Source organism: Chionomys nivalis, chromosome 7 (genome assembly GCF_950005125.1).
Source record: "Chionomys nivalis chromosome 7, mChiNiv1.1, whole genome shotgun sequence".
Taxonomy (NCBI): Eukaryota; Metazoa; Chordata; class Mammalia; order Rodentia; family Cricetidae; genus Chionomys; species Chionomys nivalis.
The window spans coordinates 91,397,162-91,469,250 of record NC_080092.1 but is presented as its reverse complement, the minus strand read 5'-3'; the positions used below and the strand labels follow the sequence as shown (position 1 = coordinate 91,469,250).

The following is a 72,089-nucleotide window of genomic DNA, read 5'->3' as shown; positions in this document are numbered from 1 at the left end:
TCATAATATTTTAAAAAAGGAAGAAAGAAAACAGGATAAATAATATATAAGGCAGAATCTACTTAGAGTCAATGGTCAACAAAATGTAATTACTGCAAGCTAGTAATCAAAATACAAACCATATTTTTAGTTTTATTTTGTTTCCATTTTTTCGATCCTCTAAGCTGTTCTGTCCCAAACCAAAACACAGGCTTGATTTCATCTAACTTGGATTAAACTAATCTGCCAGTCCCCTGCACCTGTGTGTTCAGGCCATTTCTATAGATCTATTCAGTCAAATAACCAGAGTTAATGTTTCATTGTCTGAGAATATTGATGCTAACGTCCCTACAGCAATCATACAAGAAATCCAATGAAAATTCCACAAACTCCTTTTCATTTTTTAATTTTTATTTAGAAATAATAAAATAAGACATAATATATAAAAAAATATGTACAACCCATGGTTTGTGCAGTACAATAGGAAGACTTTAGATACAAAAAGATGGCAAATGGGAAAAATAATAACTATCATGATTGTCAAAGGCTAGAATTGTTCAACTCGCCAAAGCCCGGAGCTGAAACCTAACATTCCTAGGAAAGAAACTCTAGTTTACGGAAGGTTGTGGGAGGGGGATGCAGTGGTGCAGACTTTTATACTTTCCACCTTAACATCATTAATCAGAGTGATGGGGAGCTTAAGCCACCCCTTAGGATGAACCGTTTGCTTTTAGGGGGTGACTGATAAGAGCTGACATTCATTGTCTGCAAGGGGGACCAAGGTCATCAGACACACAGCAAGATTGAGGGAGAGAGGAAGTGAAAGACAATGAATAACGCATTAACAGAACAAGAACGGAGTCAAAGGAACTTTCTCTAGGGATTTGGAAATGAGTACAGTGCTCTACGACATTCTAGAAATGTCTGATTCAAGTATACTCTTAGAGGGATAGAAAACTATTCCTTTCTCGATAATCAAAATAGAATTCACTTTGTCTACCTTTTATTTAAAAATAGAATAACCAGGAATCTATGCCTCCCCCCCTCCAAAAAATATATATCATGCCCATCCAGACACGGGCATACATTCTTTAAAAGGGAATACATCCTAGAGGGATTTGCTCGCAGCAGCAGAGAAGCAATGGGCATCTGGGAATAAAACCCAGATGTTCAAGGTGAGTCTCTCCATCTGCATACTAGTGGCAGGTGTGTGCACTAGTTCCGGAGGCCCAGTCAATAAAGACAGATATTCTGAAGGTAAAAATGCAGGGAGAAATGCCGTGCATTACCTATGTCTTGGCTCTTGGCAAAAAACGAAACAAAAAGCCATTTAAAGCTCGTAACTATTAAAATGCTAATAACTACAAAAAACTATTGAAAGGAACAGTCCATGCTGAAATAAATAACAGAAGAACATACCAAAACGAACCTCCAAAGGCTGGTAATATTCGCTAAACCATGCTAACCGGTAGCATAACAGGTGCCAGCTCTCAGAATCACTGCTGTAATTATACCTCCTATGGTATTTTTTTCCTTTACAGATTTCTATTTACATTTGGCTTTAAATATGAAAATATCTGATAAACTTTATAAAATGTACACTTTAAAAATGTAGCTTCTGCAAAAGTTTCTTGAAAAAAAAAAAACAAACGAAAAACAAACCTATGCACCAGAAATTTTAGATGCTTTCTTCTTTTTAAAAAATAAGTTGAAAGACTCCCCTCCCTCTTTTCTTGCCCCTGTACCCACCCCTTTTCAAATAACTCAAGTCTTTTTAAGTGGTAGTACTGTGTGTCTGGAGGGACCTCCAGGTGGTCACCCCCCTTCTCCACTGCATCTTCATTTGATTTACATTCCACTGAATACTCTTTGGTTTGATAATTTTCCTCTGCAAATCTCCTTAATAGCAGCACCTGAAGCCCTCCACATGGCCTCGCCCCGTCACAAGCCAGTCCCTTTTGTCTTCAACCGACCCCTCCAACTCTGATTCAAGCAACTTCCTAACCCTGCCTTTAAACGCGGATGTACAATGATGAACCTTTCTCAACGCTGCCCTCTTGATTTCCGTGAGAATAATACCCACAGTTACCCACCCGTTGGACTTAGGACAGTTGATAACAGCAGAAACTGTCATCATCTTACAGGCCCTGCGTTCAGATACGGCTGCTCACAAGCCACAGACCGGCACAAACATTGACTGAAATAAAATACATGATTCAAGAACAAGCTGATTTTTAATGGCATATTAGGGTATAATACCATTCGAGAGTTGATTTTCAGACTCCAAACTAAAAGGCGAAATGAGCAACCCTGGGATGCACAAGCAGGGGGGGCTTTAAAACCGAAAGAAAGAAAGGTGGGGGGAGATTTTCATTATTGGGCTAGAGTGGGGGTGGGGAGAGGTGTTTTCATCAAGTCAGGTGACAAGGCAGAAGAGGATTCTAGAAAATAATGTGTCCTTGGTAACCTGCTTCGGGACTTTACAAGAGACAATGACCAGCTCATAATAGTCATGAGTGTGTACACAGAGAGAAATAACCCATTAGACTCTTAACTCATTAGCTTGTAATTGTGTTGTGTTTGAATGGCTCACTAAGACCCTAAAAATACTGAGACATTCTCTCCTACCCTCTTCTGCCATAAAAAAGGCAGCTTCCTTCTCCTTTGTAAAGTAGATTTTTGCATTGAAGTAGCACCCACACACACACACACACACACACACACACACACACACATGGAAATCCCCTGCTTTGGCATATTCAGCCCATGTTGTCTTTCTGCAGATGCCTCAGAAGGACAAGCCTGGAGGCCAGATATCATTCCTAATGTGACACCAAGTTAGAAATTTCCTGACTGTCAAAGCCATAATTCAGTTGCAAAAATTTTAAATCTATCTTCCATGCTGGATGGCTCTGTTTGTAGGATGCCAGGTTATCAACCAAGTTCAAGCAAGACCTTGGAATGTGCAGAAAGAGAAAAGCTCAGAACGTTCTGAGTGGAGTATCTCTTTCTCCCTCCTTCGAATACATTAGCCTGATCAACGCTACCTATCAGGGAATGAAAGACATTGGGATAGTGTGTATATAGGTGTGACCCATGTCCCCTTTCCCTTCCCCTTCAAATAAGAAGGATGCACAAAAGAACAAAATTGAAAACACACATTTATCGACTTTGTTTCTCTCTTTCAGACTAAGATGCAGAATGAACAGGCAGGCTGTTCAACATCTTGCTGAGGTTCAAAGTTAGGGTCTCTGGATTTCCCAGACAACCCATGGGGCTTTGTTTCCTTGTTAATATAAACTCCACTGTGCAAAAAGATGTGCATTCTCTTTGGTATTTATTTTAGGTAGTCTAACTGAAAATTGGAGATAACCTATTAGTGTAGTGGAAAGGAAAAGAATAAAACCCAGAGGCTACCATTTGGCTAGGGTTACATAATGCCCTTACATAACAAAAAAGTGGAGAGAGGGAGAGGGAGAGGGAGAGGGAGAGGGAGAGGGAGAGAGAGAGAGAGAGAGAGAGAGAGAGAGAGAGAGAGAGAGAGAGAGAGAGAGAGAGATCAGAGAGATCAATTTTAGCAAAAAAAAATTACTGGCCTCAGAAAATCAGGCTCTCATTTTGGCAGTTAATAGCCAAATACTTGACACTTTGAAGCACACTGTGCGCCTTCAACAATGTTCAACACTGACTTTTTAAAATTATGTAAAAGGTAACCTACACTGCAACAAAAATACAGTTTGTGTTCATGTAGTTAGCAGCTTTTCAAAAATTAAGGCAGAGTCTTGCCTGTGTTATGCCATTAAAATCATTCTTGTTCCCCTAAAGAGAAGCATTCCAGATAAACTAAACTCCCAAACTGAGGCTTGCCTGCATATTCAAGTTTTGTAAAAACACAAAACAATACATTTAAAACCCCACAACCTTTTCTACAACGGATATGTGCCATCGGGTCGCTCGGAGGCCTGCAAAGAGCTTGCCATCAGTCATCCCGCTTACAGTCTTTTCTTGAAACCTTTGTGCTAGCCTTAGTCTCTTGTGGCTCCTCACTTTCACCCACCTCTCGACCAGTACCATGGTCTGTATAACTGTCTCGGACCTCTGACCAACAACAGACTGTGTAGCGAAGTAAATATTCCAAAGATGGAATCCGCCAGTCATATCTCCGATTCTCGTCTTAAGGGCCTGGGTTCTAGAGGTACGCTTGCCTGGTTATGAAGATCTATGCCAGGAGGTGAGTCTGTACTGGTGCTCTCTGGGACTCCATTTTCACTGTCCTCTTCCTCTTTGCTTGTGAGGGCAACTTCATTTTCATAGCAAAATGAATTCGCATTGGAGAGGATGTATTTCTTCTCTGCTAAGTCTCTAGCACTACAAAGGGGAGTGTTAGGTACCTCATAAGTCTTATGGAATCTTGAATAGTCCACTTTGTAGTAGTGTTTCTCTTCAAAGAGCACCGGTTCATAGCGGTGACCCCAGAGAATTTCGTTGGCCAGATATGAACTCCGGCATTGTGTCGTCATGGCGGTGGCCTCCACCATGCCTTCCAGTATGACAACAATTTCAAAGTCTGCATTGTCAATATCCTGCTTACTCAAGTCGTATAAAGGGCTGTCTTCATCTATTTCATGGACAATAGTGATAGGGGACACTAGAAATATGCGGTCAATTCCGCTATCAAAACCAACATTGATATCTATCTGGTCCAAGGGGATATACTCCCCTTCTGAAGTGATTCTGGATTTGAGGAGCTGTGCCCGCACGTGAGCTTCCACAAGGTGGCTTTTGCGAAGATTGCCCACCCTCCACATTAAGCATAGCTTGCCGTCCCTCATGGCAATCACAGCATTGTGACTGAAAACAAGAGTCTCATTTCTCTTCTTTGGCTTTGCCATCTTTGCCATGACTGCACCGATGATGAAGGCGTCGATGATGCAGCCCACGATTGACTGGAATACCACCATGAAAACAGCAATTGGGCACTCATCCGTCACACACCGGAAACCATAGCCGATGGTTGTCTGGGTCTCAATGGAGAAGAGGAAGGCAGCTGTGAAGCTGTTGACCTCAGACACACAAGCTTTGCTCTCTTTAGAAGCATCCAGATCCCCATGGAGCAGGGCTATCAACCAAAACACGCAGCCAAAGAACAGCCAGGAGAGCACAAAGGCTAGGCAGAAGATAACCAGCATCCATCGCCAACGAATGTCAACACACGTGGTAAATATGTCTGCCAGGTACCTCTGTCCCTTCTCACCAACATTGATGAACTGAACATTGCAGTGCCCGTCTTTCTTCACAAAGCGGCTCCTGCACTGTTGTCGCGTGTGGACTTTACTCTTGCCATTCCCGAAACCGTTGGCCACTGCCATGGTGGCCAGCTTCATGCCATCCTCTTCCGAAGAGACGATGCTGTAGCGGTTGGTTCGCACACTGCCCATTGCTTCCGCCGTGGACGCCAGTGTTTCTGCTTTAGAAAACAGTCTGAGTTTTTGCAAAACCCTTTGAAGAAACAGTTTTGAATGTTCGGTGGAGACACACACGCCAAAAATTAAAAAAAAAAAAAAAAGAAAAAGAAAAGAAAAAAGAAAGGAAAGAAGATGAGGAGCGATGGATGCTTCCAAGGACCTTGGGATTCTACCAAGGTTTGCCTTTTGACCAATAGAGTTACCTTAGTAACTCAGCTGACATCCAGAGAATTTGTCCTACAAGAGAAGAGAGTATTCATTATAAAACAGCTATACTTAAAGGAGTCCTACTGTCTAAGACAATATCCCCAACTTAACAAAAACAGACTAAGACACAAACAAATGTGCTTTGGATTGGATTGTGTGGAGTTTTCTTTGTTCATACAAATGCTCTTTTAAATTTTTATTTAAAATCATAGTCACTGCACATTGATGAAGTACCTCTGCTAGTCATTCCACCAAAATTTCAATTCCCATTTCTTCTACTGTTTGTCAGCAATCTAGAATATTCTAAAATCCATATCTACTTATCAGTGCTTACTCTCTTCCAGGGTCTCAAGGTAATAAACAGAGAATTCATTCTGATTCTAAGGTTTGCACCAGCTTCTAAAAGTAGGATATGTCCAGAGAATATTTCATAAGACCAGCCAGGGTATTCGTCCAATTACATGTGCCTTAAGAGAGAATGGCACAGCCCTTGCTGACAAGGTTGACATCTATGGGCACAGACAATTTTGTTTCAGTAATAGTGTTGGGCAGACAGTCCTTTGCAGCATTTGAAATGCATCCTAACTTCTGGATACTGTTTGGACTTGCTCTGTCACTCCCCACACTTGAAGCAGACACTGCGCAGAAATGTCGGATACCATCTCCCTGAATGCAAGTGACTCTGATTTGAAGACGCAGATTTGCTCTGGGGAATAGAGAGCCATTCTGTTGCTTAGCAATATCACTCCTGAAATTCTCCAGGGATGGGATTGCCATGTGTAATGACAGGGTAGGAAGGAAGCCACCTCTGTTCCAAAGGCCCAGGTCTTTAACGGATTGAGATAAGGCAAGGCCTCATTTCATGTGGGTCCAAGGCTGTGTTCTCTCCAACAGAGACAACTTTGTAATCAAAGTCGCTCATAAATGCCAGTCAGCTTACTTTCGCTTCTCCTGCTCTTGTTTGCTGTAGGTTCCTATGGAGAAGGCACTCACCTTTACCTAACATGAACAAATAGTAGCTTAGTTTCCAGCTTCCTCCCACTGCCTCATTCTGCCCCAGGTAGAATTTAAAATTTAGCTACTTGCTTTGACTTTCCCTCAACTCAAAAATAAACTAAAATAAAAACTACATTTTTTTCTAACACACAAAAAAAACAAAAGAAAGCAAAAAGGAAAGAATAACTAAGAAATGGTCAAAGGTGTTTTCTCTACGTGATGTGTATTAATGAAGTCTAGAAGCAAATTAATATTAATATGGCCTAGAACTAAAAACTGAAAGTGATTTCCAACTTTTCAAACCTCCAAATCCATGTCCTGTTTTTAAGAGGGACAATAGAAAGGATCAGAAATGGGTTGAGGCCTTGGTGAGAGGGCTCCAGTTTTGATTTTCCCTGAAAGGCACATGAATATGGATCAGTCAACAGAACTGTTTTCTGCCAAGCCAGCTGCAGACATAGAAAGTGATCCATTTGTCCTTACTTCATGTAGCCCTTCACCAAGAGGCAAGGTGCATTGTCTCTGGAAATGCCTTGCTCGGGTCTTCTGGCTTCTCCTTCTCTGTCTACACTATTAGCAAGCTGTACCCCAACTTAGTTTTCTTGAGATTAGTCATCTATGAAAATTGCAATGTGTGTTACATTTTTGCCAGCTTTTGACACCTAAATGATGTTTTATTTAAAAATGCCTTTGAATTGCTTCATTTAAAAAAAAAATGTTCCTGTGTTTGGCACCTTCCCAACCTTCTACCTGCTTCACTGTTTTGTCTGCTAGCCTATGAAGTGTGCATTTGGACAAGTGCACAAAGAATCATATTTCTTAGACGTCTAGATCCTGGATTTGGAAAGGAATATTTTAACAGTATTTTCAGATGATTTGGCTCACACAATGTTGCCAAATGTTTCTCCTTGAACATGGAGACAGTGGCAGGACACCAAATGCAGGTGTGCTTTTCTTTCAAACGTGGGAATGGGTCAAAGGAGTCCCTTCAGAGAGTGCATCTGAGTTAAGATTAACTGTAGAGTATTTTAAGATAAGCTAGTGCCAATGAATCCCTTTTCACTATTCAAAAGAAGTGTTTCATGCATTAACATCGCAGGCCATGCAGTCTCTCCCAGATTTCTTCGCACTGACTCCTGCCTCTCTCTAGATAAGAACTTAACAACCCCATGAACTCCGAAGGCCCAATTAGGACTTTCCAACATCTCCATCCTAGGACGTCTGTTTGAATTCCACAAGTCACACAATAGCTGTTTCCTATGAATAGCTTTCCCCACTTGGAGCCTTGCAAATAGCCTGTACTGAGGGGGCTGTGATTGTCTCATTTCCATTGCTAATGGCAGAATTTGTTCCACATGCTGGCTGGCGCATCATTTTCAGGTTTTACCAGTACTTCCTGGAAAGGAAAAAAAAAAAAAAAAAAAAACTGCTTCCCCGCCCCTTTCTTTCCTTGAAATGGAAAATTTCCTCATGTCAACTACATGTCAAACCCAAACAGAGCAATGTTTGTATGTGTGCACACACATGTCATCTGTCTTCAGACTCTGGAGGAGCTGGTTACAACTGTAGAAATCTTGAATCCACTGTACTCTGACAAGCCTGTCTGTAGAGTTGGCTGTGCTTTTGCAATTGACCTGGCCTCAGGTCCCAGCGACTTCAAGTAAGCAGAAAGTTCTCTTGCCCTCTCCTTTCTCGGTGGCAATCACTAATTCATAAATATCTAGGAAAGGCTTTCAGGTAAAAAAAAATATATATATAAAACTTTCATGCAGTTTTATTTCAAAAATTATCTGAAAAACAGCAAACTAGTAATGTATTTAGATACTCTTGCTTCCTTGATAGCTATTATAGTTCCAGAGAGCTGATAATGACTTTGGTGAGTAATATACAAATCCCCTTTAAGCTCAAATGTTTAAGACACCAGATCTAAACTCAATGGACATGAATAATCATTTTACCCAAGCCTTAACCAATGAGGTAGAAAGTATTTCTGGGAAACTGAGAGGCCACATGTGGTGTGCTTCATGTTAAGGCTATTTATAGGCTGATCCAAAATTAAGCATAAGCAATGGAAAAATATAGTCCAGTGCCTCAATCTTAGGTAGATATTAAAGGAGAGAGAGAGAGAGAGAGAGAGAGAGAGAGAGAGAGAGAGAGAGAGATACAAATTACAAACACAGGGGCAAGGCGATCACACTGCAAAAGTGAGGGAATCTGAATTGTTTTGTATATAGGAAATAGCTCCATAGAGCACGGGAGAAACTAGATAAAGGGACTTGGGAAGAATAAATGAGAATCACAGTGTCCCATAGGAGGGTCCTTGGCTCTCAGTGAAAATGTAAGCTTCTGACAAAAGACAGGACATAGCCGAAGAAAAGGTGCTGGGTGAGAGAAGTCAGCTAATGAGTGCTTAGGCAGCTATTCCCCAGCTGACGCCATGCAGACCAGTCCCAGAGTGCTCTGGGCACAAGTTGCTATGTGAATGCTATTGCTGCAGAGCAACCTCTATGAAGCTCAGTAAACAGAAAGGGGGGGGGGAGCAAGTGGAGGGGGAAACACCCATTTATATCTATGTGAGTGCTGCCTCTCACATTTATACCCAGCAATGTTTGTGGCAACTCTAGGCATTTATGCATGCCAAGGACGACTTGTGTTCAGTAAACAAAAATTTACCTTGCTTAAAAAGCTTGAAATGGTCCAGAGTTCAGGTAAATATGGGGTCAATCTTTTAGGCTTCTCAGAAGTCAGAGAAGGACAAATTGACCAGGGAGTTTTGATAAGGAGTGTCTGAAAGGTGTTGACTGATTTGTTTAAGTGATTTCACAAAGGTGCACAGCAAATATCTTTACCGATATCAATAACGTTAAAAATAAAATATCACAATATGGAGTTCCAGGTGCAAAGGAAAGTGAAATGACCTTGACCCCAACTGTCACCATTTTACCATACTCGAAGTAACCTATCTCTTTCCTGGACATGGGGATTTTTTTTTCCTGTAGAATAAAAAATAAAAACTTAAAAAAAAAAAAAACCCAAGCCTTGGTTGCGATCAAGAAGAGGTGAACAAGTGGAGTGGTACCCAAAGGGCACACAGAGCTGGCTACCAAAAGGAACTGTGACAGCCTATTAATTATTAATGTGAAGAGACCATAAATGACAAAGGGAAATATTAAGCCTCGTCTCTGCTTAACCAAAACAGGCTTTCAAGTAACACCTGTATTTCATGACAGGTACATTTGGAGTTTGTGTAAACCTTTGGAAAGGACAGTGTCAATCAAGTCTCCACTGACAGACTGAACCAGACTCATTTCCTATCTTGGTTTTTCCTCCAACCGTCATAATGAATCCATGTTATCAGGCAGTCTTTTTTTTTTCTTCAAAATCGTGTCTCTTTGATCACTGCTTCCCTAAAACCACACTGTCTTCAAATGAGGAATTTACACCATTATTACTAAGAATAGCAAAGTGCTTAGGGCAAACTGACATAGGATGGGAAAGTTTTTCAGTCTTAAGGCAAAAATCCAGCTCACGCTCACACTCTATTTCTCATCAAAGGAATCTGAGACTCGAGATGCTCACTCTGGAGCTCTGACTCTGGAACTCTGTGCTGTATTCGAAGCAACGACACACACACACACACACACACACACACACTATCCCCCCCCACACACACACAGATGCCAAGGATCTGGAATAAGTGCTGAGTCTCGCGGTCAGAGACCAGCGCTCAAGAGAGACCTCCAATCCCCGATACCTTCTCTTCCTCCCTCGAACCCCCAATAAGAGGAAGAATCCGCTTCAGGCTCGCGCTTGCCTCTCAGCCCAGTATCTCGCTACAGCTGGTGCATTGGAAGTTATGAGCACAAACAGATGCTGCAGAGAAATCTGTTTCTATTGCTCAACTCTTCCAAGCATGTCTCAGTATTTTTAGCTCTGAAGATGTTCTGGTGCGCACACAAACTATATAGGCAATGAGCCGGGACTCCAAAGCTTGCAGAGGAAATCATTACAGCAGCTTGACAGATGGGCACCTCCAGAACAGTGGGGACAACAGGGTAGGGGACTGTGGCGCTAGTCCACTGCCCTAGACACGCAAAGAGGAGAGAAGAGGAAAAAAAAAAAAGCCACTGAAGCCCTTACCTGTTGCTGGCACAGGATCATGGGACCATGGAGTGGAAGTGGGGTTACAGAAGCATGTAAGATCCAGTGGGTTTTGTGAAGGAGAGTGAGCCGAAGCAAGTGAGAATTCCCAAGACCCTGCTTGCCGGCGCCGGGAAGGCTGCGCGCTGGCCAGGGCTCCAGTGCGCTCTGCGATAGCCTGGGAGCTTTTGAGGCGGTCCTTGTGAAAATCGGCCTTCTTGGCTCCGCCCCTGTCCACTGCTGGCCAATCGGAGAGCACCTGGCTGCGCAGCCAGCCCGGGGAACCGCCACCGGGAGCGGGGAGAGGGGGAGGATCTTTACACCCGTGGCCCCTAGCTCTGCCCGCCAGGGAACCTGCGGTGGCTTCCTCTACCTCCTCCAGCTTCCTAGCCTGGTCTGAGAGTCCAGTTCAGGGCTGGGGAGGAGGAAGTCGCGGCCCCAACGGGGACAGCAACAGGTGGGAAGCCCAACCGCCAGGCCGCTGCCTAATTGCAGCCTGGCCTTGGGCAAAAAAGCTTCCTAGTGGGTCTCTGAGACCCACGCGCCCCAGTTTCTTTCCAGGGTGGAGGCCGGCTGTACACGTTCCTGTAAGGGCCTCGGAGGTGCCAGTGCCTGAGAATGACGTCTGCAACCGGGAGGGAATGAATGATCACTGGGGTGCGTCTCCCTCTATCCCTTCTCCTGCATAGAGACCTTCGAAATCACAGCGCCTTCAACAGCAGCTCGCGGGTAATCCGCTAATTAAACAGCGAAAAGTGTCCAGGGACCCGCACTCAGTACCCCAGCAAGATTTAGATGCGCACAAGTGTAGCGATGGCTTGTCTGACTGGGCTGTTTCTCTGCCCGAACGGTGGTGAATTACTTACAGAAAGCGCCCTTACTTCTCCGGGGAGGGTGTGGGGGAAAGGGAGGGAGCCGCTGGTTCCTCTCGCCTTGTCCGCCCTCGATCTCTCGCCCCACCACCGCCTGGCACGCTCTGCTCATGTAAAATCAGAACAATTAGAGAGTAATGAATTCTCTGGAACAGAGTCCTACAGACTCTCAGCTCTGCCCTCGCACCAGCGCCTCCCAGCCCTCCTTCCCAAGCAACAAGGCAAGAGATTGCAGACCCTCAAAAACCAGCTATGGCTTTAACTGCGCCTCCATCCTAACCTTTTAGAAATGAATCCTTAAATGAGTGTGTAAAGTGAGTGCTTATTTTCTCTGAGTACGACGGTGTCATAGCGAAGGAACAGCGTTTAGGAGTCTTCTCTTCCACGGAGTTTGCGGTCCGGCTTCCTGATTGCGCTTCAAACGCTCCACAGCATTCCGCGTGCCTTTTTGTTTAAACCCCTAAAGATTGTGTTGAGTCACCAAACGACTCTACAAAGTATTTCTCATTCTTGATTGTACAAGCAGGGTACAAGAGGAGAATGGAAAGGAACAGTTCTGAGTTGCTGCTGGATAACCTCCTCCTAGTCTCATATCCTCACGTGGCCCCTAGGAGGTGCTGGTGAAATGCGGATAGATTTTCATTTTGTCTCACTGAGCCTGTCTCTTTTCCTAGCACTTGAGAGGGTGTGGAACAGGTCGTGCAAACCCCGCGACTGTTTTTTTTTTTGGGGGGGGGGGAGTCAAATGGTGTTTCGTTAGTTGGGACTGCCTTTACACCAAGTCGGTAACGGAGGGTTGCCTTTTAAAACTTTGTATACCGGGATATTGTCTCCCACAAGGGAGCTAGGTCTCCTCTATCATATATTAAGCCATGTATTATTTACAAATAGCTTGGATTAAATCTGCAATGAAGATGACTCTAATAGAACACATCCAAATCAAGAAACCGGGAATAAAGTAACTCTCCATTAGCCAAGGCCTAGAGAGAGAGTTATCAGCTCACATTTTTTCTCTTTCTGTCTTTCTTCTGCGTTGTGACTAATTGCATAAGTATATGCTGAAGAATTTTCCAAACTGTATGAACACCCCATCCCCGGCTCCCACAGGTAAGGCTGTCTGTTTAAAATAACTCCACTACCCAGAGAAGGCAAGTATTTAGAATCTTGGTTTGCAGTTGCTTTCTTTTCCTATTCTACTCAGTGAAATGAATAAACCCCAGGCCAAGACAGCTTCATGAGACAGGAAAATCATTAAAGAAACGAGCACAATATTCTATACTTTTGTTTGTATTGTATTTTTAGCTGTAGAGGCATATAAAAGACAGCCCTTGGTCTTTCTGTCAACCACCGGTTTTATTCTCACACCTCTCCCAAGAGACTGGATGAATAACAGGCCACAAGGCAGGTATCTTGGAGGAGAAAGTTCAGGAAAATTAGATTTTTACGAGTAATTTCCCAGTCTTAGTAAAACTTTTCCCCTCATTGTTTAGTTAAACAAACATGAAAGATTTAATTTTGACTAAAACGTTTTCTGTATATGATAGATAGACTTACATATCTCCCTTGCATTTAAAAAAGAATGTAACTGTACATTTTAATTAATAAATGCCTTTTCACTTTGTCTCTATCAGGGAAACTCTAGGCTGCCAAAGCATTGACTTTGATAAATATGCTCTTTTTTTGGAGCAATGAGTGGTACAGATTTTTCTAGTCAGTATACCTCTTTCTTTTTTTTTTTTTTTTTTTTTTTGACTGACTCAGGTCTTATTTAGCACACATGCACACACGCGCACGCGCACACACACACACTTCCCATTAGTATTGAGTACTGTGGCAGCTGGGTGTTGGGGTCCATCTGTGGATTAATTTTTTCCAAGGAAATGACAGTTATGCTCTCGCTGATTCCCTCCACAGCAACCACCTATAATATAATAATATTAGTCAGGCTCTGGATGAGAGATTCAATTGTGCATGGCCATGTGACTCAGAGAGCGACTGTCTCTCTAGAAGCATAAATCTTTCCTTCACACACATCTTAAGAAACAGGAACACAAGCAATATTAGACAAAGCCTCCTAAGGTGGCACTTTAAACACTGAAAGGAATCTTTATTGGAAAACTGCTTTGTCTTTGAAAATTAATATTATTTACCATTCTCATGATACTTAATCTTCATTTTGATCTTGATTGACTGAATTTTAAAATAATAAATAACTACTCAGCACAAAGTCAAAGAAACAATATTTTCTCCCAGGTATTTACATTTTCTTTTTTTTTCTTTCTTTATCTTTTACTTTTTTTCTTTAGATGCCAGACAACAAACAAGTAAAACAGTTAAATGACCCAACGCTAAAAGAGAAAAAAAAAAAAAACACAAAACACACCATCATATATATTGGTATTGAGGATATTTGAAAACATACCACAAGGCAACCTTGCTGCCTGATTGTGTTCATGTCTTCATGTACTAGTGATGTCCACCTCTCTTTATGTTGATGAAATCACAAGTGTACTTGTGAACTTTTGAATACTTCATCCTCACTGAGTGTTTCTTTAAAGAATGAAAGTACTCCATAAACATTGTTTTTGCACCACAATGGAGATGCTTTGGGGGAGGGAGGAGGCAGATCTGGCATAGCCAGGAGCACAGCATCTTGCATCATAGCTTCTCTGAGGAAGTTTGAATGGTTGGAAATTATTTTCTCTGAATTATTACACCTAGACCTCTTTTCACTAACACTCTGAACTTACCCCTCATATAGCTATATATAGCTTATTTTTCTCTGTTTCTGCTACCAAAATATTTTCCATATGTTTGGTTTTTTGGTTTTTTTTTTTTTTTTTGGTTTTTGTTTGTTTGTTTGAGATAGAGTTTCTCTGGAGCTTTGAAGTCTGTCCTGGAACTAGCTCTTGTTGACCAGGCTGACCTCGATCTCACAGAGATCCGTCTGCCTGCTTCTGCGTCCCGAGTGCTGTGATCAAAGGCTTGTGCCACCACCGCCCGGCCCATATGTTTGTTTGTACCTACCCATAAGCAGATTTTCAAACTTCCTTGATACGTCATTTTTCTTCTATATTCTAGTCACTTTGCACTTAGGCAAATATGTAAGTTACTCGCCACGAAAGTCAGTTTCATGGTGAAATAAACAAAAGAAATAGAAATTCTTTATTTAAAAAAAATGGCTTGAATAATGACTCAGTGTTATAATTTAAATATGAGATGTTCTTTGTAGCTCATTTGTAGAAGATATGGTCCTTAGCTAGCAGTAAGGGAGACTTTAGAAGGTGGGACCCCACCGTCTTTGGTCTCTGCACCTCTGTTTCTTTTCACTGTGAGATGAGTAGCCTATGGCGCATGCTCTTGTTGCCATGATGCCCCCCTCACCTTGGATCCAGAATCACTAGAAGCAAGCACTATGAGACCATGAGCAAAATTTATGTCAAATACGTTGTTGCAGAGGCAAACGGTCATGCTAGTATATTCAATGTGATTATATAATAACTACTTCAGGCTATCTAATTTTTACCTGCAACACATCAGGCCCATCAGAGCACAGGAGGATCATTTCCTTACAGCAAATGACTGGACTCCCTGTATGTAAGACTTTTTGCCTAACCTTCTTTCTCCGTCAGAGAAAACCTTCTTGTGTTTTCTTGTGTTAGTGTGCTGTGAATATCTCAGGCTGGAATCACGCTGTGTTGAATTACTTGATTCTAATCTCTGCTAGGCTGAGATTTTATATAACCAAGACTGTTAAGAAATATACGGTGAATAAAAAGAAATATGATCTAACAAATCTAAAGATGTATTTTTTTTTTAGATAGTCTGAGCAGAATTTCAAGTTACCTTATCTTGGTCAGTTTTCTGGATCTATTTAAGACATACATTTTAGCTTTGCACACCAATTAAATGCCACAGTATTTGTTACATTGTGAACAGTGAATAGTCCAGGAAGAGCTCTGAGTAAGGAGGTGTCCCTGTGTTTGGAACTATTTGTGTGTTAATAGGTGTACGCGTAGCACAACCGTACTTATTCACTCAGCAAACGCCTTTGCTGGCTGTGATGACGTATTATTAAAGGTCTTCACTTCTTACCAGATCTGTTAACACCAATAACAAATGGGTCTGTTCTTTAGGAAGCCTCCACTTCCAGGGCAAATAGGTTATTATTTAGTATATCAGCTCTTTTGTCATGTTCTGCGAGCCCTTGTTCACCTCAGGTACGTGAGATAATTACACTCTGAAAATATCAAGTTCATCACAGGGCCAGGTCTTAATTTACTGTTTTTAACCCAGTGATTACAAGGATCATTTTGTTTTTATTATCTGTGCAGTGCTAGTTCTCGCAAAGATAGCGAGCCCTACAGTCTTCTCTTTTCCTCTCTCACCACGAATGACAGTTTCTTAGACTGGGTCATTCTGCCATCAGCACAGATCACTGGCTGAGTAGAATCCAGCTGAGAAAAAAATGCTAATTACTGCTGGAGGCTCAGTGCCATGCTTTGATAAGAGCGATGAAAGTTTAGTAAGAAGATCAGCAGGGAGCCAGCGTGGATGGAGAACTTGCCAAGCGGCAATGCTGCTGTTGTACTTCATAAAGCGTGATGCCCAATGGCTCAGTATCAAATGGACATAAACTCAAGGAGATCATAAAAATAGGGAAGAGGGGAAGAAGGGGAGGGAAGAAGAGGCAAGGGAATGATGCTGTTAGAGAAAACTGGGTCTAAAGAGACACAAATGCCTTTGGTGGACTAACGGCGGTGCACACCTATAGAAGATGCACTTACTTCTAGAACCATAGGCTCTCCCTAATACAGTACAGAGTAACATCTATTACAATTAGTAACTAAATCCAAAGTCTAAAACACTTGCAGTGATATCTCTTTGCTTTTAAAATAACTCACTGGGGCATCATAAGACTCACCCAACTTAACTTTTACTAGCATCAAAGAAATAAACAACCAAGGCTCACCAGTTTACGCAAAAAAGTGTGAAATATATTTGAATCAGTCAAATACACTGTAATGATACTTTGAAAAGCTGTATTCTTGAAAACTTAGGTTTTAGGATGCTGTCTTAGATACTCCTCCATTTTTTAAAAATACAGTGTACGCTCCCTGCAAAACATTAAACGATTTTAAAACCAATTGGAAATGTAGATATGTGGAGCTGGAGAGATGACTCAGCTGGTAAGAGCACTCTCTCCTTCTCCAGAGGACCTGGGCTCCACTCCCACAGCCACCCAGTGGCTCCCAACCCTCTGTAACTCTAGTTCCAGGGTATGGCCTGCCTCTTCTGGCCTGTGAACTCACTGTGCTCATATGGTGCATGGACACATGTGAAGGCAAAAGCTTATACACAGAAAATTTTTTAAAAAGATTAAAAATAAAATGTAGATTTGTGTTGAAAAATAAAAAAGATAAATGAAAGAAGCTCTTCTCTCCTTTATTGAGGTAAATAAATTTCAGCTGTGTAGGATTTTCCTTCCTTTCCCTCCTTTCCTGCATCATTTTCATCATTAAGTTAACTAAATTTAAGAACACATGGGTCATCTTTTTAAAATAATGGTTAATATTTTACTTATGAATATTTGATGCAATTAAATTCACTGAAAAGCAAACTTAATGACTTTCGTGCCCATAATACATAAGAATATAGTCATCTCTGAGTCTTCTATGTTTACATTCATATTTGGATTTTCCCTTTGAAAGAATACTTTAATTATCTGTGAAAATCAGTGTTTATCTTTGTCTTTTCCACTTTCTTTGGATAGATTTTTAGCTGTGGAATGACTAGGTCAAAGATTTCCAAGCCACCTTAATTTCAATTCTCATTATTTTAAATTCCAAGGTGTTGAATTTTAAGTTGTAAACTTTGGATTTTGAAGATAGGTATACTTCAGGAGGAATGTTTTGAGAAGAGGTTCACACCTCCCGCCCCCGGTATGACTTTGAAACTTGAGTCTGCCACTTAGTATCTATGAAAAAAAAAGTCACTGGTATTGAAAATCACATATTTGAAATTCATGAGACATATTGATTTTCTAAACAATGGTAGTTACTTACACTACAGCTGTATCTAATGATACTGAAAATTCCATAGTCAATGGATGTAGTTTTGTAGGACTAAGCCATGTGTACAACAATTGGAGAACTAAGCCATGTGTACAACAATTGGAGGACTAAGCCATGTGTACAACAATCTTTTAAATAACCTATAAATCTTTTGCAGTGTCCACTAAATGCTACAGTGATAAATGAAATGCAAGCAAATGAGGAAAACAGAAATGTGTGATGGGCAAGGCTGAAGATGCAGGCTAGCAAGAAACCAAAGGAGGAAAGCAAATGCACTTTTCGGTTGACGGTCCACATTTAAAAATTTTCATGATGGCTAGGAAGTCAACCCAGTAGGGAGGTGTTTGTCATGCAAGCGCTAGGACCTGGGTTCAGATCCTTGGTGATCATGTAAAAAGCTGGCTAGGGCATGGTAGCACATGCATAAAATCTCAGCTCTGGCGTTGCAGAGACTTGAAAATCACTAGGATTTCTCTTTAGTCAGTCTACTCAATAGGTGAGTTCCAGGTTCAGTGAAAGATGCTGTCTCAAATCAAAACTAGATAAGGAAATGATCAGGAAGAACAATAGACATTGATCTCTGACATGCATGTGCACATACACACACACTTCCTACCTAAGTGTGCACACACACGCACACACACACATGCACACACACATGAATTTTTTAAAGAAGTACTCACAGAAACACAAAATCTGGGTAGATTTTTAGATGTGAAGGACAACCAATCAGCAGTTAATTCTTCACAGAGTACAAACTCTACAAATCCCTCACAAGAATAAGGGTGGGTGCAGGGAGACTGGGACATTAATCAGACTGGCATTTCTTCATCTATGGCCCCTGGCTATATCCATACCATCTTACCTTCCTTTTTGTGTGTCTTGTTTTAGTTATTGTCATTTTTTTGGTAACTATAATTCCCCAAATCCCCATTTTAAGTTCAGAAAAAAATAGAGACATAAAAATTATGTTCTAGTAAACCTGCTCACAAGTTTGCAGTCTGATGACACAAACTCTAAGCCAAATCTAACATCTTCCATCCCCTGCACTTCACTGTGCAGGATATAACTCTCATGGTTTCCCTACAAGCATTATTCAGCAAACAAAGAAGGACTTATACAGAGAGTCACTTATTTCTTCTCCCTAAATCATTTCCATGACTCTGAAATACATAAACTTTGACTTTTTGTTCTTTGTACAGTACCCAGCTCTAATTGTTTGGCTCAGATTTCATGCTTCCTATTTTTAAAATAAATCTGATCAGTATCTGTGGGTTTTCTCTAGCACTGAATCCCTAAGCATACATCCTCCCTCCCAGAGTCAAAGTAATTCTTTATAGGTTACAAACCATTAAAACTGGCATTAAAATCATAAAAAAATCAAAGAGGCATACTCAAGTATCACCAGCAACAGTGGCAGTAACAAGGTAGCTGTAAAGTATGATATCATTTTTTAAAATTCAAGTAATATCATTGCTCATTTTGCAAGTGTTTTGATATTTTAACAGACCTGTGAAGATCAGATCCAGGTATTTCTTCCCTTGTGCTGAGGCTTGAGCTGCAATCTTTCTGTTTTAAGTATCCACAACATTTAAATGAGTTCCACACATAAGAAATTGTTTCTGAGGTTAGTGATGGACTCTAAATTCCTTACAGAATTATATTCTGTCACCAGGGCCTCAGCTTTGGATAATCTTTATCAGTAAGGATCTGATTTTAAAGCTTTCATTTAGACAACAGTTTATTCTTTGGTGTGGTTTGCCTAACTGACTCATCAAGTTTTAGTAAAGCAGGAACTGACACCATAAATAATGCCTTTTCTGTAGCCTGGTGGCCATTTCTCAGCCTGCCTGCTGAAGCCATGCAGACACACAGTGGCTTTTAAGGCACCTTGGTCAATAGGACTCAGGAGAACTAGCTTTCACATTTGTTGAGATTAAATGTTGTTTATGTGTTAACACATGCAATGCTTCCAAATAGCTCCTTGAAAAATGATGGATTTCCCACTTGGGAAAATCTATTGTTCTCCCTGTGCATCATTTTATATATAAACATTATGCATTAAGGAAAGGTTATACTGAATGGAGAGAGAGAGAGAGAGAGAGAGAGAGAGAGAGAGAGAGAGAGAGAGAGAGAGAGAGATCCAGACATATGCAAACCCTATAAAGAAAGGAGAGGGCCAGTTTTGGCAGAAAAATCAGTGGTCATTTCAAACACCCTTCTATGAATCTAATTTCATGATGTTCTAAGTCCAGTTACATTTCACAATTTGCATCTTTAAAAGTCGCCTACTAACCCACTGCACCCACAGCACACACATTTTTTTTCTACATTGGAAGTGAGAAAAATCCTAAATAGATACTGACACCTCCCTCAGAAAGTTTTGGAAGGCTGGCTCACCAACAAAGATCTGAAGCTAAATGGTTTCAACCTTCCAGTAACAATACAAGCTAAGGACAGAGTTTAACAGCAGAGAAGAACAGAATGACAGGCTTCTTTAGAATTCTTTCTAGGAGCAATTAGAACATCTGCCTTGGTCACAGTGTTGGTTAGCACAGTGGGCTTGATCTTAGTCATCAATGCTGTATCCATAGTTGCGAAATCCAGGCAACAGGACAGAGATTTATAAAAGTCTCCTTAATCCTGGGCTCCGAATAAATCTCTGTTCCTCACAAAGTGATGTGTGCACAGAAATTAGCTCAGCAGTTGCAATGATCTACCTTCTTTATTTGTATGTTCGCTGCTCCTCTTTCCTTGTGTGTGCTGTTTCATCTCGTTGATTTCTCTTCTCCGTGGCCCCTATGTTATTTCAAGATCAACTCCAAGAAAATTAAAACTCAAATGTAGCAGTGATGCAGGTAAGTCTCCTTATGTACAACTGTTACTATATTTTTGCATTCGGTTCATCTCTTTAAATGAAGCTCAAGATTTGCATGATTCTAGCTTCATCCAAAAAGCATCACATGTCAAAGGAACATGCCAGAAAAGCAGCAGGCACATCTGACAAAGTAAGCCTAGCCAGACTCACAGGATGAAACAATTCAGTCTGGGAGGAAAATAGATCAGTGTAGGAATATTTCATCATAATGGGAAAGCAATTCTTGATGAGTTGACTTGTTGATAAGAAGGGGGAAAAAGAGGGAAGAGGAGGAGATATGAGGAGGATAGCAGGAGGAGGAAGGGGAGGAGGAAGATGGAGATGAGTATAATAAATGAGGGGGAAGAAAATAAGGGAAGAAAGAGGAAGAGAAAGATTAAGAGGAGCAGGATAGAATAAAGAAAAACTTCTAGGAATGGACAGATGCTCCTTCTTTATAATGCATCTGAACCTCCTTCTAGGTCCTATTTCTAGAAGTTAAGACCTGGAGGTCTCTCATGCAAAAGACTTCATCCATGATGCTATTGAGGACCCCCTCAAGAGCCCCCCCTTTTTTTTCTCACAAGAGAGCTTAAGAGAGTCTATGAATCCATGTTTGCTGAGAGTTTCATAATTTCCTTTTTGAAATACCAAGGTATTTATTTCTCTTACGTAATTTCCAGGGAGCCAGTTGCATGAGCTGACTTCTATTCTGTTGAGCTACTGAGAGACCTTACCGTCAAACAGTCACCCTTGGTGAGAACAGACCCAAGGGCTGATATATGACTTCAGAGGAACTTAACAATTCCTGGAAGGAAAAGGGTTAAGAGCCAGTAAAAACAGCATAAATTTACACATGACCTAGTGTGAATACACTTTAATTCTTCTCTTCTCAAGGGACAACAACAATGACAGCCCCATAACTAATGCCTCTGGTATCAAAGACCTTGTCTCTGCAGGACACGTTTTCAGCCTGTGCAGCTGATGTCAGCAATGCTCCAGTTGGGACAGATCTGCTAGTGAGTTTTCTTTCAAAGGAACCTAAAAGGGCTATTACATCATGGAAAAATAGCCTCAAGAGCTGAGTTGCAAGGAGCAGCATTCTGTGGTTTGAGTCTGGCTGACAAGTGCTAGCACTGTAAGTATTTTGTCTCAATCTCAATTTGAAGGCTGGATTAGGAGTCATACATGCAAGCTACTGAACGTTTTTTGGTAAAGCAAAGGGAAAACCCAGTTTTCTACTGCTAAGATAACCAACCAGGATCAAATTCAACTTGGGGAGGAAAGTGTTTATTTAATCTTATACTTTCCAGTACATCTTCCAAGGAAATGAGAGCAGGAACTCGAACAAGAAGGAAGCTGGAGACAGGAACTGAAGCAGAATCCAGGGAGGAGTGTTCCTGCTGGGTTACTCATCCTGCTTTCTTACACCTCTAGGACCACCTACTCAGGGGTGGTACTACCCACAATGAGCTGGGCCTCCACCCTGCATCGCTAATTAAGAAAATTTACTACAGACTTGCCTACAGGCCAATCTTAAGGAGATTTCTTTCTCAGTTGAGAGACCTTCTTCCCAAATGACGCTAGCTTGTATCAGTTGACATAAAACTAACCAGGACAATGACCCTGATATTATACTCTTTCATCAGACCAGACAAATACTCTGCTACGTTTTCTACAATGTACAGGATGAGTATTGCCTAAACAAGTGATAAGTAGTTGGGGGCAAATAGAGAAGCTGTGTCTGTCAAACGAAGCAAAGAGTAAGCAACGTCAATGCTTAAGTCTGCTATCCTAGCCACGCAGGAGAAGCTTTCCCAGATGATGAAGCTGGCTGCAAATGAGCTCTCATTAGGAGGTTGCCAGGAGTGTGGGCAGGGACAGGCTGCAGTTTTTCTCCTCCTACTTCTCAGAACCCATCTTCACACAGCAGTCCTTTTTTTTTTTTTTGACTTTAGACAAGGACTCCTAAGCTCTGATTTTTTTTATTAATTAATTAATTTAATTATTAAAGATTTCTGCCTCTTCCCCGCCACCACCTCCCATTCCCTCCCCCAATCAAGTCTTCCTTCCTCCTCAGCCCAAAGAGCAAGCAGGTTTCTCTGCCCTGTGGGAGGTCCAAGGACCACCCACCTCCATCCAGGTCTATTAAGGTGAGCATCCAAACTACCTGGGCTCCCACAAAGCCATTACGTGCAATAGGATCAAGAACCCATTGCCATTGTTCTTCAGTTCTCAGTAGTCCTCATTGTCCATTATGTTCAGCGAGACCGGTTTTGTCCCATGCTTTTTCAGTCCCCGGCCAGCTGGCCTTGGTGAGTTCCCGATAGAACATCCCCATTGCCTCAGTGTGTGTGTGTGTGTGTGTGTGTGTGTGTGTTAGCGTCTATTCTTCTCCAGAATGTTTTCATCCATTGTTACAGCAGGGTGAACTCTACCCTTGCCTTTGGTCTTGGGTGCATCCCAGGAGCCAAGAATTTGAATGTGGAGCCCACAGATGCCAGGGAGTCACAGGAGTGCTGCAGCAATATCCTATCACTGGCTGCTTGTGGTCTTCTGCCCTTTTCCCTTTTTATCTACATGCAAACTCTCCCAAGACAACTTCCAAGGTTCAAGTTTCTAGAACAGTGGCTATTCAGAAGAGCTGTGTTTGAAGACTGTTGATTCTATTCGAGATGCTAATGTAGGATTGAATTAAAATAGAAGTTGTAGCCAAGACAGAAAAATCATAATGAAAGGTGGAGCAAGAGGATCATTGGGAGAACTTTTAAAGTCTACCATTAGCATGTTCTTTTCTTTGTTTATGACAAACAAATTGAGAGTGAGCACTGGGGATGCGCTAAGTGTATCTTTGCCAAGAAGAAGAACCAGAGCAGAGATGTGTGACTTACAAAAAAATGCAAATGTAAAAAAAAATGTAACTTAATGGTTACGTTACTGGACTTATAACAAGTGAAATTCCAAGCATTTCAGGGAGGACTTGAAATCTAGGATCTTACTCAGTAGATTATAAGACTTGTCTTCACATGTGCACATACAAGCAAAGCTAAATGGATTCAGTAAGTTATATGTACATATGTATGCACATGTAGTAATAACAGTTAAATGAGAATTATGATCTTGAGACGTGGGAAAACGGCAGGAGTTGGGGGGGGGGAGTGGTAGGAGTGCTGTAGATTCAATGTTCACCTGAGAAGTTCTCAAAGAAGCAAAATCATTAAACAAACAGAAAGAATGCAAACAGGCCATTTGGAGAAAATGGATACAACTGGAGATTATAATATGAAGTAAAAAAGGGAAGACTCAGAAAGACAAATGTCACATTTCTCTTATTTATAGATATATAAAACCATGTGTTATGAAAGTAGAAAGAATAAAGAAGACCAACAGGAATGAAGTAGAGAGGAGAATAAGGGACAGTGTAGTCATTTGAAGAGAAATGTCCACATAGGTTCACATATTGAAATACTTTGTCTCCCCCTCCCAATTGGGTGCTGTAAGGAGGCCACTAGTTAATTCCTGGTTGCTCAGCCCCAAAATAATCACATAGAAACTACATTATTTAAAACACTGCTTGGCCCATGAGCTCTAAGTTTTTATTGACTAACTCTTACATCTTAATTTAACCCATTTCCATCAATCTGTGTATTGTGGCATGTGGCAGTGGCTTACTGGGTAAAGTTCCCAGTGTCTGTCTCTGGTGGCAGCTCCATGCTTCTCTCTAACTCTGCCTTTCTTTCTCCCAACATTGTTTTGTTTTTCCCACCTAGCTAAGTTCTGCCCTGCTATAGGTCCAAAGCAGTTTCTTTTTTTTTTTTTTTAAAAAAAAAAAATATCTATTAGTTTGGGAGTCTTTTACTCAGTTTGAAATTTGGACTTTACAAATATTTGAGTTAAATTTCTTTTAAAGATTTTATTTATTTATTATGTATACAACATTATGCCTCCATGTATGCCTGCAGGCCAGAAGAGGGCGCCAGACCTCATTACATATGGTTGTGAGCCACCATGTGGTTGCTGGGAATTGAACTCAGGTCTTCTGGAAGAACAGCCAATGCTCTTAACAACTGAGCCATCTCTCCAGCCCCCAAAGCAGTTTCTTTATTTATTAATAGTAATCACAACATACAGAGGGGACTCCCACATCAGTTGGGTGGCTCTGTTTAGAGAAAATTATGGAACCTTTAGAAGGTACAGTTTTACTGTAAGCAGAATATTACTAGGGGGCTTTGATACAACCTCGCTCCACTACTCTACCTCTGGAACTGTAAGACAAACTAGACTCTCCTATGAGTCATGTTATTTTCTCAGAGCAACATAAAAGTAACTAATACAAGGGGTATGGGTGAAAATATAGCCAAAGGATATTGTATAGTTGTATTAAATTTTATGTAACTTAATATTCTATATAATGAACAAACACCAGTACCAAATGCATGAGGCATTTCTAAACTCTCATTAACATATTTTTTGAGAAGAAAGTGAGTTGAGGGTGCAACCTATTAGTAACTCTCCTGAACTAGTTTTGCTTATCACAGACAAATACTGATATATGTAAAAACTCTTCAGAAAAATATTGATTTAGGTCAGACCATGTACCCAAAACTGATCTTTAAAAAAAAAAGTCTTTTAAGAACAATTAGATAGCCTGATTAGTCTGCTTCCACAGAGAATATTTAGCCAAATCATGCAGCATGTAAAAATTTATAACTGCTTTTATGAGAAACACAAACGAGAAGATAAAAATAAAATGGACTTTTAAAAGACAATGAATTATGGAAATCCATGAGAAAATTTTGAAGGAATATTCATCACAGTAGAAATTAACACCCACTCAATAATGTTGATGGAATCTTGAGTTTCAAAAAATACTCCAGTAAAAGCAAAAGGGGGTATGTGGAGATGAATAAGTGAGTAAAATACTTTATAAGAAAGTCTGAGACCCTATGATCAGACAAATACAACCCAGATAAAAGCCCAGTATGGAGCAACCTCATATCAAATCAATCCAAAGCTATTGTTGGCCATTCAGTCAATCTACCCACAGTGGCTGGTACCAGATTTAGTGAGAGACCCAGTCTCTCATTAAAATACAGTGAATGGCAATAGAGGAAGACATCCAATATTAACAACTGATCTCCGCACACTCATGAAAAGGCTAATCCCCTACCTTCCACACATATGGATACATCACACACACACACACACACATGTATACACAACACACCCAAATTTTAAATAAACAAAATGCTAATTTCTTAAAACAATATAGGATCCCTCTAAACTCTGCATTTAGTATTAAGCATTTTTTAAAGAAATAAATATATATATATATGAGCATGACACTGTATGAATATATGTGCACCAACTGCAAGAGGGAGCCTGTAGCTTCTGGAAGATGACATTGAATCCCTTCAAAGTAAAGTTATAGGCAGTTATGAATTGCTATGTAGACACAGGAGACTGAGCAAAAGTCTTCTGCAAGAGTGCAGGAGCTCTTAACTTCTGGGTCATCTCTCAACCTTCCAAAAAGTGGTGAGGTTGGTTTTTGTTTGTTTGTTTGTTGTTTTTTGTTTTCATTAAATGTACCTCAAAAAAAAATCCCTGAACAAATTTGTTTGTTTATCTTATCCTTTTTCCATTCTGTGAGCAGGGCAGAGGGTGTGGACAAGGATCTCCTTATGGCTCACTTCAGAGTTATTTGTTCTATGATCTCTTTCGCACAACCAAAAGTTCAGAAATTTTCCCAGATGTGATTCAATCCTCTGAAGAATTTTATCTACTAGAAATAAAATTGTTTGACTTAGTTCAAAAAAGTTCTAACTGAACAATATTTCTGAGATCATATTCTTTAAGTAAGGATTATATAAAGCTAGTTAATAGTCATTCTTTTTGTTCTATATGATCTGGAGGTTTCATCCATGGGATGTTTAACTCTGTTCTTTCTTCACTTGGATCTGAAGACACCATTATAGCTATTGTTACCAACATTATTAACACTGTAATATTGAGAACAAATTATGCTATACTAAAGTTCATCTATTTTCATGACTCCAAATTATGTAAGAATTCAAAGGCATTTGTGTTTTGTCTTTTCAACACACATATAGAGACCTGGGGAAAAGTGATTATTGGATATGACTGACAGTAATTAATAATCAATGATACAATGAGCTTGACACTTTTGAGAATGATCCACTATGAATATTTACCAATAAACATAAGAACAATTGTCTATAAGGCTCTATCATTTTCATGTAATAGCTCATATTAAGATGTTCTAAATAAACAGAACAAGTAGAATGAATATATATAGTAAGTACATAAGGATTTATTAAATTAGCTTAACTGATAACAGGCTGCATAGTCTAACTAAGGGTAGCTGCACTCCCGAAGGGCTGAGAACTCAGTAACTGTTCAGACCATGAGGCTGGGTGCTTCAGAAGTCCCAATCTGGTGCTGAAGACTTGTAGGATTGAAGACTTGAAGACTTTTCCTCATTGGAAAGCCCAAGAAGGTGGGTTGTGATATCACTGTAAGATGGAAGCAGTAGCTGCAGCAATAGCATGATCATACTCAAAAGCAACACTGTTTTTCCTCTGCTCTCTTTATGTCTGGACTATGTCCAGAATGGTCTTCTACTCTCAGGAAGGGTCTTCCTCCTTCATTTAATACTATCCAGAAATGCTCTATAGACACTCCAAGAGGTATGTCTCTTAGCTGATTCGAGGTATGATCAAGTTGACTACTTTGCTATTCTGTTTTCCATTCCTGTGATAAACATTGACCAAAACCAACCAGGACAAGGAATGGTTTATTGGGCTTATAGATTTCAACAACTCATGGATGAAATTCAAAGAAGGAACTGACACAGAGGCCACAGTGGAATGTTGCTGCTTGTTGTCCTTTCTCTGTATTACTGAGATACCTTTTCTTATTCAGCCCTGGACAATTCACCTAGCGATGGTGCACCCAGTGTGGACTAGGCTCAGCCATATCAATCATCAGTCACAAAAATACCCTCTCAGACAAGCACACAGGTCTTACTGAGAAAAGTAATTCCTCAATTAGGATTCCCTCTTCCCAAATATGTCTAGGTTTGTGTCAAGTTAACAAAAATTATGAAAACAATCAAGGTTAGCTGTCAAAGGATTTAACAAAAATCAATGTTATGTCATAGCTACCCCATAGCATCTTTGTTGGAAAACAAATATGGAATTGTGATATGGTAAGCACAGCAAGAGCATTCTAGTTTTTGTTTACATCATAACTAGTTTAAGTCACACATTGGAACTTTATTCATCTGTCACATAGCTGCAGTGCATACCCTAATATATATATCATATATATATATATATATATATATATATATATACTCAAGTAATTCTGTGTTATAAAAATGGTGTGGGAAGTCCTTCTATGTGTTTATTGTCTATGCTTTTTTTGGTTAATAAATAAAGAACTGCTTTCAGCCTATGGCAAGGGCAAGACAGAACTAGGTAGGAAAAGCTAGGCTGTATGCTAAGAAAAAGAGGGTGGAGTCAAAGAGATGCCTTGGAGCCACCGCCAGAGCCAGCATGACAAAACTTTGCTGGTAAGCCACTGCCACATGGCAATACACAGATTAATGGAGATAGGTTAAATTAAAATGTAAGAGCTGGCTAATAAGAAGTTAGATAGGCCAAGCAGTGTTTTAAACAATATAGTTTCTGTGTGATTATTTTGGGTCTAAGCTAGCCAGGTGGTGGTAACCAAACAAGCCTGCCTCCTCCAACATGAAAAGGCTTCCAAAAGCTTGTCTCATATTCTGGTAGATGCCCTGAGATAGATTTTAACATTACTAAGTGCTCTATAACAGTGAATTTTGAAATCATGAAAAATACATTTAAAATCCCAATTTAAAAGAGCTTTGTACTAAAGGGATTTGAAACCAAGGAAATTGCACTAAATTCATTCATATCTGTTCCATTAACCCTGCTCCAGCTTTCCACAAGTCAATAGGGGAAAGAATCAATTGATCAGAATGTAATCATTAATAGGATTTAAAATAGGAATGAGATTTTCATTGAAGAATCAAGTTGAACTTACACAGAAATGTGTAAGAAAAAAATCATATTCGTAGATGGAAAAATTGTTGAAAAATCAAGAAGAAATGCAAATATTTGATTGATGTTTCCTTTACCGGTTCATTGCTGTTTATCTTTAGTACCAATTCTTTTTACCCACTGCCTACCACTCATTTACAGTTTGACTTAAACAGAATCATTTTTATGTAGTTCATGTATTCACAATTGAGACTTCTTTTATTGTTTTTAAATAATATATGAAAGTTTATGAAATTGTAGACAGAGTTGTGGGCTGAGGTAAGTATCTCTGATAGAATTCAAACATATTTTGCAAATTTCCCTTCAACAATTGATTTACTCACTCAGCTACTGAAGTCAATGGAATGGTGGTCTTAAGCCACATGGTGGCCTAGCCACTTATTACTAGATCCTTGCAATTGATTTTTGATCACAGATATAATTAATTCTCACCCACTGAAGCCGTAATACATGTCACTTATAAAAAGGAAACACGAGCATATAGAAAGTTCAGTTCTTGTCACTTATCAAATGATAAGCTCTTAGGAACTATACTTCAAAGCAAACAAAATTGCACTAAATTCATTCATAAAGAAAATAAACACTGATCCCCCAAGATGGACTGTACCTCATTGGTATAGCATTTGTCTATTGTGTTTGGAAGCCCTGGTTTCAATCATCAGCAATACAAAAAAAGTGAGAAGGGAGTGATCCCAAACCTCCCAAGAGATTGAGATTACCAGCAGTGCCAAGAAATTGCCCTATTTATTGTTTTTCTATTACATGAATGTAAATTATTAACAAAGAATGAGAAGTGTGGTTCAGACAATGACCAGGTCAGCCTTCTTCCTGCTGTTAGAGGGGATACAAGTAAACCCTCAAAGTGTCCTATCTTAATCTCAGAGAGATCAAGACATATGAAGGGTGACTGGGACCAGACTAGGGACTCTTGATCTTTTTGCCTTCTTTATTCCAGAGTTTGACAGATAGGGAAGTCAAGTCTGGCTCTGTACTTCTTCACCACATGCTGGGCAACCAACATGGTGGTTGGTGGGTAGAACTCACACTCATCAACCCTTCCCTTCATCCAGTCAGTTGTTTAGTGACCAATCCTCTCATCTGAGACTTAGAGTGCTGGGATTGTCTTTTCACTCCAGGCCAGCCCTGTAGCTTATTCTCAAATCCACTCAATCTCCTATCCTCTAGAATGAGTAATGAGCATTTGACTATTCCTTCCCCCCTCAAATTTCTGACAATACTTTTCATTTTCCTATGATTATTTTACTTCTCAATGAACTTTTAAGAAATGTAAGCATCTACCTGCTGATGCTATTCCCTTGTGGTATCTGTAGCTAAGGTGATATGCTACCATAGGCTACTCATAAACTAGGTAGCACCCTTTCTCCTGTGTTCAAGGGGTTTAATTTCTTCCTTGGTTTTCTGTTGTAGGAGGTTGCTTGTTTGTTCCTGGCTGCTCGGCCCCCCAAAAAATCACTCAGAAACCATATTATTTGCAATACTGTTTGGCCAATAGATTCAACTTATTTCTGGCTAACTCTTATATCTTAATTTAACCCATCTCTATTACTCTGTGTATTGCCACTAGGCTATGGCTTCCCCGGTAAAGTACCAGTGTCTGTCTCTAGCAGGGCTAGATGACTTCTCCAACTCCTCCTTCTTTCTCCCAGCATTCAGTTTAGTTTTCCCTGCCTAGCTAAGTTCTGCCCGGCTCTCCTATAGGCTCAAAGCAGTTTTTATTTTTTTATTAACCAATGATACTTACAGTATACAGAGGGGAATCCCACATCAGTTTTCCCCTATATTGCCTATTTTCCCCTAGCAAGCCATCATCTGTTTATCATTATTATAAACTATCTCCAACTAACAAAAGAAAAAAATTTACAAATTTAAAAAGGATAGTGTATGCTTCATTTGACCTTCTATCTAAAACTCATTGTTACTCTGCATGACTTCTGTTTTGATATTTGTACTTTTCAAATGTTATCTTTACATTTTCACTGCTCTGCTAGCAGAACTGTTCAGTCAGACACTTACCTCAGACATTTTATTTCACAGGCATTGTAGTTGTATCACAGCAGCCCATTACTCTCTACTTTGGATTGTATTCTTCATCTGGGTTTTAGGCAACTCCTCTTCTCCTGTGCCTCCTTCTCTTTGTTCTTTAATACATTAATTTGTGTCTAAACTGCACAGTGTTGATGGGTACTGGCTCTTTAGTGTTCTGTAATTCTCTTTTGCTTTTTGATCCTTAGGAGATCCAAGCCAGACTTGCATCGTTAAACAATTACTTATGCAAATAGCTTTTCAATTTATAACTTCAGGTCTGACCATCTCCCACAATCCCAAGTTCACACATACTCTTTCTACTTTTAGCTCCCATTTGGTATCAACTAGATACTGAAACACATCCCAGTCAAAACAACTTTTCCTCCTGTTCCAGATTCTCAGATTCTGCTTCAGGCACTGATAGCTATTTGGAACTCTTCCTCCAGGTCTCTGCATGTAACTGTCTCTTGCCTGGGTGTCTGAGCCCATTGTACCAAGAACAAACAAATTCCTTTAAGCAAATAACTCTGATAGAAATATGCATATTGTTCCTTTGCTTAATGTTCCTTTGCTTTGTGTACTTTAGGCTGCATAATGACAAGATTTGTTTCTATTTAGTTTATTATTGTTTTATAATGTCTGTGAATGATTCAACATATTATAGTCTCAAAATAGGAATACATGAGTTTTTATTGTTTTTAAAAATCATGAACTGACTAGTGACAGCTAATTTTCCTTATCAGCTATGTTAAGTCTAGTTTAGAACACAAAGGTTAAAACAGAGAAGGTGTGAATTAGGAGGGATGAAGGGAGTAACAAAGGAACAATGGAAAGAAGGAAAGAAGGAAGGGAGAAGGGGAGGAGATAAGGGACTGGAGGCGGAGAAAGGGAGAGGAGTGGAGGAGGAGAAATAATTTTGGCTCAGAATTGCACTTTGTATTCATTGCCCTGACCTCTGAATAAGAGAAAGCATGGATGTTTTAATGAGTTTTGCTACTTAATAACCTGTGAGTAAAGGCAGGATACCCTTCTTTAGTGTGTTGTGTTGATAAGGCAGCTGCTCAAAGAGGTACATGCAAGAGTCTATATTAAAATTCTTTGGATACAGCTCTAGTTTATGGTTACATTAGACCTATAAATAAGGCTGTTAATGCCTCTTAAGATCATGGTTGGGATATTAAAAACTCCTCACTTTTTTCATACAACAAAAATAAAAATAGTACAATATATTGGTCAATTTCCCTGCTTTTTAGAAGATTTTTTTCACCTTTAAAATTTTATTTTTATTTTATTTTTAGTTTTCTGTTATATTTTTACTTTTAATTATTTTCTTACACTTTTAAGTAAAATAGAATTGCATCATTTTCCATTTTTTAACAGTTTACATGTCATTTTAATTGTCATAATTTTGTATGGGAAGCACTTTAATCCCAATTCGGTGGGTAAGAAAAGGGCTTAAATGTTTATGTTTATATTCCTAAAACCACATGGAGGAATCCAAAGAGTTTGGATTCACATCAAGGTTACTGATGTAATCATAGATTTTAGTGTAAGATAAAAGGTAAGAACAAGAGAGGAAGAGACTGAGAAACTAAAATATGCAGGGAAACTATGGTATATAGGAACTAAAGAAGATTCATCAATTCATTTCTTTGATCTGTAGCTCTGATTTTTTTTTTTTAAGAAAAAACTTTAACAAATCCAATTTAAGGGAGAAAGGAGTTATTCTGGCTCCCACTTGAAGATTTAGTGTGCTGTATTAAGGGTTGAAGGTGCTGGGTACTTGAATTAACTGGTCATATGACATTCATAGTCAGGAAACAGAAAAGTGCATCCTGGTGCTCAATGCCCTTTTTTCATTTATACACTCTAGGATTCTAGTCAGGGAGTGGTCATCATCCACAGTGGATGGATTTTCTCTATCTCATTTAACTCAATAAAGATAATCTCCCACGGGCATGTCAAGAAGTCTGTCTAGGTGAATCTAGACTCTATTAAGTTGATAGCTAATACCATCTCAGTAGAGAATGAACGTGATAGGTATAATGTCAAAGAAACAGGTAGAGATCAGAAACTGAAGGATGGATGGATGGATGGATGGATGGATGGATGGATGGATGGATGGGTGGATGGATAGATGAGACTTAAAACCAATATTAACAGGGTAATACACCTAGGATATTTCTCTCTCTATCCTCCATAAAGTGAGAGAGCTATTGAGCTTTACTGTTGTCTAATACTTTGATCCTTGACTGTGTATGCCAAGGCAAACAGGCTTTGATGATATAAGAACATAGCCATTTTATTTCTGGATTTTAAAATAGAATATTTAGTTCCTAGCAAACATCACTCTATACAGGATGAACAGTCCTATCTTTCTCTAGTCTTAATATCCAGATACTGACAAAGTGAGAATTTACAAGACAAAACAAAGCAAAAAATATCGTGCATGCAAATATCACAGACCTTTGAGGTCCATAAAATTTACTAGAGTGTAATTTCCACACACTCTTGCAAAGCAAATCCACTCAGTCATGAAAAATGTGTTTTGTAAGCGATTTCCCCTTCTTTGTATTTGCATGATCTTTCTATAATCTATTGGTGACATAAATTCTGACTACTTTTCCTGCAATAAATAGATTGATGAATCATTTACTAGAGTCTCAATGGATACTATCCAGACTTCCATGGCTATATTTGTAGATTCAGAACAATAGCCTGTGTTCTGGATCTACAATTTTTCTTCTAATAAATATCTAATCTAGGTTGAGATAGCAGAGGGAAACATAAAGTACATGAAATTCATACTCAGGTGAGTGCCACTTGCCTTCAGTGCATACTGCTTTCTGAGTTGAATGGTTGCATTTTGATTATAGTAATTACTGGTAACATATACTCCAAATATCTTGTAGGTGAAAAGGGAAACAAAAACCATACCAGATTTACTTCATGGGAAAACTTGTGTTGTCCTGTGACCACAAGGTGGCACAATAGGGACCAAGAATGCTCAACCTCTAATGGAAAAGCAATTACCAGAGACATTTCCATATTAATTATTAATACTTCTATTTTACCACCATGGATGTGGGAACAGCTGATGAAGTCCCACCCCTAGCTGAGAAGCTACTGGTGGGTACTAGAAAAAGGAGAATCAGTTTTTTTAAGGGATGAGGTCCCTGAGAGAGTACCCATGCTCCAGTAGATGGTTATACATTCATACAAATACAAGCAGTACTAAGTGGACTTAATAAGTTTGTTTTTTTAAAAAAAATATCGCGTGAGGTTGGCAAGGAAAAATAAGAAGTGATGGAGAAAAAATTAGAAAGTAGGTGGTGGGTGGATTTGATCAAGGCATATTACATGGATGAATGAAATTCTCAAACAATAAAAATGAAATTTTGGAACATCACAAACAGTAGCCTGAACGATGGCCTCCCTTGATTTATGTCATGCACATAAGTCATCTTCATCACATGTTTAGTGTTCTGTTTTAGTTACATTTTTTTTCATTACATCATTTCCCTACCTATGCAGTGGAAAGGCAATATTCTGATTTTCCACCACCAGACTTTTGTTACTTATATATTCTTCATTCTGTTGTTAAAAATAGGTACAGTCATAGAAAAGGACAATAAAAGCAGATTTGCAAAAACAAGGACAACAATCATTACATTAATTAAATTGTCAAACTCTTACATATAAATTACAGAGTACATCATGATTAGTTACTCATTAAAGGAAGATTATCAAAGGTACAGAGAGGACCTAGACACTGGAAATTTCCAGGTAAATTGATTCAGGTACCAGAATCCTGAGCAATGAAAGTTTGAACTACATATATCTTCCATGGGGACTATTCTAACACTGTCCTATAAAGTACTTGACTAATCAAAAGTAAAAATTTATTTCTAGAGATGTTCCTACATCTCTAGAAGGCCAGGATAAAGCCAGAGTGAGTCTGGTCCACGGAAAAATACCTTCTCTTGGAACTCCTCATAGTGGGAAGGATAAGGAGTCCCGGGTCTCTTCTCCATAACGCCTCTTACGAAGTTTCTTGACTTAACTTTGCTCCAATGACTTACTTTTCATCATTGCTATCTATTTGGGCATTGAGATCTCACCATGTGACTTTCAGGGCTACAGAGACCTGTTAAACCACAGTGATATGCCAGCAACAACAAGTATAAAGTCAAGAAGGAAATCCAAAAAACAAGGGGTTAAAATCAGAATTAGAATAAAGAAGAACCATGACTACTGGTGGCTATAGGGAACCCAGGAATTTTTGTAAAAATATCTGTTTTATGAACATTCCAAAACAGAGTGTAGGGAAATTAGGCCATTTCCCTCAGATTCATAATTCCTCATTGGTAGCACTGAGATGTGAAACTCTTCATACTGGAAGCAGAACTATTGAAATCCATTGTGAAGAGTGGCCTCAGACATCCACCACTGGATCAAGGGGAAATCATGAACATTTAACAATTTCTGATAAATATTACTATTTTTAAATTTAGGTTGGCTTTTCATCCTTTGATCATTTCATACATATATGTCATGTGTTTTGATCACCTGGCCCTTTTCTTCCTTCCGTATGTCCTCAGAATGTTTTTCCCTCCCATCTTTGTGTGCTCCTTTTTTTTGTACCCATTGAGTCCATTTAGTGCTGCCTGTATGCACATAGGCATAGGACCATCAATTAGAGCATGAATACCATCTCAGAGGCTTAATCCTTTAAGAAAATTGACCCTTCCTCTCTCAGTAGTATTTATTGTGAATAAAATCTTTGCTAGGGGTGAGATTTTGTGAACCCTTTCTCTACTCAATACATTATTGTTCAGTAGCTCATAATTTTTGCTTTCAAATGTCTGTAAAATACAGACTTATTTTTGAGTAGCAGGGAAAGCTGATTTATTGAATACCTCTCTCCCCCCCAACTCTTTCTCTCTCTCAGACACACACATACATGTGTGTGTGTATGTGAAGATATTTCAATATACTCTTCACAAAATTATACCACGGGGTCTTAACCTTCATGAATTCATTCATGCTGTTAATGTGGAAGTGATTCATTATAAAGGGTAACTTTGACTGACTTTGTCTCCCCTTTTCTCACTCTCCTGCCACAGGGAGGTACAATAAAGGAAACTTTTGCCAGGTGGCAACCCCTTAGTCTGTCTTCATAGTTTCAAGAACCAACAACACAAATTTATCAGCCACAAGCTGGGAAGGTAGCTGTGGTGGTTTGAAAGAACATGGCCCCCAATGGGAAAGTGGCACAATTAGGAGGTGTGGCCTTGTAAGAGGAAGTGTGTTACTGTAGGGACAGGCTTTGAGATCTCTTTTGCTCAAGCTTCCTTCAGCATGACAGTCAGTCATCTTCCTGTTGCCTTCAAGATGTAGGATGCTCAGCTATTTCTCCAGCACCATGTCTGTCTGCACACTGCCATTCTCTCCACCATGAAAACAGACCAAACCTCTGAAACTGTAAGTAAGTCCCCTCAATTAAATGTTTACTTTACAAGAGTTGCTGTGATCATGGTATTTCTTCACAGCAAGAAAATTCCTAAAACAGGGACTCAGTCTATGAAGTGCTTCCCATACAAGTGTAAGACTTGAGTTTCATTTCCAGAATCAATGTAGGAAATAGACTGGTGACCTATACTCATAACCCCAATGCTATGGAAGTGAAAACAGAGGAATCCCTAGGCCTCACTGGCCAGCCAACCTACCTTGTTTGGTGAGCACCAGAACAATAAGAGACTATGACAAAAACAAGATGGGCAGCTCCTTGGGGAGACATATGATACTGACTGCAGTATTGAGCATTGAAATGAAACTGTTCTTTATCTGTCGTGAACCCCACACTTCTTTTCTCACCCAGTGCAGCGGGTGTGACTGGAAGCCTCCAGGATGAGTGGTAGACCTTTGAGGATCACCTGGACATGGCAAGCAATGAGCATTGCCTTGATTCAGTGAGTAACACTGTATTGGGGTTGTGATGGGCAGTTTGGAATCATAACCGTGCTTTTCACAGCACTTTTCCAATGTATGGGAAAATACTAGACAGTTTGACATATAAAATATAAAATAATGGAGCTGGCAACGGCTCTAATCTAATTTTCATTTGGTATTTCATGCAGGAGTGTTGTCCTCTGAAGCTTGGTTCAATGTGATTCTCTATGTTTTTACATCCAGGTAGAGTAGACTTTTTGCTCACAAAGCACCATGTTTGTAGCTCCCTGATGCTGAGAGGAAGAATGACACAGGATATAGAATGTCCAAAGTGATCTTGGCCACATTGTTCATAAATCACTTCCTGTGGATGGCACCAAATACTGGAATTTTCTACAAGTATTTGCACGTCACTTCCTCCTTAAAGTTTTTTAATTTCATTTTGTGTTGTTTTGGCTCTGATCATTGTTAAAATTTGATGAGTGTAAGTTCTTGAAACACTAAAAGAGATGAAGAGTTTTCTAGTGGCAATACCACTAGTGGTCTGCATTTTATGAGCACCGTCATGCACCAAAGCACTGTTTTAACCCTTTAGAAGTATTTTCTCATTTAGTCTCGCAACATTATGAAATGGATGAGATTAGTTTTCTTTTCTTCACAGTGAGGAAATTTGTTTACAGAAAGGTGGAATGAATTTCCCAAAGCTATTCAGTAAGAAAAAAAAAATGAAATAATAGCATTCAGACTTAGGCAATTGTGCTTAATTCCACACTCTCAGTTTTAGCATCATACAGCAACAATAGCTAAAAATGAAGAAGGAAGATCAGCATCATTAGCTATATTGCTCCAAGTTGCATTCTTACTAGGACATGCAATTATGATCAATATATATATATATATGGATATTGCTATATGTATTTGTCTATACTGCATATTTCAGTAACCATGGTCACCTTGTCTTTGAAATTTCAATGCTGCCCTTGACCCCTGCTACTTCAGGGTCCAGTTAAACCTATTGCATTTAATTCATTCAACTGAGCAATACCATCTCCAACTCTAAGGTCTGGCACAAGGAAAAGGGCACCAGCAAAGATCTTCAAATATACTGGTGCCTCTCTCACCATTTTCCATATTGTCTTATAGGATTAGTGAAGTGCATGTCTTCTGGGATTTCTCACTATGGAGGATTAGGTTTTACACAACATAGCCACTCTATCATCGCAATTTCTCTGAGTCTTCAAATCCTTTTATCAATACTAAGCCAAAGGATACCAGGCATCTCTAACTCCTTTTTTAGCAGGCCATCTTTTGACAAATGCTTCAGTAAATCATTCAAACAATCTTTTGCCCTCTCCATGCTCAAAGCCCTGGGTTCAAAACTTAACACTGAAAATAAACAAAATATGACCACAAACAAACAAAACCCTGAAACTCATTATACATGATGTAACTATGGTTCTTGTGTAGGAACTTCTCAATAAAATAAAATAAATATAAGTAGAAAAAAAAATTATGTCCTCAGGTTCACAAAGGATGTAGACATGACCGTGTCTTTCATTTAATAATTATCCTATAAGGGCGCTAATATTTCATCAGGACCACTTGTCTCCTGGGGTGACTCATTTCAGGTAATTTCTGATTGGGTATTCAGCCTCTTCTGCTCTTCTTTGTCTGTCTCTGCAGAGAAGAGTCCTTTATCTGTAATACAAAGGTATCTGATAAAAGGGGCCATTATCATAAGCATCTTTGGGTGTGAATTAGCAGCTGGCAGGGTTGAACTCTGCCATAAACTTTGAGGACCAGCTTCCCTTCTCCAGGCAAACTAATGTCAGAAGGCTCCACCAGAAGTATAATAAATAATCGATCTCCAACATGTGCTTCTAATTAAAATGAAGCATGTTTAGTCACAGTGAGGATTACATGTGACAAAGTCTTTCATGTGGAAATGTGAAGACTTCTGATAATATTTTTTTCTAAAGACGACTTCACAGAGACTAGCTTTGAGTCGAATCTCTTTCTGTATCAAGTTCAAGTTTCTTCGATAGTGTTTAAGAATGTTTCCTTTGCCCCCTCATGTCAACATTGCAGTCGGAACAAAAGCATTCCATGGTTATGTAATTCAGCAAGAGAAGCTGTTTGGTTTTCACCCATTGAAATTACTGAAAAGCTTGAAATAACCATTTTCTCTGGAGTCTGGGGAGTTTTCTAAGTTTCCATCTGAGATCAGACAAATCAACATCACAGATTTATTAAAAAGTCTGGTAACCTCTGCCTGCCTGTTTATTCTTCACACACACATCCCCTTTTGGTGTGGGCATGTAGGCATATACTTATAGTTTGTGCATGCACATGTGTGTAGATACACACGGAGGCCAAAGAACTACTTTGAGTTCTAAATGCTCATTGGTGTTGGCCACGTTGAGTCTAGAGACAGTATCTCCCATTCTCCTAGAACTTGGGCCCAGTGATTCCCAGAGATCAACCTATCTCAGCTTGCTGAGCACTGGAATTACAGATGCCACCTTACCATGCCCACAGCTTTGTAAATAATTGAGTTCTGAGGGACTAACTCGGGTCCTGGAGCTTGCAAGGCAAGTGTCTTACCAACTGTGCAATCTCTCCAACAACAGCTACCTGTTTCTCCTTGAGACAATAGGCACACTCCAGGTATGACACTTCTTTACAGTATTATTTATTTGCTTGTTGGTTTTGTTTTTGTTTTTCCAGACAGGGTTTCTCTGTGTACCACTGGCTATCCTAGAACTCACTCCATGGAACAGGATGGCTTTGAACTCACAGAGATCTGCCTGCCTCTGTTTCCCAGGTGATGGGATTAAAGACATGAGGTACCAACATTGGCTTACATATCGTTACAATATTATTTTAAAGATGTCTTTATTTCTAATTTTAAATATGTGAGTGTTTTGCTTGTGTGTATGTATATGCACCACCTACATGCCTAGTACTGTTAGAACTGCAATTTCAGACTATTGTGAGTCACCATGTAGATAATGAAATTGAACCCAGGTCCTCCCTAAGAACATCCTACTGCTCTTAAACTGCTGAACTATTTCTCCAGCCCCAACTTTACAGTACTTATACAAAAGAATAAAATAGTAAGACTTAAAATTGAAAGAGGAAGGATTATTTTATTTATATTTTTTATTGTTTTTTTTTTTTTAACTTTGTTTTCCATGTTAGGTGTTCTTCTACCAAAAGAACTGCTGAACCTTAAAGGGTGTATTCAAATAAAATGTAATTAACATTAGAAGTGTTGCACTCAATTGCTTGATACTGCATAAAGTACCCCGAACTACAGTCATGAACCTTCCCAAGGAAAGGTGTACACAATGATATGACAGAGCAAAAAGCAGTTCCACCCCAGCGAAACCTCAGAAACCAACCACAGAGTCCTAAAAGAATGCCATTAAAGTACTTTAGTGATACCAAAACAGTGAATTAAGCCTTTGGAACGAAAATCCCCAAGGCAGTATAGAGAGGTGATCAATGCGAGGATTGTGTCTTTTCAGGAAAAGGCCCTGTTGGGGACCCTGTTTCCTCTCTGCCCGCAGATTTATTCAAACCAAGTGGAAAGTGCTCGTTTCCATCTGCCAGCATCCGGGAGACTTTTAGCAGGGGATGTGCTGATGTTCTCCCTTGATGGGTGCTCTATTCGTGTACTCTGTGTGAATCCCACTAGAATTTTGTGCATGTACCTAGACGGTTTATTGTGTGAAGGTGTGTATACGTAGCTCCTTGAAAGCAGGAGTGGGAGAGAAGGAAGATGTACCGGCTTTAGAATAGTGGCAGGGCTGAGGGGTGACCGGGTGACGGTGGGTGTGCAGACATGACTTCTAGAAATCGTCAGCTAAGCTGATATTAAAAGTCACAGAGCAATGAGATGGCCCTACAAGGCCTTTGGGACAGCTGTAAACAGGTCAGCTTGTCAGAGAGAAAACAGAGAACATCTCCAACTGGGTAGAATTAGCTCCCCAGGGATTTAATAGTAGATTTTAGAACCTGCTGTAGTCTGTGATCAACTCAGACATAAGAAATTAATTTTTGTAAGTATATATGCATATGGGTGTTTTGCCTATAAGTCTGTGTGCTATGTGCTTACCTGATATCTATGCAGGTCGGAAGAGGGCATTGACTCCACTAAAAATAATCACACATGGGCATAAGCTGGTGTGTGGAATCGAACTCAGGTCCTCTGGCAGAGCAACCAGTGCTCTAAATCACCGAGGCACCTCCCCAACCATTTTTCTCCTGTAAGAAAGCCTTTTACATCGTTCAAACAGGCATGGAACAGGCTATATACAGATGAATATGAATTTAAATTTCTCATCCTCGTGCTTCTTTCTCTCAACTGCACATGTGTACCACAATGTCCTGTTTTGTTTGTTTGCTGGAGATGAGTGGTCTTTGTGCATGCTAAGCAAGCAAGTACTTCAACTGAGCTACATACTCAGCCCCCACCCCTACTCCCGGAACGTAGAAATGTTTAGGACCGTTCCTTGGAGTATCTTTAAAATACCTTTGAATGCTTAAACATTTGGTGTTGCTAAGGTCTGCTGAGAATTTAAGCAGGGCTGGGGAGTGTTATTTTGTCTTGTTTAGCTATTGTCACTCCAGGGCTTGCCAAGCCTGTATTTCTCTCGGGTCATTAGCACCATCAAAAGTCCCACAAAGTCACAGAACTGAGGCAATTGGGCTGTGGGGAAGGGAGACCATCAAGGCAGCCACCATAGGAGGTCTGGTCAATGCTGTTATCAAGATCATTCAGCCACCAGTGGCCCAAAGGGATTTCTAGGTCAGAAGCAATTCCTTTGTGTTTGCTTTACAATAATAACGGCATTTTCTCAGCTCCCGAAAAAAAAATATGTAATTTCCACACTGACCAGCTCCATCAAATGTCAGGTACAAGCACAAACTGGACTTAAATTGTATGTCTTTTTCCCCCCATTTCTAGCCTTGTTTTCAAAGCAATTCCTTTGTGATGTAGTACTCCCTGTAACCATTAGAGAGTGTTTACTTTTGCTCTTGGAACGAGAAAGCTAGATCTAGCAGAGGAGCTAATTCTGATAGCTGAGGGCTACAGGGAGAGCCCATTTTCTCCAGACATTGTGGCCCCTGGTGGGTGCCCATTCTCCAGTGAATGGCTACACTCACAGTCATACACAGGCAGGGGTACCTGGACTCAAATGGCTAAAAGAGACGAGAGAGCGTGAACTTCGCAGGGATATGCTGGAGACGTGTTTGCATAGGAGGGTACAATCCCTCTTATGCCTTCATTCTGTCTTTCAGATGTGCTTCATTTGTCTTTGTCCAACATGGCTACAATCCCAACAACTATCAAGTCTGAAGTCCATATGAGACAGAGGGTGACAAGGGAGAATGAAAGGATATACGCCTGCCAAGTCCGCCTCTACAAAAGCGCTTTTATAGAAATCACCCCAGAGACCTGCACTGATAACGCATGGCCCAGAATGGCGCGATTTAATCCCATCCCTGCCCCACACTCCAGCCCCCCCCCCCCCCATGAGAGGGAAACTGAGAAGCGCTGCTGTGTGTTCTCACCTGAGCACGCTGCTGCCCTGATCAGAAATGGGTTAGTGAGGAAGAAACAGAACTGAGCATTTGTTAAATACCCGCCTCACCACTTGGTCATGGAGACTGCTTACATCTGTGTGTTGCTCTAGACAGAGCTTAATGAAGTTGTGAAGTAGGAGCAAAGTCCCTCCTGCCTCTCCTGCTCCCTCTTCCTCTGCCCCCAACTCTCTTTCTCTTTTTGTTCATTCACTCCACTTGCACACAGACCACCATTCCCAATGGGCAGAGGCATGATACCACAATTTGTTTTCTATCTAATTAACTCTGATGCATAATTTCATGTTTAGGGAGAGATATATGGCATAAGGAAAATATTCAGCTTGACTCAGTTTTCTTCAACGACAGTGCATTCAAAACTAGAAATGCATTTTGAACCGAGCCGAACTGTGATGTGTATAGAAGCAACTGTCACTTCCGACATAGCTGCTCCACAAGTTTGTAAAAGCCCATAACAGTGTTTCATGAACTACGTGAAGCAAGATTCTTGTTTTCAAGCCATAGAGTTGACGCTACAGGGAACAGAGGAAAATACACAGTGTTTTGCATCACTCTAAGACCTTTATTGTTAAGTAAGCCATTGGGGGATGGTAAGAGTGCTATAAATCTGCACAGATGATTAGAGATGCACGGGACGTGGGAATGCCAACCATTCATTCCATCCTGTGTGTGAACACATAGTGCAACAGAATAGATTTAATCAAACATCAGTGACCCCCACCCCCTACCCCCCATTTCATTGGCAGGCATCATGGGAAGACAGAGCAAAGGAAATACAGTGCAGTGGAATGTACCTGCCTTCTAGAGAAACAAATTCAAACTGGTGTGGAAGGCATTGTTATGGTGGTGATGATTTCTAGGCTTGGAAATGGTTAATATTCTAATTTAGAGAAGCAATTGCTATTTTAAAAAGCCAAATTCTCTGTGTGTCTGTCTCTCTGTCTCTCTCTGTGTATATCTCTCTCTCTTTCTCTCTCTCTCTCTGTATGTGTAACACATGAGTATATTGTATGATTTAGCTAATGGATTTTCCATTCCTAAGCAGTGCAGGTTAAACGTGACTTTGGTCACAGATATTAAGTTTCAGGGCAGTTTTTAACTTGCCCCTTGAGCAGATTTCTTATAAGATATCAGGGTTGAAAGATTTACTTACACATGCGCATTTGCAAAGTACATGGTATTCTGTATTGATCCTAGGTTACAGGAAGAAGCAAAGAAAAATGGAAGAGAGAGAAAAAAGGAAAATTGCAGAAGAAAGGAGGGTCCTTCAATACCTCTCTGTTTCACTGCACTTGGTAAGCTTTGACTGTGTGATTCCATTCATTCTACTTATGAGATCAAATTTGAGTAACTGGGCTGTGTGTGTTTGTGTGTGTAGAAAAAGAGAGAGAGATCGCTGAAAAAAAGCAAAATGTATGTGTGTTTAAATTGAACAGCAGCTGTATCATATACTCTTTCCTAGCTCAGAAACAGTGGGAAAAAAAATACACAAATCATGCCAAGCCATAGCTAATAATTCTTCAGTTTATAAAGCTTACAGTATCTGAGACTGGGTTCATGCTAAAAGGAGTCAGGAATTAATCCTTTAACACGATAACAGAACGTGCATTTATTTTTTGTCCTAAAATTTAAGCATTTCCTAAAATATTCAGTTTATCCCTCTAATACACAATCAAATCAACTCCATTGCTCTGTTTCACAAAGTCGACCATGCTTGTAGCCCAAGTCACCATACGCATGACCTCACTGCCTTAGAGAAGATGCTAGCTCTTTTAGTTCCTCTGAGCCTACATGTAGCCTCTCAGGATCATCTGTCAAAAGCATTTATTCTCAGGTCTCAGCTGCCTCTCACTGCACCCATCTCTGGGATCCCACCCAAATGCTTGAGAACAGGAGGTGTATTTACACAGAAGACTTCTCCAAGGAACACAGGGAAGGGCTGTGTCCCTCACTTCTGTTCCCCATTTGTCTGGTTGAACCAAGGTATTTAAGAGAGAAATAGTTCTCCAAATAATGATGCCTCTGCTTCCTCTGTCACATGGCTAGCTTCTAGCATTCACTGATAACACATTAGGCACGTCTCACTGAAAGGTGTCTGTGACTTGATGGCACTGTCAATTTCTTAGAGTCACATCGGCTGCTGCTACCAAGACACCATGAGAGGCAAATACAGGACCTCAAACCACACTTCATTTTACTTCCATGTCTCGTGTTTTTGTGCTGAGAAATGTCTTATTTGTTTTGCTTAGGTTATGAGATATTATTATAAGATCTCATTCCATAATTATTTTATCAATGTAAATATTTAGCTCACCTGTCTCTATCTCTATCTATTCTAGCAGCCTCTTTTCTCCCACTCCTAAATATTTCACATTCAAGAGAGGATACAAGGGTGTGCCATAATGAGATTAACTGTAATCAATTAAGCTTCTTAATAGTGTTCCCAATACAAAATTTGCTACCAGTGCCAAATTTTAAGGCTGGAAAGCTGTGGTATTTTTAGATGATCACTTACCAGGTTTAACCTGCTGTGCTTTCTATTGCTGCTGCAAAGGACAGGTGTAACATTTTGCTAAAAATCACGCTAACAATGTTGTGCCTTTGGGTAAGGGGCTGAAGAGGAGGGCTACATCTGGGATTCCATGGAGATTCTATTTAAAGTCAGGAGAGCTTTTTGGTAAGGGACTTCCTTGCACTCATCTGGTGGGGAGGTGCCGGTCTCCTCAGGGTTCTCGCAGTTGCTCACAATGGCAACAGCACTGAAGGACCGCCTCCTGACATTGCTGTCAGAGCGGGCAGGGGATGTTTTCTCCAAGTTGGTGAGTTGTTGATCTTTCCAGTCCAGTTGTTTGGCACTGCAAAAGGGGGCATAGACTTCCACACTTCCTTCAAACTGCAAGCAGTTCACTTTGTAATACTTCCTCTTCACTTCCAATACATCATTAAACCTATGGCCCCAGAGAATTTCTCTGGGGACGTAGGAACTTCTAGACTGGTGGGATGTCCCAGTGGAATCCCCAGTATAGATAAAAGTCACTAAAATCTCGAAATTATCTTTGGCCACTGCCTTGCGATCAAGGGCATACAGAGGACTCTCGTGGTCAATTTCATGGACGATGGTAACTGGGGTTACCAGGATGATCTGGTCATTGACGAGTTTGAGATCTTTAAAGGTCATGGTCATCCGCCCTTCACTGTCTTCTGAGTATCGGAGAAGCTGGGCTCTCACTGTACCCTCTACCACATGGTTTGGTCGGAAATCACCTATGCGCCACATGAGGCAAAGCTTCCCGTCTCTCATACCAATGAGTGCAAAATAGCTGAAGCGGATGGTCTGGGCTCTCTTCCGGGCGGTGGCCATCTTTGCCAAGGCTGCTCCAATGATGAAGGTGTTTATGATGCAACTTAAGATGGACTGAAGGATGACCGTCAGCACGGCCACAGAGCATTCTTCTGTGACACACCGGTAACCGTACCCTATGGTGGTCTGGGTCTCAAGGGAGAATAAAAATGCTGCTGTGAATGAATGCACGTTGTCAACACAAGGCGTGATATCTGGATCATTTAACAGGTCTCCATGATGAAAGGCTATGAGCCAAAATATGGAGCCAAATATCAACCAGGAGAGAATATAAGACAGAGAAAATATCACGAACATGTGACGCCACTTGGTATCCACAAGAGTGGTGAAAATGTCAACCATGTAGCTCCCCCATTCTCCAAAAATGTGTTTAAAGTACACGTTGCAACTGCCATCTTTGTGGAGCAGGCGCCTTCTTGCCCTTCTCTTCTCAGCTATAGCATGTTCTGGGGGATAGCCGGGATATTTGGAATCCACATTTACAATCCGGTAACTACTTCCGTAGTAGCTCATTTTTTCTTCGTCCTTTAGCGCATCCAGGAGAGTTTTATATCAGTTCAAAGTTCCAGGTGGATTGCTAATTTTTGTGTTTTCTTTTTTCCTTAGTTTTCAGTTAGAATCTAAAAAACAAATAGAGAACAAAAAAATTAAACATCTTATTAGTCTTAGATTCCAATTTCCATCTTGACAGCAGTTTGACGTATTGGGAGCAATTTTGTTCCATCTAAAGTAGCAAATACTCCATCTGAACCATGGAGACATTCAGTATTGATTCAACATTCTGGTATAGAAAGCAACTCAGTTATTATAGGAACAAAGTGTGCAATTAGAGAAAATCAGATTTTTTATGTAGACATAGTGTTCGAGTAAACACTATGATAACCCCAAATGGTACCTCACAACCCTTTCTCACCTGATGAGAGAACAGTGGTTTTAAATTAACACATTTCATTGCATGAAAGAAATCTATAATATACAGAGATGAAGTAAGATTCAGTTTCAAGATTTCCAATCACTAGTACCAAAGCAATGAAGAATTTCTACCTTTACTTTGTAATGAAATGGCTGCCCCGGTTCCTGGAGAAGGCAGCCCCTCGCGGTGGCTTCTTCTCTGTCCCCCTTGGGTTTTTCTTCTCGTCTACTTCCCAGAACAGAACAGAATGAATAGTGACATCTACTTCTGATTAAATTCTTTTTCTCCTAGCTCCACCCTTAGCCTTGATTGGAAAAGAAAACGTTCTTAACCCCAGAGGAGTTCAAACCACTCCCAGGTGAGCTGTTGGGAAGGTGTAAAGTTGCCTCTGCTTTTGTCTCACAGCCTCTAACCATCCTTACAGCTCTCTGGTTTTTGACACTAACTGCTCTTCTCTCTCCCTCAGAATAGAAGCAGAAAATTTGCCAAAGTTGTAAAGCTCGTTTAGCTCTTAAAGGGAGCATACTACCGTTCAACAGACCGCTCTCTTAGCTCTTGGGTGTTTTCGCTGATACGTGTGCAGCATTCCTTAGGCAAAACTCATTGTCAAGGAAAGTGTATAATTCTCATTTTGGGGGCATCCGTGTCTAAAACCACCAAAGTTTGAAAGTAAACTTTAAAAATGTGATTATCCAAACAGTCTTCAGCTATTTCTGTGTAATAATAGCATCAGCACACTAATGGTTCAGTAGTTATTGGAATCTGCCTCTGACATGATCCACCTGTGCCGGACAGATGGAAGAAAGGGAGACTAGAGAGATATGGGCAAGAATATCCCATGATCCACTCAGTCACATGGACACACAATATGACTAAATGCTACTCCCTAAAACTCAATTGGGAATTAATCACTATGGATCTACCTCACTCCTGACTGCAGAAGAGAAGAAAGAGTTAACATCTCTCTGGCCAGAAAGAATCATTTTCTCTCTCTCCAGGGACCAGACCCATTTTTTTTTACAAAGAACTCTTTGTCAAGGAGACTACTTACAAGGACAGACTGTGCTTATGGCCAAAATCCCTGTAAAGCATCATGGGCTTCTCTCTCTCTCTCTCTCTCTCTCTCTCTCTCTCTCTCTCTCTCTCTCTCTCTCTCTCTCTCTCTCTCTCTCTCTCTCCAACAGTCCATTCTTTAGGTTTGTTTAGAGTAGTTCTTCCTATAAATGGGCAATCTTTGGCCTTGTATATGGAAAGATATTTGAATAATTGCAAGATAATGACCTAGATCTACCAAAATGTTTCTAGGATTGCAGAACATAAAATATACAGTGCAAACATTATCTGTGATATCTGTTGATTAAATATCAGAGGCACCTGTTTAATTAAATGTAAATACCCTGAGGCAGAAGGCACTACAGTTTTGCTCACTCTTTATACTGACCATAGCAGGCAGGAGTCTATGATAAATCAAACAAAAACAAACAAAATATGAGATAATTTCAAACCGCAGTACAGATGTGGAGGTAGAATTGTATTTTTGCTAAATGCTTCCAACCAAGAAAGTTCCTTAAGGAGAACTACCCCAAACCAGGGAAGACTAAGAGCTAAACAATGAAATAAACACACACACACAGATCACAGATCGAGAACTACTGTGTAAGTGTCTGTTCTATTCAGCTGCCAAAGGGGGAAAAGGGTTTTATTTGAAATGGCTTTCAGTTGGCATCCTATTCGGATTCCCGTGGTGCTAGGAGCTATTATAAACAAGCCACTTTTGAAACACCTTCCAAAACAGGACAATCGGTGGATTAATTTGCAATTAATATAAGTTATAAGCGAGCAAATTCGGGCATGTGGAAATTGTTGTACTGCTAATAATTTCAGGGTTTGCAGTTATGACTGAGAATTCTGACCCAAGTTCCCCAGGTCCCTGATCGGGTTGTGATGAGTTTTGAATGCCTGGTTAATGGGAATCTGTCGCCACCAAACAAACCAGATTAATAGAGCCAGGTTTAATCTGAAAAAAGCACTCCTGGGTGATCTCTGGAGGGTACAAAGGGTATCACATGGCTAATATGGCCACCAAGTGCTAAGGTAGCCTATAGGTGTGGTCTTGAGCAGCTCCAAAAAGGGGTTACTTTTGGTGGTTTTCTCAGAGGCGGAGTTTGAAGAGGGAGGCTCCAGGGGAGATGCTGCTTGGGGTGCCAAGGACTGGCTCTGGAATGGGCCTCTGAGCTGGAGATTCCAAACATTCCAGTCTTTTGAAGTATATATGTACTCCAGTTGGCCTTCCAGCTAAACAGGTTGGTCACTGCAACCATGCAGTTCGCTTCAATTTATACAGAGATAAGCATTCAAATCCTGTGTAGGATCCCATGTTTGCTTCCTTCCTTCCTTCCTTCCTTCCTTCCTTCCTTCCTTCCTTCCTTCCTTCCTTCCTTCCTTCTTTGTTTTTTAATTTTGTTTCTGTTTTTCTAGACAGGATTTCTCTGTAGCTTTAGAATGTGCCCTGGAAGTTGCTCTGTAGACCAGACTGGCCTGGAAGTCACAGAGATTCCCCCTGTCTATGCCTCCCAAGTGCTGGGATTAAAGGCATGTGCCGCCACCACCACCCAGCCCCATGCTTTCTTTATATATTCTTTGGTTCTCCAACCATGTCAGTGAGACATACTTTGAAACAAATATCTTCAATCTAAATGATAAATGATAACCTAGACAGACCAACAATTTTTAGCCTCGTGTGTCCCTCACCTACATGATCAATGAAGGGCTCATGAAGACCCTTTCGCCAAAATGATTAAACAAAATAAACATATACTCATCTGGTAAGTGTGTTGTGTTAACTTGAGAATTTTTTCAATTGCTTGCTATGAGATATCAGAGGAATGTTCTTGTAGGTTCATGGGAGTTCTGCATTTCATCCGTTGAAAATCTAGCTTTTAAAACATCCATAATGTTGATCAGTAAGGACAGCTTAGGGAGTAAAGGTGCTTGCCACCAAGACTGACTACTTAACTGGATCCTTGGAATCCAAACACTGGAAGGAGAGAAATAACTTCTGCAAGCTGTCCTCTGACCTCCACATACCACGTCACTCACACAAACACCCAAATAAACGTAGTGAATAATTTGGAATTGCTTTGATGCTTACATATTCATTTTGCCACATCGAAAGAAAGCATCTGAAGAGCATTCCCATCTTCAAGATTTATCTCACACTTCACTCTCTACAAAGAAAACTAAAGCTGATATAATTATGAAATTATGGAATATAAAGGTCAAAGGCAGAAGCTGAATCAAGAGAAGCCCATTTTGCCAGATGATAATTAGCAAAGGCACCAGATGCCCTTTGACTCCCTGACTGTAGGGTAGTGCTTTCTATACATGGGTTAAAACAAATGGAACCTTCACAATCTGGAGGATAAACCCTTCTGATCATCAGCATTTATTAAAACCTCCAAACGTTGTGACTGGAGAGATGGATCAGAGATAAGGGGCCCTGGTTGATCTTTCTGAGGAGCCTGGCTCAAATGCCAGGAACACAGGGCACCTCTCAACCTCTGTAACTCCAGTTCCAGGGGATTATGCCCCTGCCTGACTTCCATGTCTACCAGCTAGGTATATGGAGTACAGGCATATACGCAGGAAATACACTCACACACATGAAATAAAATAAATGCATCTACAGGTATTTAGAAAGCTACTAAGAGGTAGCTTATTTCATTTTGTGAAAATACCTGGGGGTGGGGGGGTGGGAAGAAGACAAAATTGGAGAAAGCATGCCTTTCTCTGAGAGCCGTTTTTCTAATATCTTGCTAATTATATTAAGAGTAGATACTGAAAAATATTATAAAATCCACTTTTAAAGTGACTGCTGGGCTCTGCTATCAGACCTCTCTTATAGTAATTTCTTTGCATGGATTCAAGCTGAGTGCACCTTTTACTAATTCAGTGCCTTTTGAATGGGCCATAGACACAGCAGGGGGCATTTTAAAAAAAACATGAACACCCTCCCATACTTGTTCTTGTTTTTTCATGCATAAAACTGAAACAATTTATCTTCCATTCAGCTGTATCCCCCCATCTTTAACTGTTTACCAAAATGAACCACCCTTGCAACTAGGTCTTCAAAAATAAGCTTTCTCCCAGCAGGTTAAGAGTACAGCACAATGACCAAGATTTTGCATCCTCGTTTCTCATCGATGTTAAAATGCAATCTTGCCTCTACCACCTACTTATCATAAACACATTCATTATTGCTCTTGCGTAATTCAGTATGCACCACAAAAAAAATGAGCTAAAATATTTTCGGTGAAACCCAATTATTGAAGCCAGTGGCTTTGGAGGTTAAGAAGTTCTTTTTTTTTTTCCCACATAAAGGATCTGAGGCAGTTGACACTTAAGTCATCAGTAATCAAATTACTCTCCTGGCAGCTATTAAATGAGATAAGTTTTGATGGAAATGTGAGAGCTGCTAGGGCAAAGAGGAGAAAGGATGGCTTCATTCCTCTCGAAAGTCATTGCTTTGAAAATAGCCTCTTTTGTGGAGAAAAGAGGGTAGTGAATTAGAGATGTGGTGGGGGCAGTTGTAGGGAGGGTGGGGTGAGCTCTGGTTGGAGGAAGGAGAGAGAGGAATGATGAACTAGACCCCATAATAAATGAGGTCGTTTGCATTTTCTACAAAACCTGTTCTTCCACTCCTTGCTTTGGAAGGGTGCTTCCCCTTTATCTTTCCTGGAACTCTTAAAAGGCATGAGCGGACACACAGAGTTCCTCATTCAGCAGCTAAATGTGTGCTTCACCTAAAAGACTCTCTCCCTATCTCTCCAGACCCCACCAACTTCTTGCTCAAATAGCTTCTCTTTGATGATACATCTGTTTAGTTCTCCCATTTCCTTCTCAATAGGCTCTCAACTCAGACTTTCATCTCAGGCTCCAGGTGGTGACATGGGCTGGAGTAGGGTAGAAGTGGGAGAGGGGATGTGGGAGAGAGGGTGAGGGAGTGGGAGGGTGTGAGTTTGGGGGCGTATACCTGTAGCTTTCCTTTGCATGAAATGTCCTGAAGTTACCAAGTACCATGTACAATAAGAACTAGAGAACAAGAAAGGGACTATAATGTTTTAAGAACAAGCAAGTAGACTAGATGTGGGGGCAGGGAGAACTCAGCATCACAGGGCCAGTGGGGACATTCACTTGAGATCCTGTTTCTTCCCAATTTGTCTTTCAGTGATACCCACAACCTAATTTAAATCCTTTCTCACCCCCAATGTTGCTGTGTGTTTTTAAACTTTTTCTTAAATGTATTTCTTTATTTTGTGTGTATGTGTGCTGAGTTTAAATGCACACACATGCCATGGGGTCTGGAGGTCAAAGGACAACTTTCAGGCCTTGACCTCTCTACCCACCTTTTTTTTGAGTCAGGGTCTCTCTTTGGCTTTTGACTGTGCTTCTGACTCCCGGCTAGTTGATACATGAATTTCACATGATTCTTTTGTCTCCATTTCTCATTTTGCTATTTTAGTGTTGGATTCTCATTGCTGTTTCCACATCTGTCTTTTGACATGGGTTTCGCGGGTGGAATGCAGGTTGTTAGGCTTGCACAGTGAGTTCACTTACTCACAGAGCTGCCTTGCTGCTTTACAAACAAGTAGAAAGTTCGAGAACTAGGATAAGTTTCCCAGTTTCCTTGAAGTCAACATTACTGCAAAAACAATTTGATTTTTACAGATTCTGTACATGTGTTAAGATATCAGTTTGTCCTATATAATGAGAACATGTATTTAAAATAAAATTAAAGTCAAATGATTTATAATTGCAAATAATTTAACTTTAAAATCAAACTGTGTTAATAAGAAATGTCTAGAAGGTATTTTTGCAGCTAAAGAGATGGCTAAGTGAGTTAATAGTCCTGACTATTCAAGCATGAAGACCTGAATTCAGGAGCCAGAACTCACATAAAAAGTAGAACATGCCACGGGGCAGTGGTGGCGCATGCCTTTAATCCCAGCACTCCCGAGGCAGAGGCAGGTGGATCTCTATGAGTTCAAGAACAATCTGGTCTACAGAGCAAGTTCCAGGACAGGCTCCAAAGCTACAGAGAAACCCTGTCTCAAAGACAAAAAACAAACAAAAAAGCTAGAGCATGCCTATGTCTATCCCCACATCACCACTGTATGGACAGATGCACTGTATGGGACACATATGGGAGGATCACGGGTGCTGCAGGTTGTCCCAGAGATTCTGTTTGACGTAGATAATGAATGGTAGAGCAAGGGGCCTCACATCTGCAGTATCTTTGTATGACTTCCACATGCATGTGCAAAAGTGTGTTTGGGGGGGTTACTGGGTTATCACAGAGAAACCCTAAGTGCTGAGACAACCTTCCGTTCAAGGTCTATCCTCAACTCCAAGAGCATCATGTATAAGCTACTCTTTCGAAATCTAATGTGTTCATTTGTGAACAGAAAGAATGTAGCCTGTGTTACTGTGAGGTTTGAATGAAATAATGGATGGCAAGCCAACATCTACTATAACAAGGACAGAGTAAGTGTTCAATAATCATCACCTGAAACTGAATTGTGAGATAGTTGTTTTCACTCTCTCAAAAGATAACCCCCCCAACTGGTATGACAGTAGCAAATCATAATGGTTCTCAGTAGGTAATTCTAGTTAAATTCAGAGGTAGCACCGCATTCTTGTGACTAAGCCACCAGAGTTGTTTCTTGGTCCTTCTGCTAGCCCCTCAAAGCCGAGACAGCAAATGACATTTCTTTTTACAACTATCTCATATAGGAGTTTTCTTTTTCTCTACATACGTACATACATACACACACACACACACACACACGTATATATGCACATGCACACACACATGCTCATTGAATTTGATTTGAAAATTTTATTGTTACTTTTTCTGAGGACTCTACCACAAAGAACCAAGAACTCCCAAACTTAGCAAATTCAACAGCCTAAGAAATTCGCAAGGCGATCCCACACTTGTTTGCTGTCTAGAGGAGGTGTGCTCGCTTGGGTAAAACAAGTTTTGATAATTTTTTTGTTTGTTTTTATCTTGATTACCAGCCTGCCCATCCCTGCCTTGATTGGATGCTAGCCCACCCTTGCTTTTGTTGGATGCTAGCCCACCTCTGCCTTGATTGGAGGCTAGTCTGGGTTGCTCATACCTTAGCTTGAGCTGGATTGAGGTGGGTGCAGAAGCCAGTTGGGATAAGATCAACTGTCCCTTTAAAAGACACATTTCAATCTCTGTTGTGTCATAAAAACACTTCAGCAATGATTTCTAAATTTATATTGAGAATCGGTTCAGCTGACCTCTACTATATATTAGGTCCGTCACTTCCGAACATTGGAGGTCAGCCTCCTATTCATGTGGAGTTAAAAAAAAAAGTGACATTACTACTAGCTTCTAGGGAAAAGGAACAATATATATCAGCGTGCAGAAGGAAGAACAGCAAAGAGGGAAGGTACCATGTGACCCAGGCCACCAGAAAGGCTTTGACGCAGAACCTGCCATTCAGGTTCAGGGCACATTACTTCTTGCCCCAGGTAAAATGCTTCCAAGCCAATCTGGCTCTCCACTCTATTTTGTTTTTCTAAGACCTAGTCACTATCTGGTTGTTAAGGCTTTCATTATTTATAGGGGTGATTTCGCTGATTGTTCTGTACCAATTCTAAGAGCTGGTTCTCACAGGAACCAAACATTACAGGAACTCATCTGCATTTTACCATTGAACTCAGGCTTCTGCTCTCTTTCACCTGACTTCACCCAGCTTGTATAACACCTGCCTCCTAACACAGCTCTCGCCTCTCTCTTCCCTGGACCCTTTAAGATGAAATGAAACCAGCTGCTGTGGGTACTATCCAAAACAGCAACCCGAGCCTGCAAAGTAGAGTGGAGAGGACAGGAAGATGAAAATCAGAGACTTGTATCTATCTGTGCTTCAGCCACATGTCAGCAAAATGATATCAGCACTTCACAAATGCTTTTCAGCTGATTCTGTTTATATGGAGTTTGAGAGTAGCACTGGATGTATCACAAAAGGTTTTCATGAGGAACAAATGGAAGACTCACCAGCACCATGGATGTTCTTTAACTTTATTGTACTTTCTTAACCGGAAAAAGTATCTATCCTTCAATAGCTCATCATACTGAGTACTTGTCTAGTCTGATAGGGATGGATGTGCAGGAGATGAATTGGAATTATCTAAGAAAGAACGAACAATTGTATCTCAGGAAGAGGAAAACCCATCACAGAAAACTCTATGATCTCTCTCTCTCTCTCTCTCTCTCTCTCTCTCTCTCTCTCTCTCTCTCTCTCTCTGTCTGTCTCTCTGTGTGTCTGTGTATGTTTGGGGGATTTGGGAGAGGAGAATCAGGAAATGTAGTGGAAGCTTCCTCTCCCTATGTTTCTAGAGCAGGGCCATCTGATGATATAGAGGGCAACCAATCAGAATTTCAGTCAAGATTGAACTGTACAAATTACATAAAGTCTTTTGAGTACTGTTATTTAAAGACACTCCAGGGGTCCTGAGGTCAGTGGCGAGAGGCTGCATACTGAGTGTCCAAGAAGGACATAGATATCATTTCTTAGGAGACAACCTCAGATATTCCAACTTTTCTTGTCAGTTGCCTTTGCCCAGAGTTCCTTCACATTGTAAAAATTCTTTTATCCTCCAAACTGAATTTTTCATCATTTTTCATCTTTATATCAACCAGTGACAATTTTCATTGCTTGAATAACAAAGCATTGAAAAAATCAACTTAATGCCAACAGAAAATATCTTCTATTTGCAAGAACATATTCTAATCAGTTTTCTAAAATATATTTAAACTATCAGCAGGTCCTAGTTAGTGGAATTAGTTTCCTCGCTGTTTTCCCCCTCCTGTCAAAATTATCATATCTCATCTCAGTGAATCATGTTTTTCAGAGAAGCATAGTGAAATCCCCTTAACAGGTCTCCTTCTTTTGTCCACTTTTTTTTTTTTTTTTTTTTTTTTTTTTAGAAAGTGAAATCAAAACCGGTCATTGTTGACTTAAGAAAGTCTTCCAATTGACATTGGAGTATTTTCATAATTACTAACACAGAATGGCGCTATCTGACCTCTAAGCATCTCTCACTATTCTGCAATAGAAAGGACTCTTCACCACATCTTTAGTCTTCTCTAATTTTTATGTGTGTGTGTGTATTTGTGTAGTGTCATGTATGACATTGAGTGTGTGTGTATGCTGCACATGTGCTCAACTGTGCAGGTGGAGGTGGAGGGCAGATGTTCACAATGGGGTATCTTCCTAAACCCTTCTCCACTTACGTTTTGAGAGAAGTTATTCCATGGATCTTAGACGTTAAGCTACACTGGCCAGAAAGCTTCTCTCTGAAAACTTTCTCTGTACCTCTGCATATCCCTCCCCAGTGGTGGAGTCTGAGGTACCCATGGCCCCTTCTGACTTTTCTAAATGCCAAGGATCTGAACTCTGTTTCTCATATTTTTGAAGCAAACAATGTGACCAGTACACATAATACACATGCATGTTTTTTCTAGTGTTAATTTGCCTGTTGTGCTTCATAGACTTCATTAGTTCACTCTGAGAAGGAAAAATCTCTCTGCCTTACATCATGGAATGTTGGTAGTTGTGACCAGGGACATGAGATCTGCAAAGCCCACAATCTTTGGCTCTTTATGAAGTATTCCAAACCTGCTCTAATACATGACTAAATTATCAACAGGATTGCATCATGAAAAAGATTACACGCTACACAAGGAAAGGACCACTCTAATCTTTTTACTTCTGCATCCCTTGTAGCTAATGCAATAGGTGGCATTCAGGAATTCACTATTTGTAACCTGATGTAATGGATGAGCAAACATTGGAAAGACAATATTCCTATCAAAGAACCTATAGTCCTAAGTTCATCAACACCCTATCAATACTGACACTTTTCCAAATTCCAGATCCCAATGATCATGTTTCTTTTCTCCATAACCTCCAATCCAAAATTAAAAAAAAAAAAAAAAAAAAAAAAACACGACAATAAAAAACCCTCCTGTTTGAAAGTCTTTTGGAACAACTATAAGCCTTATCATAATAGTTGTGTTCAAGCATGCTACAGAATTCTCTAGAAATATGAAACTTTAAAACATTGTACTTGGCACTAAAAGGTGTTTTCCTAGGACTAGGGGCAAAGCTCGGTTGGGAGAATACTTGTCTAGCATGCCAGAGGCCCTGGGTTCAATCCTCAGCATCACAGTGGTGAGTGACTGAGAGAAATAATCTTCCCCAGAAATAAGCTGCCTGCCTAATTGGCTATCCAATGACAAGAGTTCAGATCTGAAAACATACACACAAGCAACATCAAATTGACTTAGCAGATTGTATGTATATATTTAGGCCTTTATATGTGTGTATATACATACATATGTATTCATGTACATAAATACACATATCTACATACACATTATGTATATATATATGTATTATTCATAACAGTAAGAGTTAAACAAACATTAGGCCATGATTTCAAGAGGAAGCAGGAGGGAACCACATGGGAGGGACTGGAGGGAAGAAAGGGAAAGAGGAAAATGATGTAATTGTATTTTGATTTTTAAAAGCTAAAAAAAATCAGTACAAATCTAATTTACAGAAATTTCAACTAATATAGCACTTTTACTGAAAAATTTCATTCTAAAACTTTATCATGGATGGGCACAAAAACCTACCTAAAAGAAAAGAAAGCTGTTTGTGGTGATTTTTGAGTTTTACCAGACCATTTAATAAATATGGGTTTGTGTAGGTGCAGCACGATAAATAAAAACCCAGAGACAGAAATTGGGGTTCAACCTGAAGGTCAGAAAAGCAAAACAGGCAGCCACTGGGTCTTATCTCTACCTTAGTCTGAAATGGCCATCCGGCCTCCAGGAATCTCAGAATGAGACTATGTCTGAGAGCTGCTTCCTCCTGTCTTATATTCCTCTCTTGTGTTGGAATAAAGGTGAGTACCACTACTGCCCAGTTTCTATGACAACTGGTGTGGCTACTAGAATTAAAGGTGTGTGTCACCGCTACCTGGTCTGTATGACTAATCAGTGTAGCTGTTTTCCTCACTACATATAGGAAATTAGCACAACCAGGTTTACTCTGTAAATATTAAAAGTGATACAGGATAAACATGTAACATGATTTGGCACAAATAGAAACATGATTATCAAACAGTTTGAACACTGCCACTTCAAAACTTACATATACTTAAATGCAGAAAGGTATGATAAACAGCAAAACAAATTTGTAATTCTATCAGTTTAGTAGGATTATTTATTCTCCTTTTATTTATTATTTGTATGTTTATATATCTTGAATTTTACAATGGGAGGCTGTGTAAGTGCTTGAGTGGGTAGCGGTGCTTGCTGTGCAAGCGTGACGATCTGAGTTCAGATCCCAGAACCCATGAAAACAACCTGGCACATTCCACTGCATCTTTGACCCCAGTATCATTGTTAGAGATCAGAGACTGGAGCATGGTTGCGACTTGCTGGCCACCAGCCTAGATTCAGATTCAGGGAGAGACCCTGTCTCAATAGAAAAAGGCAGAGAGTGAGACATCAAGACATTCAATGGCCCACTCTACCACACATGTACATATACCACACACAAACACAAACACACACGAGCATGAGAGAGAGAGAGAGGAGAGAGAGAGAGAATGAGAATGAAATTTTACAGTAAACACATCTTTTGCAAAAAAGAAATCCAGGTATTTTTCAGTTCAAAATTTGAAAACTGCCAATTCTGGGGCCCTCTAAAGAGAAAACAAACCAATAGCAATCTACAAGCATTTATTAGACCTTTTAAAAGGCAGCTATAAATAGCCTGGAGAAGCAGACAGTCTTACAGACATCTAAAGTCAGACATTGATGCGGTAATTTTTGCTGGAACAATTCACAGAAACAAATATAGTGACATTTAATTCCTCTAAGTAAAACCAGATCTCCTTTGAAACACGGGGGGGAGGAGGAGAGGGAGTTGATCAGATCTGGACACTGAGAACAATTGGGAAAACCATGAAAGTTACGGGTACCCTATCGGGGTTACATAAAGCAGCGGTTCTAAGGAGGCAGCATATACATGCCCCCTTTAGTACCGCCTTTCCCACCTTCCCCATTCCAGACTATATTAAACTTCCAATACCTCCATTTCTTGGCTCAAAAGAGCCTAATATGTTTTCAGAATCCTTCTTTTATCTTTGGAAAGAAACCATTAACACATGCCGTTATGTGCAGGATTGTGGTCTATAAGAACAGATTTTGAAGCCCCAAAGAAATAGGAAATGGGTGAAGGTTCTACGCAGTTATTAGCATGTGCATTTGCATACATAGTGTATCTTAATGCAACCTACTGAGGTCAAAACCCATATTCAGGACAGCACAGCAGTGTGTTTGGATGTGTGGTCCTCTAACAACTTGCCTTTAAAATCCTGGAGAAGGAAATGACACTAGCAAATTCTGGAACTTTTTTAGCTCTGTCATTGGACTATGATAGCAACATGTAGTTTTTATACATCCTCAAGACCAGAATCTGCTTCTTTAATTTTTCTGAGACTAGCTATGGGAAGATAAGAATTTGAGTTCAAATGTTTAATGGCTCATTAGGAAGAGTTGACATTTTTGGAAGAGGTTATAATGTCCACGATTGAGTAAGTTTGTTCATTTGGATTTTGGATTTTTGAATGAGAAAATTGCCTTTATAAGCTGGTACCTGCTTCTCTGCGTTTGTGGGAAAAGTACTGCTCTGGACATAAAATGAGACTGTGCTCCAGAATCTATTCTTAGTGAAGGTTTAACAACAGGACTTGTAGCTATGATTACTTAAAGAGAATTAAATAGTATGGGTTGGGGTTGCCTTTGTAGAACGTCACTGTCTTTGAGGGTAGGTTTCTATGACAAGGACATTAAGCAACCTTTGTATAAGCATACCTGCGGTGAAAGGGAAGATATGCAACTTCCAAGACTTGTTTAAAAGTTCACTTCCATCTAATTGTCTTGACCTTCAGGGTACTTCAGGAAGATGTGACAGAACTGCCCAGAAGAACTCCTAGCATCACTAAGAATAGAAATCATGTGATACCTGGCACTCACTTTGGGTAACAAAACAGTCTTCCTTGTGGTTCCATGCCAGGTTGCCTATGACTGACCTATAATAGATTCCAGACAGTTTCATTTGAAAGCGGCTCTGATTAGAACTAACTGTGCATTCCCAAGCAAATGGAACTTATGGAAAGCATATGTGCCAAGACCTTTGACCTTCTCAGTTTGGCATTAAAGGTATCCCAACAGAAACCTAACTCCGGTGTCTCTGTTACAATTTTCTCATTTGGGATGAGGGCCTGCAAACTGTCCTCTCTGGTAACATGAAGGCTATTTATTAGTCTATTGCATCTGCTGGGAATCAGTGAACTCACAGATGTGTTATGCTTGTAGACTAGGAACTCCCTGGATAGTGTCTACAACTTCTCTGACCTTTAAATGATTCAGTATCTGTTTTAAGTTGTCAAACCGAAAACTCAGGGCATCTTTATTGGGGAGGAAAATGAAGCAACTGTTATCACTTGTTGGCTCAATTCCCATTTCCCTGGTGGATACAGAAAATTGAGAAGGCCCTAAAATACAAGACAAGATAGCCTCTAAGGAAGATCCAGACAAATAGCCTCTTAAGGATTCTACACGCTGCATGCTGCTAGCAAGTGGGGTTAGCTTTCTATTGCTGTGTGCATTCCCAAGGCTCCTTTGATGGGAAGAACGACCACCGGCGAGTTTTTGGATGATTTAGGTAGATAGTAAGACTAAAGTACATTTGATAGACCCTTGAATTTCCATGAATCAGATTTTCTGTGCTTTCTCTTCTCATTACACTTTTGTTTCTGTGACGGTGCTATAGATTAACCCAGCCTGACCTGACTTGAATTTCATTATTCATGAATGTCTACACAAAGTGACAACCCAAATCAGCAATATTTTCCACAGAAAGGCAAGTGAGATATATCTCGGTCCCAGTGTTTCTCAAGAAACAGTATTCATTTTGGCGGGACCTAGACAGTCAGGCTAAGCACAGGCAGAGGCACTTTTTGAGTTGTATCTCCTTGTAAAAAGATGAAACTTTCTCTTAAGTGTCTCTGTTTCACAACCAAATGTACTGATGCCTACGGTGGTGTTAAAAACATGAAAATGGTTTCATGTATTTGATTTAATCAGTATTCAACTATATCTGTGACGACCTGGATTAAGGATTGGAATGGTTCTTGTTGTCTTTAAAGAAAGCCAGCCTTGTTCTACCAGAGATATTCTCTCAAAGAGCCCTCTTAAAAAAAGCACACCTCTGTGAGAAAGTAGTGTCAGAGTGATTGAGGCTAGGGCTTCATGAAAAAGAAAGTTGGCTTTGCTTGAGACCTTCTCAGCATCTAAGACTCCAGCTGGCAACCTGACAATATGCTTCTCTGGTTAACTTTGCTTCCTAGGCTAATGAAGGAAGTTAGAGCCATACATAGATAAACTGTAAAAGTAAAATAATAAGAAATCAGATTGTGTTTGGCTCAGAATAAGCTCATGCTTCCTAAAGAACACCCATTTGTGTACCTGGGGATGCTATTCACTCTGACTTTGTGTTCCCTGAAACACAAAGACAATGTGATCAGTTAAAGACAATGATTGCCAGGCAAAAAACCATTTAGGAATTCAAATGTTAATTCCTAAGTCTAATTCATGCAGCATGCAGTATGCCTATGAAAATTTGAGTGATGCTTGGCTCAAACAAATGCCTTTCCAACATGCCAATCAAAACTTTTTATTCACCAAGGATTTACACAACATAGAAATACAGTGAACAAACTCTAAAATATTTTGAAACCAGAAACGAATGTGATTGGGGTGTACTGTATGAAATCCCCAAGTAATTAATAAAAATATTATGCTGCAGAAAAAAAGATTATTTACAACAAGTTTTACTATAGTTCATGTGCCCACTTCCCTTTGGTTTGTAATGCCTGGAGAAGGACACAGAGATGAGTCAATTGCTTTTTTTGGAAATAAAATTTGATTTTCCTATCACTTCATCAAAATGCCATTAACATGCCCATACAATAAATATCATTGGCAAGAAATTCATCCACTAATAGATCTGGGAATTTTTTTGAGGTTTAAAATACAATCGAAGAATATGCTAAGAATGTTGGTTATTTTCATTCATAGAACTTAGGAACAGAGGAAGAAATGCTGTTTGGGTGTTGTTTCTACAGTGTGAACTTCATTGGCATTTTGGATTCTTTTGTTGTTGTTGGTGGTGGTGGTTTGGGTTTTTTTTTTTTTTTTTTTTTTTGGTGTTTTTCGAGACAGGGTTTCTTTGTAGTTTTGGAGCCTGTCCTGGAACTAGCTCTTATAGACCAGGCTGGTCTCAAACTCATAAAGATTAGCCTGCCTCTGCCTCCTGAGTGCTGGGATTAAAGGCCTGCGCCACCACCTCCCAGCCTTGAGTCTCTTATAACTTTTCTGTAAGAGCAAACTGGGGACCGAAATTTAAAAAGAAAGAAAAAAAAAGGAAGAAAGGAAGAAAAGAGGGAGGGAGGGAGGGAGGGAGGGAGGGAGGGAGGGAGGGAGGGAGGGAGGGAGAAAGAGAGAGGAAGGGAGGGAGCGAGGGAGGGGGGAGGGAGGGAGAAAGAGGGAGGAAGGGAGGGAGGGGGGAGAGAGGAAGAAAGAGGGAGGGAGGGAGGGAGGGAGAGAGAGAGGGAGGGAGGGAGGGAGGGAGGGAGGGAGGGAGGGAGGAAGGAAGGAAGGAAGGAAGGAAGGAAGGAAGGAAGGAAGGAAGGAAGGAAGGAAGGAAGGAAGGAAGGAAGAAAAATGTAATGGCGAGGCCAAGCTCAAGGTTAGGGTACTTGCCTTGCATGTGTGAGACCATATAAACATGCAATTAAAATCCAACCCTCCGAGGCAGATTTCCAGCCAGTTGTGAGTGTTCCCATGCCAGCTCCCGTATCCACAAACATTTTTTTAAAGGACACATATCAAGCTAAGAAAATATTTGTGCTTTTATTCATTCACATTTAGCTAAATGGCACCAGAAACTTTTGAAAGCCAAGAATTATAAGGCTGACTTTTTGACCCTCTGGGATTTCCACTTGGATCACAGCTCTTTTTTCCTGAGCTGCAAAAACATGGCAACAGCTTGGGTCTGCCTAACCATCAAGCAAAGCAGGTCTCCACCTCCTTCCCTGAGCGGACCTCTTCTGTTTTGAGGCAAAGAATGGCCTGTATGGAAACAGCACATTGGAACCATCGGTCTTGCCTGTGTGTGGACATGCTGCAATGCTCCTTTCCCTGAAGAGGTTTTACTCTCGATCACATATAATAGCACTAACCAAACAGCAACTACATAAGCAGTGGTGGCCAGGAAGCCATCTGATCAGTGTGTACAACTTATGAGTGTGGGACAATCTGCAGGTCTTTGGCGATGCCAATCAAAATTTATCTATGTGTTCCCTGTGTCTGCTATTTGGACACCACCTGCACGTTGCTTCATCTCTTCTCTCAGGGTTGCAGTGCCTGACCACTCATGCCTGCTTCCTAATGATGATCATATAATGCAGGTTGTAATAAAATTGTTTTTGAAGATACAATTTAAATTTTTATTGTACATATTTGTTGTACATATATTGTGTTGCATAGGAGCAGTTTCCTACACATTTATAGCATATACTGAGCATTCCATTTTATCCCCCGGCATTCTATCCCATCATCCCTTCCCTCCTCATTTCTCTTTCCCATCAACTCTCTTTTGTTCTCCTAGACAATTTTATTCCCACTTACTCTATATGTGTATATGTGTTTGTGTGTGTGTGTGTGTATGATTTTATGTATTTATATAAAATCTGGAAGCCACATATAAAAACATTATATTAGTCTGAGACTAGCTTAATTTGCTCAATATTTCTAGTTGTATCTGTTTTCCTACAAAAAGGACTCTTCTTTATGGCCACAAAAATTCCACAGTGCACACATACAGCATTTATCTATTCCTCCGATGGAGGTGGGTCATCTTTCTATCTGTTGTTCCATTGGTTAAGTAATAAAAAAACTGCCTTGGCCCATTTATAGGCCATCCCTTAGGTGGGTGGAGTAAACAGAACAGAATGCTGGGAGAAAGAAGCCGAGTGAGGAGTCGCCATGATTCTCCCACTCCAGACAGACGCAGGTTAAGATCTTTCCTGGTAAGCCAGCTCGTGGTACTACACAGAATATTAAAAATGGGTTAGATCAATATGTAAGAGCTAGCCAATAAGAGGCCGGAACTAATGGGCCAGGCAGTGATTAAAAGAATACAGTTTCTGTGTAATTATTTTGGGGCATAAGCCATGTGGGCGGCCGGGTGCCGGGGACGCAGCCCTGCCGCTCATATTACAACATTCCTCTGTTCTTTTCTCTGATATTCGACAGAACCCAACTAGTGAAGCCAGTACCAGCACTTGTGGACCAACTTTAAAAGGACTACCCAGAAGTGGGCACAGAATTTATAACTCCATCTTTGTAGTTCTACACAGAGGTTTGACTAACATTAGTGACCCTTGTTTATGATTCTATCACCTGTCACTTATATGTTTTGTTGTTATTGTTCTTGCTTTTGTTTTAAGATCTCACTGTGTAGACCAGGCAGGTTTTGTACTCACAGAGATCCATCTGCCTCTGATTCCCAAGTGTTGGGATTAAAGGTCTGTGCGACCAGACCCCACTAAGTATACTTTACATTACATTTATATATTTTATAGTTTGTCAGTTCCCTAGCTACAAGAGAAACTGAAGCAATTTACTAAAGAGTGTTCCAAAAATCTAGGATTTCAATCAGTTCTCTATAACTAGACAAAAATAATTCGAAGAGATCAATGTCACACACTGGGATTGCCTGTCTTTTGTGTGTAATGCTGAGCCGGGTTTCTAGAATTAAAACGATCTAATTCTATTCTTCTGTCTCCCTGTACCAGGCTGCTGCAAGATAGTTCAGTTTACCTGAGCTATATCTACTTTCTCTGGATAAGCCAATACATTGAGTAAATATCAGCCTTCTAAGCCTGACCAGACCAAAGCATTAAGAATCTGAAGACTCTCCACTTGGGAGGCAGAGGCAGGAGGATCTTTGTGAGTACAAGCCAAGCCTGGCCTAAAGAGGGAGTACCAGAACAGCTAAGGCTACAGACAGAGAGCCTGTTTCAAAAGGAAGGAAGGAAGGAAGGAAGGAAGGAAGGAAGGAAGGAAGGAAGGAAAAAGAAAAAGAAAGAAAGAAAGAAAGAAAGAAAGAAAGAAAGAAAGAAAGAAAGAAAGAAAGAAAGAAAGAAAGGAGGAAAAGAAAACAAATCTAGAGTCTCCCATGGCAAGAGGCCAAGCAAGATCTGATAGGTCATCCAGTGATGCCTGTTTATGGGCAGTGTTCAGTGTTCTCACGTATAAGATTACGCATCCAGTGATTGAATGAAAGACAAGCCTTCTTGTCTTTGAAAGCCCTTTGGAATGAAACCAAAATGTTTAAAGACAATGGGAAATATAATTCCTTGTGGATTATGTCGTAGAGCATCCTGAGGAGGGTAGCAAGGGAAAAGCTTTGTTTGCACACATCCAAAGTATACAGGATTATCTCTACACTGATTCCATCTGCAGGCAGATGCTTGGCTCTTGTGCATGAACTAGTCCTAGTCTCAAAGACCCAAGCTTGGGTGTGGTGATGCACACCTGCCATCTGGTATGGCAGGCAAAAGGAGAATTATGAGTCTGATGCCAGTCTGAACTATTTGGTGAGACCTTGCTTTCAAAACAAATTACGAAAGGTCTGCAAAGATGCTTTTTCACAGCTTGAGGTTTGGTTTCCAGCACCTACATGGCAGCTCGCAGACATCTGCACCTTTAATTCCAGGAGAAGTGATGCCCTCTTCTGACCTCCTTGGTCATCAGGCACATACATGCAGAAAAAAAAAAAACACTCATATGCATAAACTAAAAACAAATAACTTTGTGTGTCTGGAGAGATGCCTGAGCAGTTAACAGCACTTGTTCTTCTAGAGAATCAGGGTTTATTTACCAGTATGTGGAGCAAAGACTGTCAGGGCTTTAATATGCTTAATGGCTAAGAAAAGAGGAAAGACAAAAAAAGGAGAACACAGAGTTAAGGAATTTAAAGAACTGACCATGCTTAGTGTGTAGTAGATTCAGGCTAGCAAGTTTTACCCAATCACAAGTCCCAGATACAAAGTTGAGTCTAGGGATCTCCATGTATGGACAGTACAAAAATATGATACAATTCTCAATCAGAGAAGAACTTCTTAACTGTCAGGCAATTCATATCCAGGAACATGCTTAATTCTTCTCCCAGCAGCCCTGGAAACTAGGCATCAATATCATCCCCTCTCTCAGATACAGCAATGCTGTTCGACTAGCTTGGTAGACTTTCTGGGATCAACAGGAACTATTGGGAGGAAAGGATGAAGAACTCGTCCCGTTCTATCCCTAAGGTTTTGTGCTAGGAAGTACTTTGCCACTGAGACACTCACACGGCTGCCTCAGTCAGTAGAGCATGAGACTCTTAATCTCAGGGTCGTGGGTTCATGCCCCACATTGGGCACCAGATGTAGCACAAATTCTAATTGGTCTTAATAATAAAATCCCAGAGTCAGATATTGAGGTAAATTCTGAAAGATCAGAGAAGTAAAGGAGCCAGCCATTAGAGAGACCTTTTACCTCCATCAAACCTTCATACCAAAGTGGGAAAGATGCTGTCTCCATTAAAGCATGCTCTGGGACGTCATGACAGCTTTACACTGTTAGGTGCAAAGAAATGGTTGGAAGCAGAATCATTGTTGACATGTCATGGAACACTTACTTCTTATAGACTAGACCTAGGTTCACGATAGAATTAACTGCAAGGATTGTTGATCTTTATCACCAGAGATGTGCTACAGAGCCATGTTAACAAGAACCTGTGAAATTTCCAGCTCAGAACCTGGAGCTGAGAGGGCTATATATGAGATCAAATGACCTTAACTGTAGGGCTTAGAGAAGGTCACAGGCAGGGATATTAGAGAAGCTGGACCCTAAAACTTCATCTGAGTTCAGCCCAGGCCATGGAGCAAACAAACTGAGATACAAGAAGCAATGGCAAACAGAATGAAAAACATTTTTCCCAGAAAATTCAAGGCAACTATTAAAAAAATAGATTTTCATTCACAAAGAATTTCTGGGGAAAGTAATAAAATTTGTTGAAGTGTAGAGATATTTTAGATCTGGGGGTGTATTGAAAGCATTTTAAGCAGCCATTGTAATGGTAATGATGACAGTAGGAAACAATAAAAAAAAGAATGAATGAAGGAGAAACAGATATACACTCAAAATATATAAAAACATATTCAAAATCTTTATCAATTATCATAGTGAAACAGTTTTTTTTTTCTAGGTTGGTCATGCCTATTACTGTCCTGAGGCTGAGTGACTGTAATCATCCACATGAGAAGCTCATAAAATCAGTGTTGTTAACATTCCCCACAGAAGGAGCCTAAAGGGTCTTAGCTCATGAGACTTTCATTGGGTCTCCTTCAGATTCCTTCCAACGATCACTGTTGATAATGTAAGCAATTTATTGGGGTGGGATTTCTTGGTGGGGTCCATCAAGATGCTCAAGCTACCTCCCAGTGGTGTAGCTGCCCTTTGGGCCATCCCTCTTACTAGAAGTAACTACAGAAACCTCATAAGTTCACTTTTCTAGACTTGAATGGAATTATTTCTTTGGTTTGTGGATGATCTAAGTAGGGATGTTAGTCCATTCGTTATGATCTCTCAAGAAAAAAAAATCACCCAACAAACACCAACTATGCTTTCTATTTGGTGACCTAGATTTTCCCAAACACTTAAAACATGACTCTGATCTGAGTATCTGACACCCTTGCATGCAGAAATGGGAAACCATATGTATGAGTTTGTGTGTGTGTGCATATATATATAAATGTATATGCAACAGAGACAGAGGTCCTGCTTTGTGATGTTAATCTAAGAACTGCCTATTGAAAGTATACAGCTACAAATTTAATACCCTTATCAACAAGAATATTTTGTCACTAATATTTTTAACAATAGACACCATCGTGGGACTATTTGTTTGAAATTTGTGTAATCAAAGGGTTTGTGGAGGAATTTCCTGCATTTGTTCAGGAGTTGGGCTAGATAACTCTGAAGTTCTCTTTTAACAGAAAGATGCTAAAGGGTTTCATGTGGCGATGTTTTCATCAACAAGCACACAATATTTACTGCAGTATTAGGAGATGAACAGTTGTGAGTCGCTGTCTAAGAGGATTAAAATTAAAAGTGTCACAAAGACTTCATCATCTCATTAGGATCCAAGCACTGGAATCGTCTGATGTCAAAGGAGAATTGTGAGCTTTGCTGTCATATCAACAGGAAATGTCACTTCCTTTCTTGCCTGGTTGCTATCTTTGCTTTTGATCAGTGTTGACTTTTATAGTTTAGTTGACTTGTTTTCTTTCTTTTTTTTTTAATTTTGCGATCTGCCCGTAGCTCAAACCTTAAAAACAAATCAACAATAGAATGAGAAACAGTTCCCATGTGATTTGGGATTTTCTGAGCAACCATTAAGAAAAACTCAGGAAGTCATATGTGGTAGCACATACTAATTAACACAGTACTTGGGAAACAGAGGCAGGGGAATTGCTAGCAGTTTAAGGCCAATGGGATCTACATCATGGGTTCTAGTTCGGATGCGGGTACTTAAAGAGACTCTGTCTTTAAAAAAAGAGCAAAACAAACAAACACACACTACAGGAAACGCTCAAGAATCACAAATTATTCTGGGCCAGTAGCTTTTGGGCTCCAGGTGTCCTGATTCCCTGTGAGGCTAGAGGTACTGCCTCTTGTAAATGAGTAAAATTCTGGTGTTTTTTTTTTTAATATCTATACCTGTATCTGTACCAATGCACACACACACACACACACACAAACACCGTCTGTGTCCTATGAAGGGTTTCTCGTATTCTAATCACCTAATATAGCAGATACATCATTTCTCAAACTAAACATTGTCTTCCCTTTTGCCAGTCACCAATGATTGTAATGGACAGACTGATTCGCATTTGAATCTCATCATGACCAGTTACTTCAGGTAACGCAGACTGGTTACTTTACTCCTTGAAAATAGGTAATTACAAAAACTAAATTGGAGAGCCCTGTGGAGTAACAGAAGTCCTGTCAATGTTTAGAAGTTGTATACTAAGCTTAAGTACTTGAGTCAAACAAGGGCTGACCTGAAACAATCACATGTCAGTCAGAGATGAAGCTATTGGCAGATTCACTCAATAGTGGATGCTTTGATATGAACCAGCTTAAAAGATCAAAATATAAAATGGTTAATCTTTATTACACCATTACCCAGAAGAGAATGTGCCTGGCCCTAAATCATCTTGCTTCTTCCTCATGCCAGCCCATCCCAACATACCATCTCTGACCTCAGCTACATCACTAACCACAGAGACTGCCCATCAGCAGAATGAGGCCCAGGGGTAGAACACAGCTATTGAAGCAAAAGCCATGGCAGCAACACATCACAGTCGATAATGCTGCTACATGTACCTTTTGAAAAATTCTACCTTCCCTACTGCATATTCACAACCAGCTGATATTTTTCTCAAACCTGAGAACAAAGTGTATGTTCTTGATTCTTGGATCTGAGCCATTTGTTGGAATATCACTCTGAGTTCAGCTATTAAATTAAGTCACTCTTTGCACTAGAATTTTCCTCTTCTTGAAAATGGAGCTAATGGAAGTTATCTCTATGTAGTTTGTGGTCTCTATGTGCCAGGTACGGTATCAATAGAGATTATATACTATCTAGGGACCAATACTGTTAAAGGTTTTTCTGAAGGAGGTGGGGAGAAACTGGAAAACTTGGAAAGGTCACTCTTGTTAAGCAGTCAATTCTGACTGGACAGTAAGCCTTCGGGAGCACTGCAAACACTGTCTCAGCCTCCTCTGAGTTCTTAGCATGATTCAAAGGGAGCTTTTGGAAGGCAAAGATTCATGTGACCAAATAAGATGCTTACTGCCAAATCCATGATCCTGTCCCTACAATAGCTTTGGAATCGCCACACAGTCCAACTGTTTTCTTTCCGATTCTGATTTTTTTTCTACTGGTGAAATGAAAACTTGCAGACAAGGGATAGCGTGAGTATTATTTTCTCGATAGCATCGGTTGAAATAAAGTAATTAATAGAAGCAATTAATGGAAGGTAAACATTAAATTTAGAAAGCCTGGTAATCATTTGTCCCTAAACAGATTCCCATGTTTAGGGGTCAGGTGTTACTCTTCACAACCAGTAGTTGCTTTCTGCACATATTCTAATAATCATAATCCATTCCCATATTTCTAGTTGTGAAGAAGTAACTGTGAGAAAACCACTGCAGAAGCAGAACTTATTGCACAGTTTCGAGCCTTTCATATTCTTTTGTTGTCACTTGGAGGCAGTGGAAGGGTGACAAAGATGTACAGCATAGCTTTGTTTTATCAATGTCTCTTTGTACAGGAAATTAAAGACTCACTTCTTCCACACCAGCCACATCAAGAAGCAAAAATAACATCCCATCGGTGAAGTCACTCCTCTTTTAGTCTCCCACTGTCTGAATGTTGCTCTCCTTAAAAAAAAAAAAATCTATAAACAGCACGTTACAGTCTTAGTCTGTTTGGTTCAGTACTCCCTAGAGATGATAGGAAAGAAAAAAAGAATTCCCAGTCATCGGCCTTGTAGTTATAAAACATGACTGCATAGACCATGGAAGATGCAGGTGCCCATTAAAAGCCTGAACGCAGAAATCATGAGCCTAAAGGAACAGATGAATGAGTAAGTAAGTAACCCAGGCTGAGACCACTTTGTATTTGACGGCAAGCTCTTACCTTAGTTACAGACCCAAACCCTGGGACCTTTTCATCTTCACCACGACTGCAGCAGAGACATCTCATGCTCTTTTCTCTGTGCCCTTCTAGTTCACTCTCTGAGGCTGTCAGCACCTACCACACAACCATGGAGATGAGAAACCCCAGAGCAGAATCTCGCTCTTTTTTGCCTTTCCGGACACATTCAGTGCAGACAAAAGCCAGAGTTCTCGGTGTTTACTCGAGTGAATCGACACTTTCTTTAACTGGTTCCCATGCCTACTCATGGTAGAGATGCTTGCCAAAGGGGACTGACAGAAAACAAGAAGCCAGCAGAAATATCCTTTCTCTCTGCTCATTTACAACTCAGTCTTTTGATTGCAACTCTAGGAGCCTGTTAGATCACAAGAATCTCTCAAATTACCAAGTGGCCACATGCTGCCCCCGAAACATCACATTGACCCAGAAGGCTGAATCGTCTCGTGCTGACATCCCAGGGCTGGTACAACTTCATCCAAGACTGATCTTCTTAAGTGTGGGCTCTCTGTTACTGTCACAGTAAAGTTTTCTGGAAAAGCACACACCCTATCTGACGATGTAACCTTATACTAAAGGCAAACACTCTTGCCCAACATCATTTCACTTGGGTTCCAAGGTAGTAGGTGACCCTAGAAAAATTATCAACAACCTTGGTATTAATTCCAAGGGCATTAGATGTTTTCTGAGAAGCTGCTTTCATTTCATGTAGTTGAGTCACTTGCTCATTGTCCAGCTCTCATTCATTATGAAGGTTTATCCTTTTAAGTAATTAGTCATGAAAATGTTGACGTTTTAAAGAAACAAGTGAATGCTGATGAATTCACTGAAAAGTGAGAGGAAGTGTTTTGATATGAGAGACCCGGTTTAGTAGTGGATTTTTGGGTGGGGTAAATTGAATATGCTCGTCAACCAAATAGACAAGTCAAGAGCTAACAGTTCAGGAGTCCAAACTAGAAGTTAAAACCAGAAGGTATTGCTATATATTTGGCATCTGCAGTCATGGGAAATGGCACACAAGAATTCAGACTAGTTAGAGGAGAGAAGGATTCCATGACTAAGACTTGGTAAATACACCAATGTGAAGCTGGAACGAGGAAGAGGATCCACAAGAGAAGACCTAGAGAATTGTTCCATACAGTACAAATAAGATACAGTACACCAAGGAAGGTTGGCAGGGGCTAGGGAATGCCATCACTGTCAGGTATGGAAGATAGCTAAAGATGACACCTTGGTATTAAGTGGTGGTATTTCACAGTGAGATGCCTCAGGTGACCTGGTGAAAAAAAAAGTTACTATTTTGGAGACAAAGCCCTCATTAGACGACAAGCAAGTAGGAGCGGTGTGGAAGATAATAGAGAGAGAGGAGGCACCAAGTTTTCACAGGGCTCCGCGCTTGAACGGAGTAGAAAACTGGGATGGTTAGAAAACAATGTGGGAAAGAAGAGAGGCTTGTTTCTCTGGGAAAGAGAGACTTCTTGGTTTATCTTTAATAGAGTCCTTGGTA

The 72,089-nt window shown here is 40.2% G+C and overlaps 2 protein-coding genes across 3 annotated transcripts; both read right to left on the bottom strand.

Annotated features, from left to right (window-relative positions):
• Positions 1 to 1,733: 1,733 nt before the first annotated feature.
• Positions 1,734 to 10,943, bottom strand: Kcnj2 (potassium inwardly rectifying channel subfamily J member 2). Its single transcript, XM_057776578.1, has 2 exons — positions 10,788 to 10,943; positions 1,734 to 5,681 (listed from the first exon to the last, which is right to left on the bottom strand). The coding sequence occupies exon 2, from the start codon at positions 5,415 to 5,417 to the stop codon at positions 4,134 to 4,136; it is 1,284 nt and encodes a 427-aa protein (XP_057632561.1). The 5' UTR covers positions 5,418 to 5,681; positions 10,788 to 10,943; the 3' UTR covers positions 1,734 to 4,133.
• Positions 10,944 to 42,867: 31,924 nt separating this feature from the next.
• Positions 42,868 to 70,705, bottom strand: Kcnj16 (potassium inwardly rectifying channel subfamily J member 16). Of its 2 annotated transcripts, none has more exons than XM_057775062.1 (2): positions 70,216 to 70,235; positions 42,868 to 46,284 (listed from the first exon to the last, which is right to left on the bottom strand). In XM_057775062.1, exon 2 carries the CDS (start codon positions 46,175 to 46,177, stop codon positions 44,930 to 44,932), a length of 1,248 nt encoding a protein of 415 aa, XP_057631045.1. In that variant the 5' UTR covers positions 46,178 to 46,284; positions 70,216 to 70,235; the 3' UTR covers positions 42,868 to 44,929. The 2 variants fall into 2 exon arrangements, with proteins under 2 accessions (XP_057631045.1, XP_057631044.1); XM_057775061.1 differs by lacking the exon at positions 70,216 to 70,235 and adding an exon at positions 70,568 to 70,705 and having other exon boundaries at positions 42,869 to 46,284.
• Between the last annotated feature and the right edge of the window lie 1,384 nt (positions 70,706 to 72,089).

Excerpts from the sequence above, each read along its gene's own strand:
- Kcnj16 (XM_057775061.1), bottom strand. The coding sequence starts at position 46,177 with ATGAGCTACTACGGAAGTAGTTACCGGATTGTAAATGTGGATTCCAAA.
- Kcnj2 (XM_057776578.1), bottom strand. The coding sequence starts at position 5,417 with ATGGGCAGTGTGCGAACCAACCGCTACAGCATCGTCTCTTCGGAAGAG.